This window comes from Solea solea, chromosome 8 (assembly GCF_958295425.1).
Source record: "Solea solea chromosome 8, fSolSol10.1, whole genome shotgun sequence".
Classification (NCBI taxonomy): Eukaryota; Metazoa; Chordata; class Actinopteri; order Pleuronectiformes; family Soleidae; genus Solea; species Solea solea.
In genome coordinates this window covers 27,810,537-27,880,286 of record NC_081141.1, presented here as the reverse complement: position 1 = coordinate 27,880,286, position 69,750 = coordinate 27,810,537, and the positions used below count along the sequence as shown (strand labels likewise).

The 69,750-nt window shown below is 40.9% G+C and overlaps 3 protein-coding genes across 3 annotated transcripts in view; all 3 read right to left on the bottom strand.

Moving 5' to 3' along the window:
- Positions 1-30,504, bottom strand: part of LOC131463471 (probable E3 ubiquitin-protein ligase HECTD4) — a 45,884-nt gene extending 15,380 nt beyond the window's left edge. The window contains exons 1-57 of the mRNA XM_058635201.1: positions 29,785-30,504; positions 23,919-24,460; positions 22,292-22,381; positions 22,071-22,198; positions 21,877-21,985; positions 20,472-20,610; positions 19,857-20,027; positions 19,132-19,324; positions 18,885-19,046; positions 18,670-18,783; positions 18,436-18,576; positions 18,110-18,345; positions 17,531-17,673; positions 17,374-17,444; positions 17,190-17,295; positions 16,987-17,107; positions 16,743-16,871; positions 16,117-16,241; positions 15,471-15,624; positions 15,289-15,386; positions 14,998-15,196; positions 14,797-14,916; positions 14,607-14,711; positions 13,471-13,634; positions 12,497-12,742; positions 12,162-12,354; positions 11,618-11,722; positions 11,424-11,516; positions 11,141-11,309; positions 10,318-10,453; positions 10,074-10,218; positions 9,799-9,965; positions 9,547-9,693; positions 9,248-9,432; positions 8,457-8,610; positions 7,562-7,842; positions 7,280-7,466; positions 6,883-6,964; positions 6,083-6,285; positions 5,495-5,630; positions 5,227-5,409; positions 4,962-5,126; positions 4,716-4,885; positions 4,098-4,213; positions 3,818-3,921; positions 3,481-3,642; positions 3,245-3,393; positions 2,525-2,604; positions 2,074-2,237; positions 1,745-1,982; positions 1,504-1,640; positions 1,285-1,411; positions 1,008-1,145; positions 739-875; positions 451-611; positions 175-356; positions 1-68 (exon numbers count right to left, since the gene is read on the bottom strand). The exon at positions 1-68 is cut by the window's left edge and continues 138 nt beyond it. Of these exons, the coding sequence (XP_058491184.1) occupies positions 1-68; positions 175-356; positions 451-611; positions 739-875; positions 1,008-1,145; positions 1,285-1,411; positions 1,504-1,640; positions 1,745-1,982; positions 2,074-2,237; positions 2,525-2,604; positions 3,245-3,393; positions 3,481-3,642; positions 3,818-3,921; positions 4,098-4,213; positions 4,716-4,885; positions 4,962-5,126; positions 5,227-5,409; positions 5,495-5,630; positions 6,083-6,285; positions 6,883-6,964; positions 7,280-7,466; positions 7,562-7,842; positions 8,457-8,610; positions 9,248-9,432; positions 9,547-9,693; positions 9,799-9,965; positions 10,074-10,218; positions 10,318-10,453; positions 11,141-11,309; positions 11,424-11,516; positions 11,618-11,722; positions 12,162-12,354; positions 12,497-12,742; positions 13,471-13,634; positions 14,607-14,711; positions 14,797-14,916; positions 14,998-15,196; positions 15,289-15,386; positions 15,471-15,624; positions 16,117-16,241; positions 16,743-16,871; positions 16,987-17,107; positions 17,190-17,295; positions 17,374-17,444; positions 17,531-17,673; positions 18,110-18,345; positions 18,436-18,576; positions 18,670-18,783; positions 18,885-19,046; positions 19,132-19,324; positions 19,857-20,027; positions 20,472-20,610; positions 21,877-21,985; positions 22,071-22,198; positions 22,292-22,381; positions 23,919-24,460; positions 29,785-29,931 (8,817 nt within the window). The 5' untranslated portion in view covers positions 29,932-30,504. The remainder of the gene's footprint in view (positions 69-174; positions 357-450; positions 612-738; positions 876-1,007; positions 1,146-1,284; positions 1,412-1,503; positions 1,641-1,744; positions 1,983-2,073; positions 2,238-2,524; positions 2,605-3,244; positions 3,394-3,480; positions 3,643-3,817; positions 3,922-4,097; positions 4,214-4,715; positions 4,886-4,961; positions 5,127-5,226; positions 5,410-5,494; positions 5,631-6,082; positions 6,286-6,882; positions 6,965-7,279; positions 7,467-7,561; positions 7,843-8,456; positions 8,611-9,247; positions 9,433-9,546; positions 9,694-9,798; positions 9,966-10,073; positions 10,219-10,317; positions 10,454-11,140; positions 11,310-11,423; positions 11,517-11,617; positions 11,723-12,161; positions 12,355-12,496; positions 12,743-13,470; positions 13,635-14,606; positions 14,712-14,796; positions 14,917-14,997; positions 15,197-15,288; positions 15,387-15,470; positions 15,625-16,116; positions 16,242-16,742; positions 16,872-16,986; positions 17,108-17,189; positions 17,296-17,373; positions 17,445-17,530; positions 17,674-18,109; positions 18,346-18,435; positions 18,577-18,669; positions 18,784-18,884; positions 19,047-19,131; positions 19,325-19,856; positions 20,028-20,471; positions 20,611-21,876; positions 21,986-22,070; positions 22,199-22,291; positions 22,382-23,918; positions 24,461-29,784) is intronic.
- A 428-nt stretch (positions 30,505-30,932) lies between these two features.
- On the bottom strand, positions 30,933-37,510 carry LOC131464170 (group 3 secretory phospholipase A2-like). Its single transcript, XM_058636522.1, has 7 exons — positions 37,186-37,510; positions 36,883-37,015; positions 35,251-35,385; positions 33,903-34,645; positions 32,868-32,997; positions 31,998-32,117; positions 30,933-31,903 (listed from the first exon to the last, which is right to left on the bottom strand). Exons 1-7 carry the CDS (start codon positions 37,442-37,444, stop codon positions 31,714-31,716), a joined length of 1,710 nt encoding a protein of 569 aa, XP_058492505.1. The 5' UTR covers positions 37,445-37,510; the 3' UTR covers positions 30,933-31,713.
- Positions 37,511-41,047: 3,537 nt separating this feature from the next.
- Positions 41,048-68,541, bottom strand: LOC131464173 (rabphilin-3A-like). The gene is made up of 18 exons (XM_058636525.1): positions 68,275-68,541; positions 56,969-57,073; positions 56,838-56,849; positions 55,797-55,934; positions 55,573-55,702; positions 54,685-54,768; positions 54,405-54,576; positions 52,631-52,807; positions 51,460-51,633; positions 47,665-47,744; positions 47,400-47,474; positions 46,202-46,311; positions 45,951-46,077; positions 45,808-45,864; positions 44,679-44,833; positions 44,513-44,594; positions 43,819-43,915; positions 41,048-43,742 (listed from the first exon to the last, which is right to left on the bottom strand). Exons 2-18 carry the CDS (start codon positions 57,043-57,045, stop codon positions 43,612-43,614), a joined length of 1,878 nt encoding a protein of 625 aa, XP_058492508.1. The 5' UTR covers positions 57,046-57,073; positions 68,275-68,541; the 3' UTR covers positions 41,048-43,611.
- Positions 68,542-69,750: the final 1,209 nt, after the last annotated feature.

The window sequence follows — 69,750 nt, the reverse complement described above, 5'->3', positions numbered from 1 at the left end:
GCTTTGGCCCTGGAGGTTATGAAGCAGTGACTGAGCCAGCAGGATAGAACTAGAACTAATAGTGCCATCTGCAGGGGGAACAACACCAGAACAGTCAGTTTAGAAACAGGGAACAGAAGAAAAACATCTTTTTAGGGTAATGGCTTCTGAGAAAATTTGGTTTGAATAGAATACCAGGAAGGGGCGGGGCCAGCAGCTGATTGGACAGAAGCTGCAGGTGCTCCAGGGTGATGTCCCGCACAGCAGGTATGTGGAAGAGACGAGTGAAGGTGTGCGGACTCTTGGGGGCAAAGATGTTGAGCAAGGCCATGCGGCAGTACAACCGAGCCAGCGCACTCTCACAGCGAAGCAGTTCCCTGAGGCAGAGCAGGGAAAACAAGACGTGACACTGTCAGTGACACAGGAGCAGGAAGAAGAGCCCGCGGTCAACACTTATTAAGTCTGCATTACCTGTGAATCTGGATGTTACTGCTGTCCAGCGAGACTAAGCCGTTCGCTGCGGTGCGTCGAGACCCAGCAGGGGGGCGCTCCAGCATCTCTATGGGATACCAGTATCTCACCAGCACACCCTCGCTGCGCAGGTACGTCTCCACCTGCACAAGTTCATTCACCTGCAAAAATACACACACACACACAATCAAAAGCATGACTTCCATGTTTCCTTGTTAAAATACAAGACAAACAGAAAAAGAATGGTTTTGTAATGGTGGGTTAGAGACATTTAAATATTCGACTTACAGAGTCAACATCCAGCACCACTCCGTGCAAACCAAACGTCTTCAACATGCCCCGGATGGCGAACTTGGGCAGAGCCGTTCCCCCTGTCGTGCTGTTGGTGTTGTTGCTGTCAGGGCAGCGGATCACCACCGTCAAACCTGAGTGAGAGGATAAAGCAAAGACTTCAATTCAGCTCTGTACGTTTGATACCTGAGGTCAGAGTTAGCGTCTGTACACGCGATAAAAGCCTGACTGTCAGCGTCTTCAGCTCGGGAAGGTGAGCTTTGTACCTTTGCGGACTTTGTCGATGGTGAACTTGTTGGCCTCGTCCTTGATATCCTCGATGGTCGGGAGGTAAAGGTCTCGGGGAATACCACCGTTCTCTTCGTACAGGAACTCCACCGTCTGTCTCGCGATGTCCACCATTCCTGTTTCCATAGAAACACAGCGTCTTTCATTTATTAAACCAGGTTGTGATTTTATTTGATGTTAAATGTTGTTATTTGCAAACATTGTTATTTAACTTGTCTTAAGTTTTAAACAATGAATTGATATTTTATTCTTTACCAAGCTGCAGAGCTCCTTTGATTTGGTCCAGGCCAGATTTCCTCTCAGCCTCGTTACGGAACCTTCTACGGATGGTAGGGAACACTTTGGTCTCCCAGGCCTTGACCAGCAGGGCGTAGTGGTCCTCCTGATGTCCAACACAAACCAGAAGACATGATTACATTTTATACAAACATGCAAAGACATTTCAAACTCCTGAAATGAGTTTGAGTCACTCACCCTCGGTACATCGTCATCATCCTCGTCGTCACTCTCATCGTCAGCGATGGGCGGAGGATGAGCTTCGGGCCCAGAGGTGACGAAGTTCTCGTAGCTCAGCTCCACCTTATAATGGCACGACAGGTCACTGTTGTACTCTGTGAGAACAGGAACAGGATTTAAACGTAGCACAGGCTACAAACCTTTAAAGAAAATGTCAAAGATTGTATATTTTGGTTTAACACAGAGAGGATAAACATACGTTGCTGGGCAACAGCAACTGCGGCGATGCGACACGGGGGTCCGTGGGAACCGGAGTCCGACGTCACACTCGCGCCCGCGTCGTTGTCGCTGTCCGACGCCATAGCAAAGGGCAGCGCTTCAAAATTAGCACTGATTTCCTCTGCAAGGTCAATGCACAGGTCAGCGGCGTTTCTGTGAGCTTGGCCCTCCGCGTACGCAAAAGGTCGGTTCCCGAAGTTGGCGCGAATCTTTGAGTTCTAGAATAACAAAAAAAAAGATCATTTAGACAAAGAAAATTTGTATTTAAAGGTTGTCCTTTTTTTTAGTTTTCTGTCAGAACAAACCAACCTTCTTTTGAATGTGCACCAGGGGCCACATTCCACCAGCGACGTCCTCCAGAATGGGACCGAGCCGCTGACCACAGTAAGTAAAGTAGACCCTGCCCTTTGGGGCCTGACCGGGCGGCGGAGGAGTTCCCTCAGAACGTTCCCAACCTATTCCAGCAACGTCACCTAGGTTTTCACAGACAAATGCTAATGATGTATTTATAACAAGATATATAAACACTTTTATTGAAAAAGCAGCTGATGAATAAAGATAACATGTAAACTTTACATTAAATACTTTAAATAGGTCCTCAAGTGTCACTCTTGCCAAAAGAAAAAGCGGAATATAGTTACAGAAACATACTAATGTTACACATTGCACCTTTAAAATCTCCATAGTGTCGACTCAATAAAACGTCACAGACAGTCGATTAAAAACAGGAGACGGATAATCTGGTCTGTCTTCCACTCACCGGGAAGTAGAGCCACGTCCAGCCGGACACTTTTCCACTGCAGCAGACTGGAGCCGTTGTAATGCACTGCCCTGCCGTTACTGACACACACACACACACACACACACACGCACATTAACACAGACAGACAGGAGACAGACGCACAGAGATGGAACAACTCAAAACAAAGCTTTTAGGCCGATTATTGCTGCTGTTTTCTTGAAATGATCTGATTCATATTCACAACATCCAGATTCTATACAGTTTTTGGAGATATTTCAGTGTCCATACACATTCTGCTTGTTTTTTTCACAGAGCTAATGCTGCAAAATGTATGGGTCTCTCTAACCTGGTGCATCATTCAAAATACTAACGTAAACAAATCGACATATTTTTGAAACTTTTCCTCCAGGAAGTACACAGGCTTGTAGGACCTCCCACTCCACCTCCTATTCTAAAAAAGGGCTTCCTCCTCTTGTCTTTTGATACTTAACTGTAAGTATTTGCTTGTCTTTTTGTTTCTTATTCATCCAAGTGGTGATGAAAATGACTACAATGAAAAAGAAGGCACCTTTATTTGCCTCCCCATGTTTGTTTTTCTATTAATCTTTTAACCATTACATTTATAATATTTGCAAGTATTACACTTGTTTCTACTTTAAAACCATGATACTCATCATCTAAAATTTTCAGAGAAAACTTAACTGAATGTGTGTCTCATGTAAATATCTGAAAACGTACTTGTGAAACAGGCAGGTGCCGACAGGGTTGGTCCACGCTCCGTCTCTTTTCTCTGCCTCGGTGGCAAAACCAAAGGACACGATGGGACCGCTGTCTTCTTCGGTGTCTCCATAGGAGACGATTTCTATCTCCCAGTAAAAAGACGGTGCCTGAGGGGAACAAGGACAAAGTCAGTGGAAGGTCAAACAAACAGAAATAGGGTGGACGTGTGTGTGTGTGTGTGTGTGTGTGTGTACCTGGATTGGCACAGCGGAGGTGGCGTAGATGAACGTGCCTCGGGGAAGACCTCCTCCAGCACTCGGATCAGCCAGGAAGGTGACGGACGTCAGGCGGGACGAGAACATGCAGGCACGGACCGGAGGGAACACTCTGGACGGACACCACGTGATCTCCTTAGGCTGAAGCAGCGGGAGACACAAGGAGATAATACGTTACAAAAAATGAAGTCTTTGGATCGTATGAGAGTTTGAGTTTTTCTTTTTCTGACAACCAAACCAGTGATTTTCACCACCTCGTGTTTGATGTGCTGGGTTTCTGTGATTAAGAACGACACACAAACAGTTGGTAACTCACCTGGCGTCTGTCTGTCTGCAGTGGTGGAGGCGGCGGTCGAGCACAGTCCCGGTACAACATCCTCACTCTCTCACACTGAGCCTCGACCATGCCGAGACGCTCTCCTGCACAAGAGCACGCAAACCCTGTCACACGACCCACACGTCGCTCAAGTATGTGTACACTTTAATGACTGACAAACTTCACAGATAATAATAATAATAATAATAATACGTTTATTATCTGCTGCCAAGAGCGTTGGGAGAAGTTTTGAAGCTCAAATAAATATATAAACACTCACCAGGACTGCATTCCTGAGCAACCAGGTTAAGAACCTCGACAGCAGCAGGACACTGCTGAATGAACTCTTCACAGAAGGAGCTGTCTTCAAGGAGCTGAGCCATCACCAGACACGCTCTGGGGAAAACACACAAATCCAGATATTTATCCCATCTGTGGTTTCATTGAAAGACGGCATGATAACACCTCTTCACGTCTGATACAATATCATAAACTCAAGTATCTACGGAGCCATTTTAGACCTTTTTAAAGCTGCATTTCAAGACATAATTGTATTACAAACATTTTTGTCCAATAAAAACACCCACATGACTCAGCTAAAAGCTTTTGCTGCTTTTTATTGACATTTTTACAGTCGGTAAATTTCGTGAGAACTAAAATTATTCAAATTTAATGATTTTTTTGTTATATGAAGCAAAAAAAAGTTGATATTCACATTAAACAAGCTGAAAAATTCCAGAAATAAAACAAACCGTACCGATTGTAGCAATAGTTAAGTAATCAAAGAAAAACTGACAGATTCATTGATTGTTCCAGCCCTAATTGACGTGTTATGTCATAATAGGAATGCTCATCTAGTTCTGTGAAGGTTGACAGAAAGTATACTATTTTTACTGACCTGGTTCTGATTTCAGCCAACAAGCGAACTGCAGCCATGACCGGGCTGGACCCGTCTCCTGTCGCTGGTAGAGAGGTGTGAATGGAGAGACTGCCCTCCTGTGGCAGAAGCATGGACTGCACGGCCTGTACCACCTTCTCCGTGATGGACAGCTTGTAAAGAGGCAGAGCCTGTTGGTGCAAAGACAAAGTTTAGTTTTTTTCCCCAATAAAATAAGAACTTATGTTTGTATGTGAGGATTCTGACCTCAGATCTGGGAGTGCAGAGGCGTGAAATGGGCACCGTCAGGATGTCCGAGGCTTTACAGGCTCTCCTGTACTCGCAGGAAGGAAACTTGACTGTCGCGATGCCCTCCTGCTCATTGATGGACATGACCACGCCCACACTGCCCAGCACACCTTTACCCACCACCTGCAAATCAGAGCAAACAGGAAACATGACTGACTGGACCTCTCAGGATTTTAAGTGAAATCCCGGCAGGACTGGCAGAACTTTATTGTCCAGAACTCACCTGGACCTCAGAGCCGATCTTGATGGTTTCTTTGAAGCCTCCGAGGGCACAGAGGGCAGCGACCGCCTGTCTGCCGATGGCCTGCAGTTTGGCCAGCTTCCTGCCGCTGCTGCTGCCGTTTTCCAGAATACTCTCCGCGTACTTTCCCAGCTGAGGGATGAACATCAGCGCCCGGGACAGAACCTAGAAGAAGGGTCATCATCTGATGAGTCTTCAGCAGCAAGTTTAATCCCGAACAGTGAAAGTAAGGAAGGTGATCATTGCTTACCTTTTCAGCGGTGCTGGTCCAGATCTGGGCAGTGTTGGACTCGGGAGCGGTGAGCAGACTGTGCAGAAGAGCGATGACCTCAGCGGCCATACTGTTGGCAACATGGCCGCTGATGAACGGCCTGACCGGGTCCGACCTATTTCAGACGTTACAAACAGTTAAGATCCACGTGTGTCACATGCACACGTTTCAAAAAAAGCTAAACCCTGGTTTAACTGCCAAGTTTTCATGAATCCCAACCCCCACAGAAAATACAATTTTATTCAATATTTTCTCATTAAATCTTTAAAACTGAATAATTTTGGTTTGCAGACAAAATCAGACATTCGAGAGCATCATTATTTTCAGGTTCGGGAAACACTGATTGATGTTTCCTGATGTTTTTGTGATCAATTAATTGAGAAAATAAGTAATAAAATCATTAGTTAGTTATCCCTAGTCAAGTTTGTAACATAAATTGAACAGTTTATTTTTCTATCTTTGTATTATTTTGTGCAAAATCCAATCAAATGGTATGTTATTCCTACATCTCTGACATTAATATACCCAGGAGTGAAACATTATACTTGTATTTCTGCTGTACATTACCTGGCCAGGTCAGCGTTCCTGTCACGGCACACCGCAGTCTGTGCCGTCTTCTTCTTGTCGCCAGTGGTGATGCCTCCAGCGGCCTCCTGGACCAGAGTCTCCACAGGTGGACCGACGCTCACGATCAGACCGGACTGGGCCCACTTGTTGGCTTTCCTCAGGGCGGCAGACGCCTCCTCTGTGATCACCTCACAGCTTCCACTCTGGGGAACGGATTCAAAGAGGATGGAGGTCAGAAAAAAAGAGAAAAGAAGAAGCTCCTTTTGGGTTTGTGTTTTCAATCAGGACCAGTGAGGACCAGTAGGAGACAAGGTCTTTACCTCAGTGTCTTGTCATAAAATAATGAAACAGAACTATTCATTTTTACACAGGGTGTACCTTTTTGGGAATGGAGAAAACTAAAGTAATTTTGCAAGGATGCCACATGACCTAACTGTCAAGCTTGTAGAAACCCTGTTGGACACGTTATCTCTTTGGTACAGAACAAGACACTGGATCCCACACACACACACACACGAAGAGGAGAACCATAATATCCTACATAGCAAAGCAGTGCCTGTTTTTGGTGTATTTTTCTCAGTGTAGTGGGATATAATAGTAACAACAGGATATGTTGAAGTTGCCTTTCTAAACTCACTAACAGAAGCAACTAACGAGATGCATTCAAAGACCCTGGTAAATTTCACCACCTGTGTACAGCGTGTTGAGCTGAGACGAGCAGCTTCAAGATGCATTCAAGGAACCTTGTACATGTCATGACTTCCACAAACACACATGAAGTCCACTAACTCGACGCTTACCTTCGTCATGTCTCTGTCCATCTTCACCACCTTCTCCATGTTTGCTCCCGTGCCCAGTCGAAAGGGACGTCCCTCTGAGCTGCTGCTTTTCAGAGAAGATGGAAGAAGACACCAGATATGTTACCTCTATCTGATTCATCCTCCATTATACCAGTTGAAAGGGAGACATGTGATCATAGATTATGTATATGTGTGTTTACGTCCTTTCGCCATATCTTATGTTTAAGGACCGTCACGTTGACAGGGGGAATACATGTCCACTTTGATGGCAGATGCAAATGCACATATCTGATTCATGCTCAACTTATTTCCACACACGAACGAGACCTGAATGTGATCTGAGACACTGAGCTGATTCCTGTGAAGTAAAAACAACAACACTAGGAGGAAATCTTACCTGAGCAGTGGTTGTAGAACCTCATGAGAAGACTGGTCCTCTCTCTTGTGGATGAAGATCGACAGCTTGCCGTCGACAGCCTCTCCCTCCTCCCCGATTTCGTCAGACTTCAGCGCCCCCTTGGAGCCGGCTCGGGTCAGACAGGTGTCCGGCTCAGAGGAGCTCGGGGAGAGCAGTGTCTGGCAGCCTGGTTAAATGAAAAAAAAAGAAAAAAAAAAAAAGGACATTTATTATTCATTTACTAGGAATCAGTAAGAGAAATTAACTTGAAAAATGGCAAACCTGGTACGACGTAGTCTGCTAGTTTGGCCAACAGTAAGGCAGCGATACGCGAGGCGGGGTCAGTGGCGTCTTGTTGCTCGGCGTCCAGCGTGTTGATGGAGTAGCTCCACGAGGGCAGGGCCACGTTTCCACAGTCCTCTACGCTCATGAGAGGCAGAGCCGCTCTGCACAGCTGCAGGATGATGAGGACCAGCTTTGGCGAGGGACGCTGATCCAGCAGCAGAGACAAGAGCTTTGAAACGCACGCTGGCTGACTGAGGATGGCTTTACCTATGTGGCTCCTGCAACACGAAAACACCAAACACAGAACATTTATTCAATTATTGTTTTGACATTTTGTAACAAAGCATGGAAACTATTTATAAATAACTATTACTACTTTATTTACTTTAAATTTGGTGGAATTATCCATTTAAATTGATAAAATCTTATTGTCACTTGTTCAATCATTAATCATCATCATTATTGTTGATAAAAATGGTGTAAACATTAGACAAATAAATGTATAACAGGTAAAAATATGTGATAAAAACGGTTTCTGTTTAGATGATGTTTACTATTTTCGACAGGACCTTGAATGCATCACACAGGCCATTAAAGCACATTAATACGAACACGGGAGGATTGTGTAAATAGTTATTCGTGGTTACGAAGTTTAACAAGAGTTAATTGAGAAGAACCAATTGTCGTTAAGGGTGAGTTTGAAATTGTATTCTACTCATAAATGCCAGTGATGTTGTTGTTTCCTCATGAATGTAAAGGTAACTTTTGCCATCAACATAAATGAAGGCTAACAATCACCTGTGTGACAGTGAGAATTCACTTCAGCTCATTCAAGTCTATAATCATACATTCATTCATTCACATACATACAGTACGTGACATAAAGCTTCACCTGCTGAGGTCGTTGAGCAGACTGAGGACATCCTGTAAGGCGTCGTTCCCCGCTGCCTGATTGCCACAGCACTCGGTGGCTCTGGCCAGGTGATTGGTCAGCAGGCTGGACACCTGCCGGGCCAGACCGGAGTGCACCGCGTCTGTAGAGCCACCTTTGAACGAGAAGTAAAAGCAGAGTTACCGCAAAGTAAACGATTAGCAGTGAACATTCCTCGATGCGTTTTCCTGCATTTTAGTCATAGTTGTGTAAAATAATCCTTTTGTTCAGCTTTATTGTTGCCGTCTGTATTTCTCTGCACTTTTCTCCATATCATCATTAAGTTCATCAGTGAATTCTGCTTAGATTTGACTGCTTTAATGTGGGTTTAAAGGGATTTTTATCTAATAATAATGATAATGCATTTTATTTATGATAAGGGCACTTCTTATAAGAACAGTAAAACAACAGACAACAGGATGACACAGTAAACACAAAATGGAGTCGTGAAATTACACAGAGTAAGCTATTATGTGCAGGTGTGTTTGAGTCTGGATTTGAAGAGGGGAAGAGAGTCAGAGTTCTGGTGGGAGTGAGTACAGAGATGGGGTGTGAGGAGGATCTGAGGGAGTGGGAGGAGGTGGCGATGTGGTTAAATCTACAATATTCTGTCGTGTTGGCTGGGATTTTAATAATACACTTATACACATGTCTAATTACGCTACATACTGCACTGCACACTAAGTAAAAAGGTCACTACCGTGACAGCTCTAATGATCACAGAGTAAAAAAAAAACCAAAACTTTCCTGACCTTCCACTTTCTCCCACTCGATGCATCGGTTTGCCAACACCTGGAAAGCTGCCCAGGCCATCGTGGCCACCTTCTGCTTTTTGGTCTGCTTCTCATTAGAGCTGCATTCCCTCTGACCGCTCAGACTGCACAGACTGTCCATGAGCTGAACGAGGCCACTGCGAACCAGGCACTGCTCCTCGCTCCTGCAAGCAGCCCGGACAACAAACGAGGGTCAGCAAACTCAGCGTACAGTCGTGCTGGAACAGGAATAATTATTATAATAATAATAATCAATAGTTCAGGATGGCTTCTCTTGCCTGGTGTAGGGGATCGTGCAAAGCAAGCCGATACTGTTGGCACAAGCGATGGGATAGCGAGCACACAGTGACACGACAGAGGTCATGGTCTCCCCGAAGGCCTCCTGCACCTGCTCGACCATTCCACCACAGGTCAGCTCCTCAATCCTGCACAGATGAAGTTGAGAGAAGAGCCAGACGATCAAACACCGTAAACACAGCACCATTCCTTCATTTATTTATTTTTTTGATGTAAAACATAGATCCTCTTACCTCGGGCCGCCCTGCAGGACCATCGTGACTGGCCCTACCAAGTGCGTGACCCCGCCCACTCTAACCGCGGCAGTGAGCAACTCCCTCATGTGGACCAACGCCTGCTTCCGTGTGCTGCCTCGCCTCCAGCGGGTCTGCGCGGCAGACAGGAAACTGCTGCTCGACACCTACAGGAGGGTTTAAAAATATCTCGTCAGAGCAGAGTCACCGGGCTGATCAGACGAGGAGAGCCCCATTCTGAACTTTTCTCTTCTCAGATGTAGAATTTAACCTACAGCTTGATCGAGCGTCGTCCCGATGAAGGCAAAGAGTTGTCCCAGCAGCACGCTGTACGTGGGCTTGTCTCGACTGTCCTCGATGGTCAGAGACTGTAGCAGAGTGAATGAGCTGCTGCGATGACTGGTCGGGTGGTGCCGCCTCCTACAATAAAAAAAAACACACACAGCGGTTAAGAAATTAAATTCTCCCATTTTTTTGTGTGTTTATTCTCCTCTGATTTTCACTCTCATATCAACAGACCTTTGTGCCGCGTGTGTAAACTCCAAATCTTGATTTGCAATCATCTCCAAGTCGGACGGCGCGGACATGCTGCGCAGGAAGACCGGCTGCTTCACCAGCGGGATCATCGTCTTGGCATCGGACACCGACTTAGAGGCTGATGCAGAAAAATGAGAACCATTTAAGTGAAAATCTAACTCGTTTTCCCATCACTAACGTCTTATTAACAATAATAATAATAATAATAATTATGATAATAATAATAATGATCAGGGTTCACACACATTTTTACCCCATTTCCATGACTTTATTTAAGCAGTTTAACAAAGGTTGGCCCACAGAGCAAGACAGGGCACAGTACTGAATGCACTAGCCCTATGACTGTGGCTGTGTAGCAAAACTGCAGCATGGAATTTGAAATGGAATATCTTTGTCTCCACCCACAGTAAACTCAGAATTACATAGTAATTACATACTACACTAAGAGCCTCATTATTAGCACCCACTCATATGCTTTAATTTCACTGATGCACATCTTAAGGAACAGAGAGGAAAGTTGTTGAAATCTGGTGAGTGAATGACATCAGCTGTAGCCGTCCCTCATTCAGTACTTTTCCAAAAACATTCACCAAATTCCTTACCATTTCCAGGCCTTAAAATTTTTTTTTATTATTAGTATTTCATAACTTTTCCAGGACTTTCATGGCCATGGGAACCCCGAAAATAAAACCCCCACCAAAATAAACCTAGAAAGATCCTTAAATTCCTTTCATTAAATGTCAACGTCTCTGTCTCTGATTAATCGAAGGCTTTATTCTCTAACATGCGAGTAGACCACGTGTACCTGGACCTGGTGTTCCAGCAGGCGTGGTGGTCAGGCTCCTGCAGTGTGGTGCTATGGTCACGTGGAGCAGCAGCTCGGTGCGGTTCATCAGACTTTTCACCAGGGTCTTAGTTTTGGCGAGCGGCGTGCTGCTCCTCGTGTGCGTGCTGTTCACCTCCTGAAAGAACTTCTCCCTGCAGGCCGGCACAGATCCACCGCGTTAGAGAAGCGACTGAGATCGTGCACGTGATGAATTTAACAATCACGTGCACGATCCAAAAATATATATAACTAAAAATATAACTTGCCTCAATGCAAGGACGACATTTTCCAAGTCACTGAAATCGATTGGAATCTCCTTTAAGGAGCAGAGAAGTTCCAGCTCTTTGATTTTGTTCTGTTACAAAAACAACAAGGAATAGTCACTGGTTATGTAACACTTTCAGAAAAAGTGTGTTTGGTGTTTATGTTTATGGTATGGATTTTGGTGAAGGATACCTCAAAGAAGTGGTAGTCATGAAAGAAAGGAGTGTTGTTCTCCAGCTTCCCCTGCTGAGCCTCCTCCACCTCATTCTGCCACTTCTGTTCCAATTCTGCAACACTCTGAAAGCAACAGAGGAAAAAAACAAGACGCAGTAATAAGAACAACCCTCTGCTTCTGTTCAGGTTGGTTACATCCATTCATTAATTTTTCTACTGCTTCATCTTGCACATGAGGGTCGTGGGAAGGCATAGGGTGAAAAGGCGGGGTCACAGGTCGCCAGTCCATCACAGGACCAGTGTTATTTTATTTATTTAACCTTTAATTAAGCAGGTTGGTCCCATTGAGATCAAAAGATCACGTTAACTCCCTCAAAAATTACCGCAAATCCATGGATATAATAATAATCTGAAGGATAACAAAAGGTTGCACACAGACAAGGTATACCGAAACGATTTCACCAGAGTTTTGAACTTGGCTAGCACAACAATATTATCATTATGGAGGAAATGGAGGAGAAAAAGCTCTAAATAAATGGGTCACAAGGTCACTTCCATTTACCTGCAGCTGACGCTCCATGGCGTTGATCTTCTTGAAGGTCTCCGCCATGATCTTGCAGACCAGGTCGTACTCCTCCGCGTGTTCCTCGCGGTACTGGTAGTTGACGAGGGACTGAAGGGCGTCCACCAGGTTCAGGTGTTTTATCACGCAGGACACGATCACCTCCTCCATCACATCTGGCCTGATCACCTCCCTTCAAAAAAAACCGTATGCCGTAAGACTGAATAGTTGTATCTGTGCCTGAACATGCGTGTCCTGCTGTCAGGACACTATTACAAAAGAGATGTTTAATGACCACTGACACGTGTGTAGTGTTTACTACGTGAACGTCTTACTTGATGCTGGGGCGAAACTGTGGACGAGCTCTTCCAGAAACCTCTCGCAGTCTCCCCATGATGCCCGGAGGGAGGCGGATACGGGGCAAGTCGAAGTAGCTCCCCGGCATGAGGCCCGGGGGAGGGATGAGCACGTCGGACGGGTAGATGAACTCACGGTCCTCCTCTATGGTGAGCGGCAGAGGTGAGGGGCTGGGCGTGAGCGCTGGGGAGATCGCGCCGTTTGCTTCCACCTGCCACTGGCACCTAAAAAAACAAAAACAGAGAAGTGTTCATGGTCAGTCAGTGAGGGCTTATGTTCCCTTTTTATTAGAACTCAGAAGTTGTAAGTAACAGTGTAGCAACATGTCCAGAGGTAAAAATTAAACAATACTATGTTCATGAATGATTTACACTGAAATAAATAAGACAAAAGTGTTATTATACACTGGTCAAAATCACCAGATAGATGAAAATGTAAAATCATCATTTTTATTGCTAATTTTCTGGCAAATCTCATGAACTCAAGATGCAAAAATAAGCTTCAGGCTTCAGCCTATTCTTATTTTTTTGGTTAGTAAGTGTATTGTGTGATATTGATGTGTAAAAATATGTTGTTTATAATGTATAACCCAAATTAAATTCATTCAATTCAAACCCTTTCAGCCTCTCACACGAGAACAGGGTTTCCACTCATTCATTTTCAAAGCTTTTCCACTATATTTTACTCAATTTCCACGACCCAATAAAGTCATTTACAAAACATTGAGTTCTTACTTAGATCCACTCACCCTTTCACAGGCTTTGTAGCAAAAATGTAACATTAAATTTGGAATGAAGCAACATTCACAGTCGACTCTCTCATGAGCCACGTCAGTTTTATAGCCGATTTTTTCCAGGGAAGTCATAACCGTGGGAACGCTGCTAAAAACACTATGTGACATGATCAAAACCACGGTGGACGTTTTGTGCCGTTTTCATAAAGCCGCGGTCACCTTTGCAGCAGCTTTGAGCAGAGTAGATCGTGGCAGGCTTCCTCCTCTCTCGTCACCTCGGGCCCGTTGTACAGGATGCGGAGCATCGAGCAGGCCAGCACCGACAGACCCAGAGCCAGGTCTGCCAGGAAGGGGAGGCCTCCAGACACGTCCTCAGATGACTCCTGGAAACAAAAAAAACACAACACAAACAAGCCGCCGGTCTTTATATGCTCTCAAGTTGCCAGTGTGGGGAAATCTAGGAGGTCGATAGTGGATTTTGAAGACGCCGATAGAATATCAATAGTTTGAATCATCAGAAAAGCCCATAGCAAAAAAATTTCGGTAAATGAAGCTCAATCCCAGATCGAGTGTCAAACACTGGGTCGGGACCCACAGTAGGGTCGTAGTGGACATTTCTTTGGGTACCCAAAACAAATTTGAAGAATTTTCCACAAACTTTAAGTTAAGATTTATGTGTGTTTATTTTAAATAACATGCATAAAATCAAGTTTTAATGAATTTACCAAATATCAGGGTATCAGGTTTTACACATATGGCTGCTAATTTGTTGCTACATTACGCACAAATTGGCTCTTGTCACGATTTATGTTGTGATTTGGGTCTTTATAGTTTGTATTTTGTTTTATAAGTTTATTTTTCTGTTATCAGTGTTAACTGTGGGACATGAGGCAATGTCCCACAAAGAATTTAATGAAATTACGAGGTTTTCTTGAATGCATCTCGTATCTGCTCCTCTCAGCTCAAGTTTGTATTTGTTTTCTGGAAGTAGAGAGGAGAGTTGCCGTCTCACAAACGTATGTGTGCTGTAGAATTGTTATTTAAAGTAAGGTTGGTTTGGCTGGAACACCGAAAGCTCTTTTTTTTCATGAAGTAAGTTTGAAAAAAGTCGACTCCTGTTGGATTTTTAGACAAAGTGGCCTCTTAATGAGCAATAATAGTTATTGGCTGAAAATTTGTGCTACTAGCCAGTAGAAAGCATGGCTGTGGATGCAACTCTACATCATCGGCCAATATCCGAGCCAGGGTCTGTCAATGTTCATAATAGGTTGTAAAATGTCCATTTGGAGCCGATGAATCAGCTAAAACGATTAAGTGGTCGATGTCTGGGATGTGGCACTCGTCCCACATTTTACCTGAGCTCTGACAGTGCATGCAAATCCCCACATGGCTTTGTCGGGGGTGTTGTGTTCGCGTCCGCTCCTCATCTCGAAGGAAAAGGTTACAGTGTCTCCTTCAACCTAAAGCAGGAAACAGAGATGTATTGTAGTTTTTTTCCATTGTCTGGAAAAGACTGAGTGTCTGTCGTGCATTTGCGTCTTGTACCTTGACAAGGTCTTTGGGCCATCCTGTCCCTAAGACACTGCGGCTGCCATATCCCAGAGTGTTCCCTCCATATTCTGTTACTTTACGACTGTTCGTATTGGGGCCGGCGTAAATAACCAACTGAAACACCAAGAGAACACATTTAGAGTGAAAATCCCCTGAAGCAGAGATTGAAAAAATTACACTTTCTTTTGTCGTTACCTTGTCGTAGTCATACTGTGAAGAGCAGCGGGAATCGAAGCGCAGGTACAGGCAGCGGGCTCCTGGGATGTGGACCGTCTCCTTGAACTTGTAATTGTCCCTCACAGGATGCACCGTCTCCACTGTTTTCCCAGCAGCCCATGGGGCTGGGATCTTCAGTCCCGTCAGGAAACCTGGTTCCTCACGCTCGTCAAGGATTCTAGCGGCAAAAGACACAAACAAGTTCCAGGAAAAACAGACGACAACAGGAACTGGAACACGATCAGATCAGTTTGTTTTAAAGAAACATACTTGTCGTCCGTTGACTTTGCTCCCTGTCCTGCAGAGCCACTCAGAGGTGGAGGCTCTTCGGTGAAAAGTGGAGACTGAGTCTTTAGTAACAGAGCAGTCTGGAAAACAGAGAGAGGAAATAATAATAAACAAGCAGGATTTAATGTGAGAATCGGTTATTTTGATTGGGAAAGCAATCAAACCTGGCTGGTGTAGAGAACCAGCTGCACCAGCTGAGGCATGAGGGCGTCGGCCAGAGTGAGAGTCTGCAGGTTGGGGTGCATCAGAGAGGTGAGCAGCACGGGCAGCAGGTGCCCGAGCATGGTTGCCTTAGTAACCTGCTCCAGGCCTTTCAACCTTGAGGAAAGGACGACAAATTAAAAAGTTTAGGTGTTGAATCCTTGGCATTTGGATCCAATAAAGAGTTCTCATGCTTCTCATCTTAAAAAGGAGGCTTCAAGATTATTCCACGTTAGTTAGATCTTGTTTCACAGTGGCTTTATTAGGGGCCTGAAAACTGACTGCTCTGATTATCTTTTTCTTATTTTCTGTCATTATGTGACCTAATTTCATGGCGCCCCAATGAATTTTGTAGGAATTATAGTTAAAAACCACTACCCACATAGCTTCCTATTCTTTTTCGATTATTTTTCAACCCTAAATCCAAGATCAAATGTTATTATTTCCTGCCCGATACACATGGAAACATTGTGTTGTGTCAGCGTTGTAGACTTTAGGGTTAACTCACAAAGAAACATTCACCTGACATAAAACAAGATGTTACGTACAAAGCTTTTGTGAGATTGCTGTTATCCACATGTATTTCTTTGGAGCGGGTCGAAAGTTTACCTTGTCTCTCTGTCGGGGATGTCGCCGTTGATCAGGGCTGTGGTCACCTGTTGAAGGGTTTCCAGGACTTCGTCGCATCCCACCAGGATCTTTGTTGCTAGTGACAGGATGCTGCTTTGCAGCTCCTGAGAACAAGCACACAGAACACAGGCCCACTTTTACGTAATACTGCTTCCAACATTTCCTGTAAACGTTTTACTGCTTTTTTTCCATCCTTGTATCAGTAACACAAAGAAAAACAATAATCTTTTGTTTATTTTATGGAGTCGTTTGATCCATAAAATATTGAAATTTTGATTTTTGTTTCCAAAACCTGGAAATGTTTCATCCACCAAGCAAACTTATTCAGTTTTAACCATTTCTTTGTTGAAATATTCACATTTAGGAAGCTGGGGAAACCAGAGATTGTTCCTATTCTTAAAAACTACTCTCAATCCGATGATTTCAATCAGTTCTGGACCAATACCAACACAGAGTATCACATCAGTTCATCTGTAATCATTCAGCTGAGTCATGAATAAATATTCCTATTTTCCCGCTGCTCCGTCTCACATGTCGGCCTCACACGGCAGTGACAAGACTCCACGTGCACAGAGAGGAAGGGGAATTTTAAAGGGGATGTTTACCTGTACCTTCATTGTTTCCCCCTGTAGGGAGCTGTCACTGTCATCGTTATCGTCCGGGCGGATTAGGATGGTGTTACTAAGGAGGTGGTTCTGAACGGCCATGAGGTAGCGCAGACTTGGTGAGACCACCTGACGAGAGGAGAGGGAGAGGAGAGGAGAGGAGGAGACCATCCTCAACTTTTAATGAGTAATATCACACGAAAAGGCAAAGGTCAGTGTTTTGGTGAAGGTGAAGGACTCGTACTGGTACAGTGGAGAGCAGCTTCTGGAAGTCGTCTCGGGCGACAGTCTGACATTTGGTTATGAGGAGGCAGGATTCCCGGACCACAGTTTTGAGGATGTAATGCAGCAGCTCATCACTCAATCTGGAGGAAAAGAGACATTTTCAGGTGACATCATCAGGTTCGTAGTAAGAAAATAGGATGATGGGACGGGGCTGCCGGTTACCTGTAGTGGTCGTCTTCTTCACTACCAAATCTATTCTTTTGCAGCTGATCTGCCAAGTTAGTGAGGATGACGTCCCGAAGCTGGGACAGGCCAGTGTTCCGTTCACCTGAGAGTCAGAGAAATAAAAGAAATGAGACACATTTCCTACAAACCAGAAGCATATGATAATAATAATGATGATCACCTTCAGTTAGGACAAGTTTCAGTAGTTTGTTGAGTTCAGCCTCACCCTGATACAGAGTATTCAAGCCAGAGCTGCAGAGACAGAAATATCAATATGATGACAAACCGTTTCCTAAATGAACACACCGTGCATGTTCACGTGGGATTACTGGACTCACCTGATGGCCATGCACACCTCCCTCTGAATCTCTGCTCCTATCTGATCCACCGGAGCCATGAGGAGCTGCCACAGCAGGAGACCGGAGCGGTGCACGCTCTCCCTGTTCTGCTCTGACTGAGGATTGAAAAACCTAAACACGACCTGGAGACGACGGACGAAACCAAACGTTAAAAGTTAATACAAAGACACGTGCTCTTCTCTCGCTCCAAATGCATGATGAGGGTTTTGTATCATTAAGGTGAGGAGGAGTTATGCTCCAGTGTTTCATCGAGCTATTTTTTTACTCCACAGTTGTAATTTTCTCAACACTCAACTCAAGTGTAGTTGCTTTAAAGAAACTTTGACTTTACTACATATTTAATACAAGGATGAAAACGTAGAGATATAAATGACCATTACAGACACAAAAAAAGAGTAAGGATGAGCAATATTGGACATTTTAAAGCCAATATGTGCCGAAACCGATATTGTGCATCTCTCACTGAGAGTTCTGGGTGAGAGATGCAGCACAATAGGGATCCTGTAAACTCAAGATGCCATTTCGATTGAAACATGAGTCACAGTGATTCACCCTGACCTGGAAAACCACCAGGATGCAGCGGATGATGCAGGTGTCTCCGTTGACCATCGCTTTCTCCATAATGTCACAGATGCTGCTGAAGTGACGGGCCTCTATAGGATGCTGTTTCCCCAGCAACGCGCCCAGGGGCAGACTGTTGCTGCTGGCCGCCAGCAGGTTGAGCTGGTGGATGCACATCGCACCTACGTGATGAAGCAGCTGGTTGATGACCTCGCCAGTGGCTACTGTTTCCTCTGCGAAGAGAGACGCCGATGAGCACGGATGATCACATTTTTGGTTTTCAATCTGGTAACAATTCATTTTCTTCTGTTTTTTTTTAATACCTTTGGGTTCTTTGATGACATGGCTGACACCGAGCCTATGGCACACGTGATGAAAGGCTTGGTTCCCAGGGTTGCACCACTGGTCGATGTAATCGCTGGAGCAGGTCCAGATCAAGTTGTTCAACGCGTCGTAACACGCTCCTGTGATGTTAAAAAAAACCAAAGGATAAACATGAGTGACTGTGTGTAAACTGTGAGGTTAAAGATAATGTGTGTGAGAGGGGTTGAGCTCACCCAGTCCTGCCACCTGCGCTCCCCTGCCAAGAGAACTCCCGGGAGCATCGATGAGGTCTGCGCGGCTGCTGAACTGACCATCAGCCAAGCTGAACACGAGACTGGAGGCTAAAACTGTAACGGAAATCAACAGTTTTTGTTTTGCGAGTGAACTAAAACTGATTTAGTCATCTTGTGTGTGTGTGTGTGTGTGTTCATAGTGTGTGTGCTCTTACTCTTGAGGGACGACAGGCTGCTGGTTCCTCCGAACAGGGAGCGAGTGGCGGAACTTCCCGAAACACCGGGAGGTGACACCAGCATCACCAGGTACGTCCCACACACATACATGGGGGTCTTCCTCAGAGTCTTTAGAGGGAGTCCACAGCTGGTGTTGACAGCTGTGAGAGAATTAAACACATATATTCATACTTTTTTTCCCTGACATATTTGACAAAATCCACAGTGTCGTTGCTGATGTATTACCAGACGGCTCCTCTTTGACCGTGTTGGTAATCGCGGAGCCCGTGAGAGCGGCCAATGTGGCGGAGTGTGAGGCCCGGAAGCGTGACATTCGACTCAAGAGGAGCTCGTTCAAGCACTTGGAAGACTCGCCTTCCTTGCGAGTGAGAATAACTCTCTCCTGCAAGATGTCTGCGACGCACAAGCCCGTCTGAGTCTGTGCCAAAAAGAAAGTGGAAAAAAAGGTTAAGATACATAACAGGGCTGGGCGATATACTTTTTTATATAACTTGATATAAAGTTTGTGCTTCTTAAAGGAGAGTGGCAATACACTGTAAATACACTCAAAAATAAAATATCTACTGCTTTTTTTATTTACGTGTGTTAGAAACAATGAATTTGGACTATAAATATGATCAATTATGTCGTTTCCATGTATTTTTTTAATCCGTTCTTAATTTCTTAATTTTTCAGCTTCTTAAATGTGAATATTTTCTGGTTTCTTTGCTCCATATAACAAAGAAATCATTCAAACTGAATCATTTTTGGTTCCTGGACAAGACAACAAGACGTTACATTTGAGAACGTTGTCCTTTCCAGGTTTGAGAAACACTGATTAACACAGATTAAGCGATTATGAAAAGAAGAAGTTTGTTGCAGCCCTTATATAGATAATAATAATAATATTGATATACATACTAAATGTACAGGTGAACTCCCCGTTTAGCAGAGTGGATATCTGTACTCACAGTCAGATGAAAAACATCCATGAAGACAGAGTGGCCTTTCTGCGTCTTCTCGTTGAGACTGGCCGGGGACCAGACCCAGTACAGGTAGGTTCCATCTGAGCAGAGGTGCAGCGTGGTCATGCTGCTGCCCACAGGGAAGTGATGGGCTGGCATGGGCACAATCTGGCACACCTAAAAGAGAGGACCAAAAAAAAGATATTTTGAGCCTGGACAGACGTGTGTGGAAAAAGAGGGGGTGGGGGGGGGGTTAGCAGGCAGACATGCAGCACTCAAACGTGGCTCGATGTAGGAGGCCTCAGCCTCTTGACGCCAACTCTACCAGCGATACTGTCCAGCGCAACCCCCACATCTGCTGAATTTTTAAGTGCGGGTTGGATTTTAATGGCCACACGATTGAACACAGCTTTGATTGAGCTTCAATCTCCGTATAAATTCATGTATATGTCCACTCTGCCTCTTCACTTCCTGGACTTGCATCATGTTAGTATTACTATTATTATTGAATAATTATTGATTATTATTGTGTGGCCAAGTCGATTATATGCTGCATGAAGCGTAGAATGATCCGATTTTTCAGCTTCTAAAACGTGAATATTTCCTAGTTTCCTTACTCACCTGGAGGGTGAAGGGGTCAATGACCTGGCACAGCTGATGAGGCTTGGCATCGAAGGAGGAGGGACGGTGGAGGAGGCGACCGCTGCTGAAAACCACCCAACCGGGCTCCAACTCTTCATTTCGACAGTAAACGAAACCCCTACACAAACACACAGCAGTGGTTTTTACAGGTTTATTGACTTTTTATCTTCAGAAGCCCAGTGAATACACCTGGGTTTGTTGGATACAGCAACATGTAAACATTCTGCATTGTGACATATGTACACACATGAATTGCTGGTGATATCAATAAACCTTCCTTGCAGCAACCTATTTCAGATCTATTACGGTAATTTGGGTCACACTATTTTTGATGTCCTTGTCACCACTGGGTCAGGACACACAGATCGGTCGAGGAAGATTTCTATTTTTTGGCTCCCCAATCTAATTTTATCAGCCTTTTTAGATTTATGTGGATATGTTGAACATTGAAATAATAATTTTATTGTTAATTTGCCAAACATCTCTTGAAAATTATTAATTTGCCAATTCAAAAATGGTATTAGCTGTGAATTTGTCACTATGAGCACAAATATGCATTTTTGGGTGATGAAATTTTGTTGCTCCCCAAATAAAAAGTTTGGGAAACACTGCGATTTACAACAAACTATACAGAGTTTTAAAGAGGAGGATTCTTTTTTGGAAACAAAATAAAAAGTTAGAATTCTGCCTTTTGTTTATCTGAAACCTGAGTTTTAAGGACAGAATTGTAAGGTTGTTGTTTTTTCAAAACATTGACTTTTTTCTTAAAATTGTGAAATTAGTTTTTCTTCTCAAAATTTTTTTAAAAATCCCTCCGAGTTTTAGTTTTTTTTTTTAAAATGTTTAGGGTTTTTTTCTCAGAATTCAGACTTTTCTGTTACAACGTCTGAGATTTAATTCCGTATTATGAATTCAATCTTTATTTTTCTCAATTTTTTTCCCTCAAACTTCCAACTTTGATCTGAGAATTTTGTTTCCAAACCATTTTCACATGTGGTTCGAATCCTCCTCCGTAGATCTTAATGTGGCTTATGTACTTTTTCTGCAAGTAAAACAAAGACTAACTGCAGGTCCATGAAGACGTAAAACAAACATGGTGGAAGGAAGCTACCATCTACTTCCAAACTGAAATCATTCACAATCAATATGTGGCATCATAGTAAAGAAACAGGTCAACACATCCCCCCTAAAACCAACCAAGTCAATCAAAGAAGTGAGGATGTGACGACGCAGAACTGCAGAGATTAATTTACAAACGTCCGGGAAATAACGTAACACTGCTGTTGCCATGGACGGGGTAAATAATGAGGGATATTTTTAGCGTTTCACTCCCTCTTTCTGTCTTTCTCTCTCGCAGCAGACGAAGGAGCGAGAGTCAAATTACCTCAGAGTCCCGTGTAAACCAGAGCCCAGCTTGCTGAGTCCTCTCCCAGAGGAGTTGGTGGTGTACAGATAGAGGCCGTCTGTGGCGAGACAGCGCCCCAGGTCAGTGTCTGCGAGACGGAATGCGACAGCGTCAGTGAGAGGTCATTGTGACAGTTTGAAATCAGTCCTGTTTTTTTATTTCCCCACCCTCACCTTTATTCTCTGCAGCTCCGGCAGAATTATCAGGCGTGGGCAACATGTCCTCAAAACCCCAGGACACACAGTGTTTGCCGCCCAGGAGGCAGGACGGAGAGCCCGGGCCTCCTTCCAGGAGCAGCAGTCTGAAACAGGACAAACACAGTGGGAATCGCGGACCATGAATAATTACCTTTACTAAGACGAAGATTCTTAAATTAATCTAAAAGTTTCCGAACCTGTACAGGACATCGGACACGGGGAGCTGTCCCAGATCAGTTTGTTTCTGCAGCAGGTGAACTGTGTGGATGAAGGTCTTCAGAGATCCCCTTGGAAATAATTTGGCAGATTAGTCAGGAGGAACGCCAGTGAAAGCTCATCCTTAAAATATCATTGGAATAGATTATATGCATTTATGGTTTCAATTAGGTTTCTTCCCTCTTAAAAAAACCTTAAAAACAAACTACAAGTTACTCAAAACAACTGAAAACACAAGTTCCCCCCATCCCGCCATTCATAACTATTAACTGAACACAGGTTAATCGACGTTCACTGACAATCGAGGGTATATAGTGGCATTTTGTGAGGTTTATCTGAGTCATGGTGGAAAACAGCCAAATAAAAAGACAGATAAAAACCTGGTGACACTGATCCAAAGACTGTGGTGATTATTGCATATTTTCTACAGTCAATCTTATCAGATACCGTCAGATCTGTGTGGCAGAATTTTGTTTTCCAGGGTTGGTGAGGATGCTCAGCGTTTCAGAGTTCATGACCTCAGAAATACAGAGTTTGGTCTTGTGTCAACGTGTCCTTCTACAACAGGGGTCTCAAACTCAGGTGACCTGTGGTCAAGTCATTTTTTTAAAGCTGGAAATGTCTTGTTTTGATTCAGTTTGAATGATTTCTTTGTTCTATGGAGCAAAGAAAGTAGAAAATATTCACATTTAAGAAGCTGAAAAATCAGAGCGACTAAAATAGTTGACAAATAATCCATGAATCAAGTAACAGTTTCAGCCGTGGTAGAAACACACACATGTACAGTACATTTGCTGACGTTAACCTCTCACATAATAAATGGACTAACTGGAGCCACCAGAGGTGAGTGGGAGTAAAAGCTGATGGTTCTATAATTAGCTCCCAGTGTCTCCCAGTGCAGGAAAAAAGCACCAGGGCTGGATCTCAACAAAGAGCCCTCAGCATCAACAGACGCCGAACAAAGAGTGGAGAGTTCTGGTTTTGACAAGTCGACGTCGTTTGTCACCAACAGAAGCCGGAAGTTAAAGAAACAACAACATGAGGCTCTTTAGCTGGGTGGGTGTCGAACACAAGACGCATCAGAAACAAATACTGGTAACCAACAATGTTGATTTTAACTATATAGTATGGTGTATATACATCATTTCTGACATATTTATATTAATAATAATTTATCGTGCATCATTAACACAATTGCAAGTAAATTACAGGCTACATTTGGGGAAAAATGGCAAGAGGACATAAAGGGTGCAAGGATTAATCACTGACTAAAGTAATCGCACACTATGTTAATGATGAAAACTCGTTCTCTGATGTTTCAGCTTTCCTAATTTTTGTTTGTTTTGAAAAATGTTGATCAGCATTCTTCAAAAACTCGATATGATGATGTTGTCAAATATAATATTTTGTCCAAAGAACAAAATGATTCAGCTTTAATGATTTCCTTTGTTAAATGGAGCACAGAAACCAGAAGATGTTCCTATAACAAGCAGGTTTTGTTTTCATCTGCATTTATTATTTTTTCCCACTGTGTTAAATATAATTTTCTGGGGATAAAGGCTATTGAAAATCATTTAATTCTCAGAGAATTCTTCAGAATGTCCTCACCTGGCACAGGCGAGTGCTACGAGAGCAGCAGCGGCGTTTTCCCTCTGCCTGTGTGTGTGGAGGATCTGCACCTGAGCCTGGTTGGACTCCTGGGTGCCGTCTTCCAGCCAGGAGCAGAGCAGCGCCTCCAGGCCGTTGAGGCAATCTGCCGGCTCTTTACTGAGGCTGAGCGGCTGGCAGTCGCGCAGACAGGCCAGCAGCACCTCCGCCGTGACCCCGCAGAGCGCCGGGTCGCTGCGCGTCTGCGACTGCAGGAGCGGGAAGACCAGCAGCAGGCCCATGCGTGAGGTGAACGGCGCCTGCTCGGGCTGCTGGAGCAGACCTTGTCTTTTGAGCAGGGCCAAGGTCTCCTCGTCGGCCCCTCCGGTTCCCTCTCGCTCCTGCTGCTCCTCCAGGGCCAGCTGCCGCTGCGCCCCCCACAGGCCACGCAGGGCGTTGAGCCGGTACTCCAGCAGACGTGCATACGCATTGCTCTGATTCCCGCAGACGGCACGCAGACGCTCGGCTAGCTCGACGGGATTCTTTGTCTCAAATGTGAGAATCTGGAATGAAAGAAGAGGGATAAAGTATTTGTGACCATTTGTCTGCAGCTTAGTGAACGAAATCAAGAGAAAATAATGTTATTTAGCCGATTTAAAAGGAAATGTTCACTCTGAAAATATTAAGACTAGATATTTACAATTTTTCATGTCCAATACCAACACAACCTTGAGTATCTACCAATACCAGTCAAAAACGAAATATTTCAACTGTGTAGCATATATGCTGCTCCCATAAATAATAAACAACCAGCACACAACATGATTCACTTACAATGCTGACCGATATCAGACCGATACAGACACTTGGCATGTCTCAATACCACTTGTTTGTGTCCAATACTGATTCGGAATTTCTTCCAATACCATTATCAGTCCGATACAGTCATCTTCCTTGTTTCTTTGTGGTTAAACTAAACAGGTTTATCTCCACGAGTGTTTAAAGCAGCCAGTTTGCCAACACTGTGAACTAATGTCAATAAAACATAAAATGAGACCATTTAACACAAATGTACTAATAAGTGAAAAAGGAATAGGCTGAGGCATGTGGCTAATTTTTTCCTGTTCTGTACAATACAAGGACAAAAAAAACAAAACAGAAAATCAGAAATGTAGAGAAAATACATAAAACATTACACAACATAAAACACTGTCACTTCACATTATAAGCTTTACCCCCAAAACTGACACAATCTGTTTTTAATATTTTATCTCACTTTGCTAGTTTCAAACAATCGATTAATTTCAAATAATCCTCGTAGAATATAATTTCCTTCTCTTAAATTTAACGAATGTCTGGATGCAAACGGGAAGAGCTTTACTTGCAACACAAAAAAATATTTATATGAGATTAAAGATTGCGGCTTATTTGTCCTGTTTTATATTAAACTTTTCATATTCTATTTTAGTTTATTAGAGAATATTATCTTCAAACAATTTAGGGGCGGTGGGAGATGCTATTTAGAGGCCTCTGGATGTCATGCAACTGACAATTAAGTTGTCTAAATTTTGTTTAAAACTAACCGAAACATATCTAACTAACGGCTATAATGTAACTGATAGCATTTTTTTTTTTACAGTCTAACTATGAATCACTTCCACAGAGTAAACCCTCACGTCTCCAGCTCTGTGGACTTTGGACTAATGGTCAGGAACGGCACGGCACATTCGGGAGGAGAGCCTGGCCCGATCACAACGAAGTGAAACAATGTGCTTCATGTGCACTTAAGGCAGCATTCCATCTATTGATTACACTGTGGCCCCCACGAAACATAGACCAGAAAGGAAAGAAGAAAAAAAAAAAATCCATTACGCATTTTAGCAGGCACAACTTGTATTGATTCCATTTCAGAAACCCTACTAATGTTACAGTAACACTCTTTAACTGGATGCTGGGCCTTCCTTCACCTTCCTCTGCAAAAAACCCTGCTGCAGACCGTGGACCAAAAATAGTCGGCATTGCAACACCTACGAAAACAACGCTGACTACAATGACACAGTCACTTTTAAAGCAGAGAGTGAAAGAAAATCTACATTTTCTAGCTTATATTTTAGGTTTTTGTAGAGTTTTTTGGGGAGGGGAAGAGGAGGTTATCATCAGCAAACATGGAAACTTCACTTTTATTTGGGCTAGAGCTGAAACAATAACATGATTAATTGATTACTACTACAAACCACACAACTTATCAATTAATGGAGAAAATAAACAACGGATTAATCACTTATGAAAATAAACCTTTTTGTAATCTCTATGTAAAATAATATCAAAGATTGTCCCATTGCTACACCCAAATGTCATGACATAATACATGCAGATTAAATGTCTTTATATGTGCATGTTGTAGATCAGTGTTTACGAAATTTTAGAAATGGGGGACCCGCGCTTTAAAGATGAGAAACTATTATGACCCAAATGACAATAAAAAACCATGACAAGAGCAAATCTGTGCATAATGGAGGGACTTATTTCCAAGAAATGTTTGGAAAACAGTCATTATTATTATTATAATAATAATATTATGTAAAATATAAAATACACAGAAATCTTGACTAAAAAGAACATTTTGTGAATTTGTTTGGGGACCTATGTCTGGTCCCCAACCCAGTCTTTGGAAACTATTGTCTCTGCTGTTGATACGATGGTAACAAAGTTACAAAGTCAGAGATTGGACCAGTGAATAAGCACAAATTAATGCATGGCGCTTCCACGAGTTTCCTCTTGTTCCAGAGCAGCTTTGACAAAAAAAACCAACAAACTCCGTCGGTCACTCCAGGTCAGAGGTTGAACTCAAAAACAAAGGGTCTGGGGTCAATTTGATTAATGAACCAATGGTTTGTCATGTGTCGCAGGAGCTGCCGATAGAACAAAACAAATGTGCCGACATCAGCTTGATAAACTACAGGAAAAAAGAGAACATCAGCAGATCCTGTGTCTCCAACACTGTACAACTAGTAATACAACATTAACAAAACAAAAACGATTATTTTCTGTCTCTTAACCTGTCAATAAACTGATGAGCTGTTGGTCCATGAAATATCAGAATATTGTACAGTTTTTGATGATTTCTTTGTTATAGGGCGCAAATAAAACGGAGAATATTCACAATTTAGAAGCCGAAGAATTAAAGAGTTTGTTTTAAATATATGGTACAAAAAACACTAAAATCCAATCCATGACCTTATTGGTTGATGATTTATTTCGTAATCAGTTAATGATAAATATTAATTACAAAAAATTACAAGATGTTTTTTTACATGACGTTTTTTCTTGACTTTTCGTAAAATGTAGCTCACGATATGATACAATATGCGATACATGGTCCACGATACCAATAATATCACGATGCAACAATTCTGTGATAATCAATATACTACAAGACAATCCTACAGTGATACATCATGATATCCGTCTAACTGAAGAAAAGCATGTCTTGACGTAGTTTTCTCCACCATTATCCCGCCGTAAACTCCCTCATCTTCTTCAGCCAGGTAACTTCTGCACAAGTTTCCTCTCAGTCATTTGAGCAGCAGCGCCACCATGAGGAGACATGAAGTAGTCAGGGACTGGCAGGGACTGTTTACTTTAGAGTGCCTTAATTTGTTCATTAAAATATCGATATTTGCCCTAGCGTAAATCGATATTTGAACCCATCCCTACTCAAACAGATATGATTAGTTAGGTTGTAACTTAACTGAATTAGACGTAATTCACAGCAAGTCAGATCAACTTACGATAATAAAGGCACATTCATGCTCTTCTATTAAGCAGATAAGCTCATAAACAGATCACATGATCTGAAATGTAAATGACGAACTGCTGAACAAACTGGATCAGTGTTTTTCAGCGACTGCAACAGCAGCAGGTTTGGGGATTCCAAACAAATGAATGTTCTTGTCCATGTTCTTTTGATTTAGTAGTAATTCTTGTGAAATAAAATGTCTATATTTATATTTTTAAAATGGCATTAACCCTTTAATCGTGCAACCGAGCGAAAAATAAAACCAGTTACTGATGAAAATAGCTTAGAGTCGTTTTTCTTATAAGATAAAAGACAAGTGTTTAAACGGAGCTTTACATTTATCGCCAAGAGTCAAGTCACGGCTGAGAATATTCAGTCAGGAAGTGAAAGCAAAAACGGTCTCACTGTTTCCAAAGGTCACCGTTTTTGACAGAATGCATTCCAATGGGGTTCCAGTTGCTTCAAGTCAGACAGTTGGAGCTACCTGACATACATCGACATATGATTCCAAGACAGCTGCCACTTTAACAGTAAAAACACTAAAGTTTTCAATAAACACGGCATGGTTTCAGGGAATGTCTTCATCCACACGAAACAGCACACGTGTCAGGCCAGTACATGGCACTGTAATGCTAATATGGAGAAGACGTTGAGTGTGCAAACCTGTTTTTATTCGAGCAAGTATACATTACAATGTATACAATCACGGAAACAGAGACCAAATGTAGAACGCGAGGGTGACTAAGGACAGAAAATAAAAGTTATCACAAAGTGAACGGACCAAACAAACTCCAAACACAAGAAGAGGAAGAAGACGACAATGAAGATAAGCAACAGCGAATGCTGGAGCGCAAGAGAGGTGGGAAAATCATAATTTTCCCAGTCGCAGATTTGTTGTATATGTGACAATGCAAAGGTGGCATTGTGAGACCTGTTTTTTTAAAAGAAAATAGGTCTCCCCAAATGCCTTTTGTGTGTGGATAAAATGTCAAAATAAAAAACCTCTGGCAGATTCAACTACACTCATTTCCATGTGGACAGACCTTAAATAAATGGCATTATAATATACTCATTTAATAGCAAGTGTGCTCTCTAGTTTTTCTTTAATAATGTATGCTTTTTATAAGAAAAAATGTAGTTGGATCAAAATGATAGACAGAATCTCAAATAACCACTCCTTGAAACACATGACATGATGGACCTTGGAGCAGATGGGCTACAGCAGCAGAGTGTTTATTAGGTGACCTGTGTACCTAATAAAGTGGGCGGTGAATGTACATGTAAGGTTTAATTTCCAAGTCTAGTTCTCATTTACATGTGGAAATATATAACACATTTAAGCACTGTTGACATCTGTGCTGTCTTAAAAGTGCCGGCATCGTTTGAATGTTTCGATTTAGCACCACTATCATAAAAACACCCAAACAACACCCACCCTGCCAATGAGATAACAGAAGATGAAATATGCCCAACATATCAAGAGTGCTTGGGCCGATAACCGATACCAATGCCCATATATATACGTCTTTCCTTATGCCCAAATTACAGAGTTTATGTAGCAGATGTAGATGAAGGATATCTCTATTTGAACAAAATAAATAAGCATAAAAAAAACAACAGCTGTAGGGGGCACCAACTATTTTAATCATTCATTGGCAGATCTTTGCCTGTTTGCCGATATCCAATTTTAAAGCCAATATCTCCCGATATCATGCCAATAATATCGGACGTCTGAGATATAAGATAAATCTAATTGTGTTATTTATTTCATTTTCTATATATACAGTAAACACTATTTCTGATCTTCCTCCAAGTGCCACCAGAAAAAGCTCACGGACGCCACAGTTTGAGAACCGTTCTTCTATATAACAAAGAAATCATTAAAAAGAAAATCATTTTTGTTTGTGAACAAAAACAAGACGTTTGGGGACACGATCATTACCAGGTTTTGAAAAGAAACTGATCAACATTATGTGACATTTTATGGACCAAACGATTACTCGATTAATCGAGGAAATAACCGTGGATTTGCAGCCATAGTGTGTGTGTGTGTGAGAGAGAGACATGGACGGATTCCACTTCACTCACCTCCTGCTCGGTGTCCCCCTGCTCCGACACCCCGATCTCACTGGGCAGCTCGGCCAGGTCCGTGACCCGAATGAGTCCGTCGTGGAGGAAAATCGTTTCCTCCTTCACCGAGAGCCACTGGGACGAATCCACAGCCCCGGAGCCCATCGCTCTCTCCTCCTCCGGCAGTGATGATGCCAAAGGGGTCGCACATTAAAAATTCAGGGACAAGGAGTGACAGAAACGCCCTAAGCTAGCCTGCTAGCGAGCCGCCGCTGCTACAACAACATAACATAACACCGCAGCCGTCAACCGTCTCTGCGTTATCAGTGCGTGGCGACGGCGAGATTATAGGGCGCGGAGCTCACAGACGAGATCCGGGCGGTGTGCAGGCGGCGGCAGCAGCGTCGTCAGCGTCAGCGGCTTCACGGTGCTCGGGTAAAGATAGCAGCGGCTGCTACCGCTAGTTAGCTGTCTGTCCCCAATTAGCGTACGCTGTCGCGAGAGCGTTACCGAGCAGAGTGGGCGTGACAGCCGGAGTAAATCCGTTAATATGCCGCGACGCACGTTTGTTGTCAGGACACAGGGCCCGAGTGTGCGGCTCCAATCCCCGGGGCAGGCGCGCGGCTCCGGTTCGGCTCACAGCCCCGCCGCGGTGTCAGAAGCAGCTACAGGAGAGATAACGAACAGCCTCCCAGCTGTCAACGCGACGCCATGTTTCCAAGGCCGAGCAGCTGCCGCTCCCAGCATGCACCGCGCCGCCCAGAAGAAAAGCTGTCAAAAATTCATGAGTTCATAGGTTCATAGTGCGGGGGTCTCAAACTCGCGGCTCGCGGCCACATGCGGCCCGCCAGTCGATGTCTCGCAGCCCTACATTTGAACAACATTTTTAGAATAACAATAATTTATGAAGTTATCACATTATTGAATTTATTAAATTCAACATTCAAATTCAAATTTCTACATACATTTTTTGATGTCTGTTTTTGTGATTATGAATACATTTTTCAGTTCACTTTATTTATTTGTATATTTTTCAGTTAATCTTTATATTTTTCACACAAATCTATCTATCCTTAAATAATCATATCCATATCTTTACAGTAGAATTTGATTGTATTGCAGCTAAAAATAAGTTTATTTACAAAACATAAGAGTTCAGTGAACATTTCCAGCCTCTTGTTAGAAACAAATTGACATTAATTTGATGCATGACTTTCGAGGAATGCATCAAAATTAAAGGTATTTCAGTTAAAGGGGAATCAATCAATAAATAGATAAATAAATACACCCAGGTCAGAGTTCAGTAAAGTTTACACAACACAAAGTTTGAATTAAAAAAATATTTCACTTTTGCACAGACATAACTTCTGGATTGATTAAAAATATTCCTGTTTAATATGGAAAGTTTCATCTTCATAAATGTAAATTCATGTATGATAGAAAACCGATTTCAAAAAAATATAACTTCTGTCTCTTTCATGGTGCAAACAGCAAGTCTGAGAAACTCTGATGCAACGCAGCGCAAGACATGAAGGTTCACAAGAGGGCAACTGAGGTTCACACCTGACAAGCGTCAGAAATGCACTTTTCTGAACGTATTTCCATATTACTAGTACTTTAGATATTAAAATAAACGATTTTGACCTTTTTGAGTGCACTTTAATATATATATTTATAAATACATTAAATTTGAGTCACAAAGATAACGACCACATACACAGGTTTTGGTGAACGTGACTGTTTTCATCACATTTTTACACACATAACAAAAGTCATTGATGCTGTGCGTTTAATAGCTGAGTTCTCTCTAACATGATGATCGAGCGGCAATCTGTGCGTCTGCGTTGAGGAAGTTGGGACTTATTCAACTTTAGCCGGAGTTTTTAAAAGTCTAGAAGACATCAAAAAGATTTTTATTAATACCCAGCTACGTGTGAACGAGTCCTTTCATCTGTAATAATCATGTTTTTGCTGTGCCACGGCGGTTTCAGCTTCTCTTTCCAGCTTCAGGCATCGTTTATAAAGGCGAACAGGAATCGCTCTTTTCCTCGCGTCACGGCCTGAGTGCTCTTTGCGCTCCTCCGTCTTCTTCAGCGCTCGAAGTAGGTCAGAGGCTTTGCTGAAGCCTCCGGAACATCTACAAGAGAAACAACATCAGTAACAGAAGCCGTTAAACTGGAAACTTATGCAAACTGAGTTGCATAAAGACAAATAAGGCAAAAAAAAAAAACCTTTTTCTGCGCTGGCATTTCTTCTTTTTCGGCACTTTGAAGCAGCGTTGAGAGACAAAATCCGCCAGCAGTGCTGGGACGACGCTGGGTCGCTTGAAGCGTCTGACGCTCACAGCCAAGCTGTGAAAGTGAAAGACAAACAGAGTTTATTTACGACCTCTTATAGAAGGCAGGATAAAACAGCATATACAAGACAGAGAAAACAGCCTCTGGGGACGTATTGTACATAAGAATGAGGTGTTATCATACGTGAGGTACAAATGAAATCTGTTCCATTTTATGTCAGAAAGACATCACCAATTTCATTCTCTGCTTATGTGGACGTGATCATTTTGACATATTTCAAATAAAAATGTTTGTTTTTTGTAGCCCTTAGAATGAGCTTTTTATATACGTTATTTAGGCAAGAGCCTTACTTTAAAAACCCTGCACCGCCATGTTTCTACAACATTGCCTTTTGCATTTTGAAGCAGTTTAATGATAATAAACAGTAATTACTTCACCTAAATACGTGAAACAGATAATCAAAACGTAAAAAATAGCTTTTTTAAATGAGCATTTTCAAGAAAAATAAATAGATGACTAATTAAAAATGTAAGGTTTAGGAATTAAGCCCAGTTCTCTGAAACAGACCAGCAGACCTCATGTGGCCCGAGTTACAAAGAGTTATTTCTGTATGTACATTTTTTTAATTAGATTAATTTTACATCATAAATACGTTTATATTGCGAATTATTTATCATCCCATATCAAAACAAACAGTTTTATTTTCAAATAAAGTGAAATATCATTATAAATATGATGATTTTGACGTCTTTTCTTTCCTCAAACAAAAAAGACTAGACACTTAGTGGTAAAATGAGACATTACCGGGTGGTACAGTCACAGTGGTACACAGTCTTTGACTCCTCGTTCTGGAGATCGTACTTCTTCTCCAGAGGACGGATTTGAAATCTACATTCGTCCAGATGTTTGAGGCTTCCACACAGAAGCTGATAATCTGTGAAAATAAACACGTTCTTATTATGGCACAGATTATGTTAGTGAACCCATATATCTTTAATTACTAAGCAACAGTTGATGCCATTGTCACCACAGCAACAGTTTAGGCACTGCAGTCTTTGTTTCTGATTCAAGTGAAGTTTTCTGTTCCTCCAGGAGGGGGCAGTGTTGCTCCGCCCCCATAAAGTTGCCTTGGGGTAACTTCTTTTTAAATACAGTAATCCAGCTGCAATTTCTAATCTAAGCTGTCACCATGTTGTTTTATAGACCCATCAATCATCTCAGCTATACTTCTATTAAAGTGTAAGTGGTGTAATTCCACACTACTTTTAAATCTCACTTTTAAATGTACTTCTATAGAAATGCTTTTTTCCCACCTCATATTTTCAAATACTTTTGGTTTTATTCTTTTGACGTTACACATTTTTTATATTCTTACTATATGTATATGGACTGTATGTTTGTGAATATGTGTTTATTATGTGTTACACATCTTCTTTAAGCCTCCTGTAAACTTTTAATGTTGTGTTGTTAACTTACGAAAGCACTTTGTACTCATTTGCTCTATAAATATCATTTTTTTATAATATAATTCATTAAAAAAGGAGATTCAGAAGTTCTAATCATTAAAGGTGAGAGCAGGTCACTCTCCTGCACCAAAGTCCATAGAGAAAATAAGCGTTTTTAGCGGCTGGTGGACCGACATTCATCAAAGCCAGGCATTAAAGCCATCAAAGACAACACACATCAAATAACCTAAACTATCCTTTATATTTTAGCAGAAACATTAGACTAGTTAAACTAAAAAGAAGAATCCGTGACTAAATCATTGATGCACCACAATGAATGCTGACTTTGAGCTGCTTGTAATATGACAGATGTTGTGTTGCAGGAACCGCTCACCTGGAATTGTGTCATTATTTTGTTTTAATCTCTTTCCCACGTGGTCACTTTGTGCAGTTGTTCTTCCCTGGAGCGTCTGACGCGTGTCATTCCCCCGCAGACCCGAGTCCATCTGCTGCTGTGGTTTGCGGTCTTCATGGAGAGTGCTTGTGGTCTTTGGTCGCGCCTTCGTAAACGCATCAGTGTTCCAGAGTGTCGTGACTCTCACTGAAGGTCCGTGTGGAGCTGTAGGAACAGTCGTCGTTTCTTGTCCCAGACAGTTTTTGCACGGTGTCCTTGATTCACAGCAGCGACTCTGCTTCGGAGGCTGTTTGTGGTTATTTGTTGTGGTTTTGGTTGTCGTTGAGGACAGGATGCTCTGTGTTGTTGTGGACACGTGTGGAGGAGCCTGGTCTTTCCTGTCGCTCCTCTTTCTTTCGACTCTTTTGTCTCTTGTGGTCGCATCGAAAAGACGCGTCGTCATTGGAGCAGTCGTGGTGTTTGTCCTTGATGTCTGTGGCTTTTGTGAAGACAGTGTCTTACAACCTTTTCCTCTCGCCCTGCGGTAAAAGGTGTCTCCTCTCGGTGGAACTCTGGATCTACATCTGTGCTCATTCTTTGGGGCTTTTCGTGGTGAGCCGATCACCGCCCTCGTCTCCTCACTGCCGTCGTCGTCTTCTCCATATTTGCTTGTAGCGTTGGAGGTGTTGTATGGGAGGGGGTTTCTGAGGACGGCATATGGAGCCTCTTTGGATACTTTGCACCTTCAAAGAACAAACACATAATGTTCGTTTACTTTTACTAAAATATGAACATTCAAGTCTTCAGGAAGGCTGTTCCATCACAACTAAAAGGACACTAGTTCCAACAGCGCTGGACATTCACATGCAACTAACAATTATTTTCATAATCAATCCAATTTGAAAATAATTGGTGTTGATGTTCTCAAATGTTTTGTTTTGTCCACAAACCAATATCCTTCAGTTTTAATTATTTCTTTGTTATATGGAGCAAATAAAAAACAGGAAATATTCACATTTAAGAAGCTGAATAATTGCCAAAAACAGTTGCCGATTGATTAAGTCATCGATTAATAATGGAGAAGTTGTTGCAGCACGAGAGCCAACACATCAGGACAGTTCCTCAGCAGAGTGTGATGATGTAACATTGTTGAAATTCAGCCATTCCAGGATTCCTCGCTGACTCTGAGCAGCACCTCGTGTCTCTGTGACAGATGGACAGACGTGCTTCTACAAGCGGCGTGCAGGTGCTGCTCTCAGAGCCGCGCGCGCTCTCTGCCTCCTCATGTGCCCGTACCTGCATTTTCCACACAAAAACATCATCATCATCATCATGATGTTTGACTCACATTCCCCACCAGTGCATCCTGGTGCATCGCATCTTCTGCTTGAGCTCAAAGCACGGAACGCGCAGGATGTTGAAGAAGCTGTAGCCCACCATGCTGGAGATGGTGTCGTTGGCGCCGAGAAGACACTGACGAAACCTGCAGAGAGGAAGTCAAACGTTAACACACACAAATTATATTTCTGACCACATGTTAATGAAAAATTCAGTATCTATCAAACTTGACATCCTGGTCCCTTTAAGTTATTTTAAACAAAATACTTTATAATTCACAAACTATTACATTATTGCAGAAAATTGGACAGTAGTTTCAAGAATTAATTCAGAAGAATAAAGAAGAATTTTAGGATCTTTCTCATTAATGCAGAAAATTGTGCCAAATTTGTGTTATTTTGATAAAAAGTCTTATATCTCAGCAGTATTTAAAGAATTAATGCAGAAGAATAAAGACGAAGAATTTTATTTATATTACTAAATCTATCCATGTATCTTTTCAGACTCAAACTTGACATCCTGGTCTCTTCAAACTCTGAATAAAGGAAGAATTGGTCACTGCTATCTGTGTTTGCTTTGTACTTGATATTTGTTGTTATTTGTTGTTTTTTTAGGCTACAGATCTCACTGTGACTTCCTGACAAAATAAAGTTTCAATAAAATTTAAAACACAAAATAAGCTTGGTAAATATCAATATTCTACACCTCCGGTTTGAAACCTCAAGATTTTGGAATTATAAGTAGTTTTTGGAATTACATTTTACACTTAGTCTTTGCAATAGTCAATTTCTACCAATAAACACCAACACTGTGTGGGCTGGTCGTTTAAAATCAAGTGTTAGTTGATGGTGCGTTCATGCGTCTCCCTTATAGAAGAATGGAATGTGAGTAAAGTGTACGTTTGTCACAGTTAAAGTGATTTAAGTGGAAGATTATCTGCAGCCGCGATTATTCAAGCAGGATAAAAAAAAAGGCATCTCTATTCTCGCACCTTTAGTTAAATCCTCGACGTCAAGACCGAACACGCTGCTCGCAGTTTATTTTTGACTGCCTTTCATACCATTCCTCTTCCTCCTCCACTATTTACTACTGATGCCTCTTTTAATTTCCACTTCACTTCATTTACTTATAATTCCAATATCTACTTATAATTCCAAAATCTACTTATAATTCCAATTCGGAAAATATACTTATAGTTCCAAAATCTACTTATAGTTCCAAAATCTACCTGTTATTCCAAAATATTCTTATAATTCCAAAAATATACTTATAGTTCCAAAATATACTTATTATTCCAAAAATATACTTATAATTCCAAGAATGTACTTATAGTTTTGAAATATACTTATAATTCCAAGAATTTATTTATAATTCAAGAATTTATTTATAATTCCAAAATCTACTTATTATTCCAAAATATACTTATAATTCCAAAATCTATTCCAAATCTACTTATATTCCAAAAATATACTTATAATTACAAAATATCCTTATAATTACAAAATATACTTATAATTACAAAATCTTGGAATTGGAACTATAAGTAGGATTTTAAAGTCTTTTAACTGATCTACAGTTCTACAGTACTAAAAAAAGCAGCAGGTACCAGATTCTGTCACTGATGGAGAAGCCAAAGTCTCACCCTTGGTCACAGTCACAGTGTGAGAGGGTGTAGAAGTGTGAATTGAAGACTCCGTAGTTGACAGTGAAAGACGGGATGACGTGCAGACAGTGGTCGTGCTCACGGCAGCATCTGTCCGTGTTCTCAAACATCCCTGAGTTTAAAAAAAATAATTTCAGATGCAAGCTGAGAGAATAAAATTCACTTCAAGAGTTGTGGGCCCCAGGGGCCTTTTCTTTGGGCGGCCCCTGAATCCCTTAGAACAGCCCCCCCCCCGCTCACACATTCACCAAATGAACACATGAAGGTAAAAAAAACCCTCACCTAACTCTTCATAAGTGGCCGCTTTACTGCTCATTCCACACCAAAGTGTCCCCGGGACAATCCAGCTGCGTTTCCTCCGCGCCTTCGCCTCAGCCGCGTGTCCTTTCACGCGCGCGCGTCCGTCCCGAAGTGGACCCGACGTGACACCGAGGAGAGCCGAATCTGATCCGATCACTTCACACATGAGGCAGCAGAAAAAGAAGAGGAAGAAGAGGAGGAGGAGATAATGAAGATGAAGATGGAGACCTTTTCTCTCCATCTCAGTGTCAAATGTGTGTGATCGGACCAGTTTGAGGAGATTAAAGTGGATTATACCACTGCGACGTCACTGTTTTATTCTGTAAAGGATGGCTCGTGCTCAGAGGGAGAGAGGGAGAGAGAGAGAGAGAGTCTTCCTTGATTTCATTGGTTTACAGATGTTCAACAGTGGCGTACATAGACATTGGAAAGGGCAGGGGCTCACGTGATTTACATACATTTACACATTTATCAGACCACCTGTCATAAAAATGAGACAACGTTTTAAAAAATCTTTCAAAAACTTGTTAAAAAATGTTACTATAGATGATTTGGCAATAAAAAAAATTAATTCACCCCATTTTTATACCCAAATTTAACATGACATTAATCAAGCGTAACATTCAACCACTAAAACTAACATTTTCCATTCAGGAATGAACAGCAGCATCAAGTAAATAAATATAATTTTAACATCTTAATAAAGACATAATAATGTGCTTTAGAGTACATTTGAAAAATCATGGATAATAACATTAATAAAAATTATAGCATTAAAAACATCAAGAGCTTCTACATATTGGTCTATTGTCCATTACAGAAACATTATTTTTGATAATTACCAATACTGTTAATTTAGGCCAGTGGTGACTTAAATCTCATGCTGGTCTAATAAATTGGTATATTCCAAAAAAATAAAGTAAAAACGTAAGAGTAAGTGTTTGGTAAAAACCTATAGTGCAATATGAAGTTATAATGAGTTATTCCTGTATTAATGGATTCAAACTGAGCAATGTCCAACTGTAGATCGGTTAAAAAGACTAAAACATCCCTGAAAACGTGCTTTAATCTCCAACATTTAGCAAAGGAAATGTGTAAAATGTCAATATTTAACAGAGGAGTCTGGTGTATTTAGCTGTGATGACTCCACCCACGTTGATGAGCTACTATGAAGCCATGGAAAACGACAAATCGAGTCGTGCTAGAACTGTATAATGGAAAAGTGCCATGAGTTTGCTGTCTACCATCAGAAACATCAGGAGGACAAAGACCATGAAGAGCTTTTAAAAAACCAACAAAAGAATTGTCACAGACACACACTCACTTCTCCTTTTTCATTAGATTTTATTGATCTGTGTAAACTCTCTGCAAAATCTTTACATGCAAAGTTATTTGCAAACATACATAATCCCATGCATGCACTATCTCTATTTACAAATGCGCAGATTTTAACCAAGAACAATCCACTGAACCGGCAGAATCAAGTAGAAGCGAGATGGCAACCTCAGATAAAAGCATGGTACATGAAAAAGAATGTGGATTATAATCCATTTAGCCCATCGTCTGATGATCAATACTAGTGTAGTTTGGCATTGTATAACATGTGTGTGTGTGTGTGTGTGTGAGATGCTACTGGTGGTTGTTCCACTCCCTGCCACAGGGGGGCAGAGTGGCTGTAGTGTAGAGACAATACGACATCTTCACGTCTGCAACTGAAAAGATCTGAATAAGATCTAACCTTCTGCTCATGTGCTTCATTTACTGTAAATATCCAGTGAACACTGCCGTCAAACCAGATTATTCAGATTACACCGATCGTAGTCATGCAGCATATTGTACTGTGTTTGTTTGTGTTTAAAGTATCAAGAGGAATGTTATGGGGCAAAGTGTAAACATTAATGGAATTACAATAGCATTGATTTTTTTCCTATACAAAGTATATATAGATATATATAGATATATCTTTATTTATTTATAATCTTGAACCACAAGACATGTCATGCATAGTTTTTTTTCTTTTCTTTTCTCTTTTAATCTTTGTGATGTTGGAATAACTTGCAAACAGCTGTATAAATTGAGGTCATTCCACTTTGTAAGGTGTGCTTTCCTTGGTTTTGCTGTGATTAGTGAACAAATTAGGGCTGGGCGAAAAAAACATGATCACAATATTTTTTTCAAAATCAAGAAGTATAATGATATATAGATTTTTTATTTTTGCTGATACCTCAAGTTCCTGACGTACGCCTGAAGAAAAACTATATTCCCCAAACCATTTATTATGGAGAAGCACTTTTGTTTTTCCCCAGTCCACCAAATTTGTGCATAACATTTCTGACTATTCTTACCTCTGTTTTTGTAAACTTAGACATAGAGATATGGTATATGCTTGATAAATGAATCACAATTTGATTTTCTCTATGTATTATTTAGTAAAAAAAAAGCTTGAAACTAATGCAGCAAATGATTCACCAGTACTTTTTTTTAATTTATTTTGGAACTCAAAAGTCAGAACTGGGAGTGACTTCGCGCTCAAATTCACCACGTTCCAGTCGTACAGAAACATCGCAAATGTAGCTAGGGCTAGCCATTGCTCTACGCGCATACAAGCGGTGTAGCAACATGTCTACAGCTAAGCATTAAACAGTACTGTGTGTACGACTGATTTATGTGAAACAAATACGAGAGAAATGCAATTAACAGTAAAAGTAGCAGTGTTTACAGGTTGTGAGTGAGGAGTAAGGCTAGCATGAATCAGCATTTCCATCTGCTAACAGCAAACAAACTGCTACTTTGAGGCAAACAGGCGGGTTGTGTGTGTGTGTGAGTAGTAAGGCTAGCATGCGCCATGGTTGCGGTGGTTCTTTGATAGCGGTTAGCTTTTCTTTTAGCCGACATGTTTTGCAGCTTAATTGCGAGGGCAGCGCTAGTTTAACTCTCATGTCCTCAGTTTCGTTGACCATAGCTCTACTTTTGCTCGTTTCTGCTCTCTTTTCCAATACAAAATACGTATTATTTAACATTTTGTGAGGTTTATTGAAAATAAGGGACCAATGTTAGATGAAGACATACTTTACCGTCTTATTTTAGCTAGCATGATCTTACTTTACTTACTAAAAGGGCTGTGTATTTTGGCAAGAATCTAGCGTGCGATACAATAACGCGATACGGGGGAATGATGATACATAATGCTATATTATATTGGGATAAAATAAGTAAAGTCCGCCCCACACTAGAGGATAATTGGCCAGATTTCAGTCCCGATCTGACCCCATGGGTGTCTTCCAATTTTAAGATGATTTGAACAGATTATCTGGCAAAATTATCCTGTAGTGCGAGGGATTAACAGACATGATTTTAATGTCATTAGATGCATCAGAGTTTCCCCGATTTAAAATCGTAAGTATTACACATTGGGGGGCGTGAGTAGAACCCAGCAAGAAACAATGTGAAGCGAGTTGACCGGGTACTTTTGTTTAGAACCATAACTTGTTCAAGCCAAGTTGACTCCATCTTCTCAGCCATGACTTCATCCACAGTTTTTTGTGTAAACATCGCACACACAACAGCTTTTATAAGTGACAACGGCGACAGTCCACCTCCGTGTCTGTTCATGATCTGAAATCACGTTAAATCGGTGTCTAGTCTGGATCGTCTAAGTCTGTGCTTTCTCAGGATTTAAACATTGAAAAACTGCTTACAAAATTCGTCTCCCACGTATGAAAATCCTCTCATGTGGGGCAGGCTTAAGGTGATTTATTGCGAATTTCCCTCTCAAATTAAGTAAAAATAATCTTATATATATATATTTATATAAGCAATATACAGTTTTTATTTGTTTAGCCTGCTGCTAAATAGTGGTTGGATACTTATACACGGTCCATAAACCACTGTCAAGAATCAAGACGTGTGATATTTTATCTTCTAGCATTCCTATAGCAACCAAGTCATTTTTTCAAGCTTTTCAAAGTTTGGCAACATGAATTTTACCGTGATTCCATTTCTAGATCTTTTTTTATCGCCCAGCCCCGAGGAACTAATACACACTAAAGCCTCGAGTGATTGGGATGTGGCAGAGGGAAGACGCTCCCTTGCTTTGTGCAAAAGGACTAATGTATGTAAGAGTGTGAGAGGCGTCTTCTGCCCCAGGCACGCGAGAGTCAAGGGGCACACAGTGCATGCAGGCGAAGCTGCAACACACTTATGACATGATAAACTAGACTGTACCACGTTCTCTCCTTGAGAAGTAAGAGCAGCCAGATGTGTCAGTGGGGAAGAAAAGCATCCGTGTAAACACTGCAGTAGAAAAACTCAGAGCGAACCACCAGCTTTAAGGAGAGTAGAGGTAGCAGGTTTTTTTCCTGCTTTTATGAATTAAAATCAGAAAAAATAAACCTTGTTCAGTTTCTCTAATCACACACTTAATAACGTCCCACTAACTTAAAAGAGTCACAGCTTATCCACAGCCACACGTAGAAACTCCTAATCGCCAACTATCATTAGGTGTGCTATAACTTCAAAATCACAAAATCAGCAACAGCGACCGATGAAGAGAATTCATCGAAGCTCATGGTCCGCTAACGTATGCGTCATGTGCGTAATCAGATGTCTATCCTAACCTGAGCAATGTGTTAATAAGTATGTAAACATTTCTTCACGGAAATATACATGTATGTTCAGGACAGTGGGCACAGTTCAGACACTTTAAGGTGTAGCTGCGTGTTTTGCTTAGGCGCAACCTGTTACTTGGCATACTCACGCAGTTTTGAAACGCAAACTATACGAATATAATCACGTGAAAAATCATCAGTCGGGCCAAATTCCAGCCTGAATGCTGCTTCTGACCTCGGACAACACAGCCTATTGCTTTCCCCGCTCTGTGCCAGTGCAATTCAAACGTCCGTCAGAGAAGAATGCGTTAAGTTTTGGCGCGCTATACCGTAGCATGACGTCACGTCACGTGTCACGTATACGTTTCCATCAGTATGTCTTTATATGAATTTTTGATTTTAACAAAAAAAAGACAAAAAAAGCAGCATGAAACCAGATAATTCGAGCAAATTTTGGAATGTCACTTAAAGGTTTTTCGCGCTTAACAGAGGTGGGAAAGTTGTCCATAAAAAAAGATCGGATTTTTGACTGAAACTTGCCCATTTCATTGAAAATGGATAACACGTCAGACACTTGGTGCTCAAGAAGCAAAAATTACCGAAGCTACCGTCGTTTGCGTCATCAAGTTGCTCCCTCTAGAGGCCTTTGCAACGGACGCATTTTTTTTCATGCAAATTATTCGTACGTTTGTAAGTATTTTCCGCACGTGTCCAATCGTGCAAAAAACCCTCAGGTTTTTTTTTTTAATGATTCACTTAACAGCAGCGGATGGAAACACACAAGGGCTACGTTCAGATTTCCAGCCACATTCTTCCAATCAGATTACAGATTATATCGCGGATCACATTCGCAACTACGTTAGTATCCACAATCGCTCCATCGCGATGTTGGTGTCAGGAGGCTGCGCAGAGAACGCCAGCAGCAGTAGAAATGTTAGCTAAGCTATTTGTAAACTTGTTAGCTTTGTAAACGGTCAGATTAGACTGCACGGCCTCAGATTAACTGTGCTGTATTTGTGTGTTTGTTACTCGTGTACTTGCAACTACATTTTTCCACACATGATACAAATCCCTTTAGTTTAAGCAAAGTTTAAGCAAAGTGAGCCCAAACTTTCAAGCGTGTGCTCGCCATTGACGGCTGGATTAAAAGTCATTGGCAGCTTCATCATCACGAGCGTTGTTAGCATTTTCAGAATCAACATAAATATCAATCATGTTATTGTTTGTCTGGATGCTTATAGACACTTTGGTATTGACCAGTATTCAATTTCGTAGCAGTTCTCGATTACCCATGCTTAATTCCGAAGTGACTGATTTCAAAAATCGGAATTGTCAATCAGAATTCTGTCACATCAACGGAAAAAAAACAAATATAAGTCACTTCAGTCTGGTCACCTGAATGTAGCCATAAGTGCACATTTTCTTTTGTTTGCAATATACATTTTCATGGAAAGCAGGTTACTAAGACGATGCACGAGGCTCTGTGTGCAGCTGTTTCAATGACAAATGTCTTCCTTTCATTAATGAAATCTCTAATTCATTTAAGCGGTGGTTTGTCCCAGAGGCAGATTTAGTATCAGCACAGGAAGGGAGGTTGTTAATAAGAAGAGAAGAGGAGAGTACACTACATTAGAGAGGGACGGACGGATGTGAGCGGCGCCTCACGCACAGAACGAGAGAGGATCAAACACAACAGAACGAAGAAGAAGAAGAAGAAGAAGAAGAAAAAAGTGCTTTAGGGAGATGAAGTGAAGAGAAGAAAGGTTTTTAGCTCATGCTGTTTGTGGGAGTAAACGAGTGGTTAATCGCTGGCGACGTGATTCTCGTTCACCAGCGTGTGCCAGCGCTCGATCTTCTTGTCCTTGTTCTTCAAACACTCGTACCAGTGCTTCAGCCGCTCTCCTTTGGCAGTGATACCCAGCTGACAGCCGCCTGTCAGAGGAACACAAACAGAGCAGTGAGGTGCGAGAGAAGCTTCATTTGCCCACAGCGAGGATCGAGATCTTACCGATGTAGTCGTTGGATTTCCCGATGTCATAATCCCACACGGAGACGTCTAAAGTCTTCTTGGCCAGTTCGCTGTGTTTGATTTCGTAGCCAAATTCCTGAAATTCCATCAAGTCAAAGAAATGTTATTTTCAGTGATGATAAAAATGTGAAAATAAGTTTCAAACTTTTCCAGAACTTTGTCAGACTGCTACAAATAATCAGATTTTGGCTGGTTTTCAAAGGCTTGGACAGGAAAAAAAAACACCAAATGTATTTATTTATTTTTCCTGTTTGAAATGCAAATTCGAATTCGCATTTCTATACTTTGGCTGCTCAAATATCGCGTTTCAAATCATCCACTGTAAAGGCAACAGTGGTAGGAAGTAAATGCTTGTTTTTACTCAAGAAAAATAAGTTCAGGAGCTTGAACTTGACCACCTCACTGATTCAAGACAGACTTTAGTTCAGTTAATCAACAATACCCAATATGATTGGTTGATAAAATCAACCTAACAAAAACTTTATGTGGGTTGTATCAATCTGCGATTTATGTCGCTCATTTGAAAATCCACACTGACAGAATAAAGTTGTATTAACATAGGAATAAAACATGATATGCACACGTCTGGTGTGCAAAGGTCTTTGGATGAACCGGACCGGACCGGATAGGTCGCTAATGTTTTGACACACAAATAAATCAGGTGAACACAAACCTCGTTAAACTCCGGGTTCAAAGTCCTCTTCTTGATTTGTGTTTTGCACTTGGCCTTCTTCCCCATGTCAGGTTTCAGACATCTGTCATTTTAAATACACGCACATATTCCATTTAATTAGTTCACAAGGTTCAGGACCGTCTCGGGATGAACTTTTTTAACATACATTTTAACATATGGGTCAGAGTAGCCATTAGCATCCATGGCAGCCAGGTGAACGCAGCGGACGACGCCCACGAGGAGACGGTTCTGCTGGGTGCTGTACATGAGGGAGATCAGGATCCGACCTCGCTCTTCCACCTCTCCGCCATCCTTCGCTGACTGTGACAAAGTAGAGGAGTAAAAAAATACTTTTTAATAACGAGCTTATTTTAAACCAATGGGTTCCCACTTCTAACGGCCGACTCACACATATGCGTCGCGTTAACGTGGCTAACAATTTTGCTGTGTCCACCAATGTTTGCTTCACATTATCTGACAAAAAAACAACAACATGTCTCTGCACTTTTAATGGTAGACTCACACATTTGTGTTGCGTGAACGCTAAACCCTAGGTGTGTCTGACTAGATGCTAGCGGCGGCTATCAGAGGTTAGCCGAGCAGCGTCAATCATGGCTAACGATGTAACCACTGTGTCCACCATTGTTGGGTTTAAACAAAACAACATAAAACATCACATTATGCGTCGCGTTAATGCTCAAAAGTGGGTGTGTCTGAGGCTCGATGAGGCTATCAGAGGTTAGCAGAGCAGTGTCCGCCATGGCTAACTATGTAGCAAGAGTTGCTAATATTGTTACAGATGGTGATGTTTATACAAATGTAGGGTTTACTTTATCCAGTTAAACACATGGTTGACTCACGCTCAAAGGCGGGTGGCGCTGACGAGGCTATCAGAGGTCACGGTTACAAACCTAGCAAGAATTGCTAATGTTGCTAAAGAAACATTGACAACAGGGAGAACAACCTCTGGGTTGTGAAGTATTTTGAGCTAAATGCAAAAGTTTGATTTGAATGAATATTCTCAGAACATGTGAGAATGTAGTATGTGTGTGTCGGCTATTAAAGCTAATTTTGAATTTATTTTCAAGCCTCATATCAATTACATTAAATCTAGTCAAAATAAGTGATTAATTAAATACCAACGTGCCAATGCCAATTATCTTAAAATGGCAAATATTACTGTGTCAATAAGAGTATTTCCTTTTATTCATTGTTTCACATAATCCATAAAATATGTCAGTATAGCTCTGCTGGAATCTGCCACGCTTAGACATGTCTGGAAATGAAGGAGTTACCTCATCCTCGTAGAGAGCGATGCCTCTGGCTCCGCCAGCTGTTGCACTTCTCTTTGTCTGAGAAAGTGAGATTTCATTCCCGTCAATCAAAAAAGAATACAGACAAGGACATGTTGTTAGAGTGTCACTGAAGTTTCACTCACGGGGACAACTCTCTCCAGACACACGTTGAAGTTCTTCTTCTGGTTCATCTTCAGCTTCTTCAGCGCCACTCGGGTTTCCCCGATAAACTCATTATGCCCAAACTTGTCTTCATCACAGACAGAGAGTCTGAGAGGGAAGTCAAAGGAGATCTTTGATCACACAAATTATTATACCTTTAAACAAGACAAGTGATGGCAGTTCATGTGTGAAACATGAACGTGAGCGAGTGTGTCTGATGTAAAGCATCCACCTGAGGGTCTTACGCTGCATGTCCTCATCCGTCAGGCCGTGGTAGGTGAGCGTCTCATTCCACACGGGGTTACGGGTGTTTCTCAGAGTCTTTGTGCGCAGCTTGTTAGACTGTGAAGGGTTAGATCAGGACGAGGAGATTTAAAATATGTGCTTTTTCTTTTTAATCACACGCTGCTGTTTCTAATCAAAGAGAAGCGACTCAGATTTGCCAAACTCGGCCACTATGACTGAACCGAACAAATTAGAGTGTCTCAGTCGACGCCAAATTTCACAATACCGCAAGAACAAGTGTCTCAATATCACGGTGAAGCTGTGACAGAGGAGAGTGGAGGGAAGCAAGAACTACAGAGAAGTCAAGACCACACCAACAAGACCAAGATCAAGACAACAAGACCAAGACCAAGGCAAACTTGTGTTATGTGGACTCGTCTTGATTTCATCTCAGTCCCTAAAAAGTCAGTGTCTTGACAAAACCATACAGTACCCGTCATCCTTTACACTCCACTTTTCTATGTTTTGTATATGATTTTTAAGATATCAGCGCAGCCAATGGCGAACATTCCTTGGCGAGATTGTCTCCATCTTATAAACTATAATAAATATGATAAGAAATACTAATAAGCTCACTCTCTTTTGAATGAAAAATTAAGTTTTAGTGACTTGGCAACATTTCTAAAGTTTCTGAAAACAAAAAAAATACGTCATTTGTAATCATCAGATGAATACATTAAAATCCACCAATGGCAATTATTTAAAAAGCAAATATCAGCCCCATTTACGTAATTAAATGATTTAACTCTAGTCTCTGGGTCACTGATGTTGAAGTTAGAAGATTTAGGATAATGAGAACAACCATTTATCGAGAGGATGAGATATTGAGAAGAGACTGAACTGTGGTTTCCTGGAAGTGAGATTTCCCTCAAAATTCTGCAAAACCTTTGAAAATCACCAACAATGACTTTGTGAGATTTTTAGTATCAATACATCCCCCTGTTTCTATTTCCTAGCCATCATCCGGATGTCATTTGTTGATTTCGACCACAAGGTGTCAGGCTTGAGCTTGCACAAAGCCCTGGTCTCAGCGTCAGCAGTGGCTTCTAAAGTTACCACCTTTTCCTGCGTTGCTTAGCAGGATATTAAGATAATAAATCTTTCATCAGGGTTAAAAGCTTCACGTAGGAGTGGCGCGTCCTTACCTTACTGGCCCCCGGCAGCAGATGAAGCTTGATGTAAGGATCTGCCAGACCGTTTGAGTCCATGGGCTTCAGACCCTGAGGAGAGACAGAGCACAGTGTCCATCACTTCATCTCCAGCAGCAGCAGCAGCAGCAGCAGCAGCAGCAGCAGCAGCAGCAGCGGAGAGCAATTAAGCTAAAGAGCCATTCAGGAGCGTTTTAACACAATCCACTTGAATGTGATTGTTCCTTTGTGTGAGGCGAGAGTGAGAGGAGAACGTTGGTACCTTTCCTTTGATGATGCTACACTGGAGGCTGTTGCTCTCCTGGTCGTAGTGCAGACTGAACTCTAAAGAGCCCAGAGTGGCTGAAAGAAAGAAGGAAAGAAAGAAAGAAAGAAAGAAAGAAAGAGCAGTCGTCACGTTAGGACTGACACACACAGACACAGCAGTTCTGCTCTTGAATAATTCTTCAACGCATTTAAATGGAAAGAGACAAAATGTGACATCATGAGAATCAAGACTTCTGAAGAGATGTAACGCTGCGTTCACAACAAACGCAGCAAAGTTGAAGATTTTCAACTGGAGCGAATGACGCATCGCACTATTCGACTTTTTATGGAAACTCAACGCATGAAATTCGCACTGTAAACAAGATAGTAAAGTAAATATTAAAGGCTGCGAAACCTTGTGATCATGAAGTGATATTACGTCACATTAATCTGGATTTATAATATAATTTGTTTTATATGGCAAAAAAAAATGATGTATGTTAGAAATCGGCACAAAACTAATTTAATTTAATTTAATTTAATTTAATTTAATTTAATTTAATTTAATTTAATTCAATTTAATTTAAGTTGGAGGCCGGATCCCCACCAGGGGGTGCCAAAACTCCATGGGGGGTCCTGAAGCTTTAACGCAAGATCGTTTTTATTATGTGAAATACAGATGACTCAGCATTTAAGTAAAATTGTGAGGAAAACAAAATAATATGTAGTAAATGTGTCCAGATGTAAACCAGCTGATTTATCTTGTATTCCAGTGGTACAACATAAAAGAAAACAGTTTTTGTCTAAAAATCTAAAGTAAATAATAATACAGAGAGAATTGTGTTCCCAAAAATGGTAAAACATGTACTGTATGTCATAGAATGTAATAATTAGTGTATATATTCAAATGTAGCAGTGGGGATCCTACAACTGTGAAAATATCCTCAGTCTCACTCCAGTTTGGAGCCAGTATCTTATGAAAACCAAAGACGAGGGCGTGTGGTAGAAAATAAATTAAATAAACAACTCTCAAAGGAAGACTTTCAGCAAATTAAGAAGAAAAAAAAACAAAACAGTGAAGTGAAGTGCTGCCCACACTGCTGGAGCCGTTTCACTGCCTAGCAAAGCTGTTGGGGACAAAATAATCAAAAGTCAGATTTTATATAATCGTTAACTTTTCTGGACGGAGATTCGGCGTAAAAACTGAAGACGTTACTGGAATCAGTCAGCAGCCACCACACATAAAACAAGTGCTATTTTTTTGTCATTTTTCATCACCTGACACGGGTGACCGGATACAGGACGAGAGGGAATCTATATCCTCAAAGCCCCACTGCTGCACCTCATATTATTTGCGCTGCTCCATGTTCCCAGATCTCAATAAAATAAATTAACAGCCAATCCCCCAGAGAGAGAATACAGGCTGTTTGATGCTGCGGGCGCAGAGCATGAAAATGGCATGGCACTATTCTTAGAATTAAAACTGGTTTATGGGCTATATGTGTATATTTATATATTTTTTATATATATATATATATATATATATATATATATATATATATATATATACATACATATATATATATATTTATATATATATATATATATACATACATATATACATATATATATATATATATATATATATATATATATATATACATATATATATATAAACATTTTGAAAAAGCAGTTTTTTCACAGCTATGTGCCAAAATAAAAACAATCCCCTCAATTTACACTCATTCCCCATGATCACATAGGAGGAAATGTAATTTTAGAAATGATTTGTACGGGTGTTCAGGCTCTTTGGTCACTCTGGCTGAGCTCCAGAGATCCTGTGTGGAGATGACAGAAATCTCCGGAGGGACATCCGTCACTGCAGCCCTCCACCGCGCTGGGCCTGATGACAAAGTGGCCAGATGGAAGCTTATCGTCAGTGAAGGACTCATGAAAGAACCTGAAGGAGTCCAACGTCCAGAAACTAGACTCTGGTCTGGAGAAAACAACACCGAACGGTTGTGGGGGACGTTCAGAAGTGGACGTGCTTTCTGCTGGACATTTTTTGCATCGCGATAAAGGAACTCATGCGGTGCAATCAAGACCACAACAAGTGAGACTGAGTCAGGATCAAGACCAAAGTATCTTCAGACCATTGAGAGGATTGAGACCGAATCAAGACAGAAACTTTAAGGGATTGACACAAAGAAAAGACGCAGACATTTGGGGATTAAGAATGATTTATGACCAAGACCTTCAGAGATCGAGACTACGTCAAGACCAAGAAAAGACCAAGACCAGACCAAGACAAGACCAAGGCAAGACCAAGACTAATACAAAACAAAAGGACTGAAACTGAGTCAAGATTAAGACAAGACAAAGACTTTTTGGGACCAAGCCTAAGTCAAAACCAAGACTTTTAGGGATCTAGAGGCCTGGACGTGCTTTCTGCTGGACATTTTTTGCATCGCGATAAAGGAACTCATGCGGCGCAATCAAGACCACAACAAGTGAGACTGAGTCAGGATCAAGACCAAAGTATCTTCAGACCATTGAGAGGATTGAGACCGAATCAAGACAGAAACTTTAAGGGATTGACACAAAGAAAAGACGCAGACATTTGGGGATTAAGAATGATTTATGACCAAGACCTTCAGAGATCGAGACTCCTTCAAGACCAAGAAAAGACTAAGACAAGACCAAGGCAAGACCAAGACTAATACAAAACAAAGACTAAAGGACTGAAACTGAGTCAAGATTAAGACAAGACAAAGACTTTTTGGGACCTAGCCTAAGTCAAAACCAAGACTTTTAGGGATCTAGAGGCAGGACTTCAAGGAACAAAGACCAATTCAATACAAAGACTATTGGGAATCAAGGCCCAGACTTTTAGGGATTGAGTCTGACTCAAAACCAATCATTTTAGGGATCTAGACCAAGACAAGACAAAGACTTATATGGACAGAGACCAAGTCAAGCCCAAGACTTAAGGGATCAAAACAAAGGCAAGACCGAGACTTTTAGGCACCAAGATCAAGACTTTTAGAATTAGAGATCAAATTAGGACAAAGACTTTAGGAAATCAAGACCAAGATGAGATCAAGACTTTACGGGACAGAGACCAAGTCAAGACCAAGACTTATATAGAGTGAGACAGGGACATGACCAAGACTTTTAGGGACCGAGTTTGAGTCTAGACCAGGACTGCATCTAAAGAAACAACCCCTTATTCAAAATTTAAAACACAAAATGCCTCTTTTAACTGTTTAAATCGATAAGTGAGTAAAATATTTCAGTAGCTACGAACAAAAGCCATGTAGAAGAAAAAAGGAAGACGTCTCATGCTTTCTGGACTGCACTGCAGCTTATGTTTCATTATTGATTTAGCGATTCACATCCTGATACACTTTCCCTCTGCTGACTTCCTTGCATATTGATTTTCATGCTTCGACAACATATGGTGCTTATCATCTGTCATTTTCCACCCAGTTCAAGAGAAGCTGCAGGAACAATACTCGCCGCTCGCTCGGGCGATTGGTTATTTTATCAATATGATGTATTAGTGGTCGGCTAAAAGGCCAAATCAAGCGTCAGCAGAGAATGACTCAGGGGATCATGAATGCTGCCAAATTAAGAGCACAAATGCCCACAATTTTCTGTTAGTTTATTTTCATTTACAAAATAAACGCCCCATCTGGTGCAACTTTCCCGCAAATTATTGAAAAAAATATGATTAATGTCAGGCTAAACGAGTTAAAATTAAACAAGATCACAACCAGTCATGAGCAGAATAAACAGATGGTGCACTCACTGGCTTCATCGGAGTCATAGTCGTTGGCCTCCTCCTCCTCATCAGCCGGGGGAGGCTGCTGTCGGGCGGGGACAGAGCCGTAGGAGGCAGGCTGCCTCCTCTCCTCTCTCACCGCAGGTGGCGCTCTCTGCTCGGCCCCAGAGGAGAACGCACCTCCATCTCCTGCCACTGAACCTGCAACCACAGTCAAGTCATGTGTCAATAGACTTGCGATCATGAAACCATGAATCCATATCTGTTGATTGATCATAATCCACACTTAAGAACCAAGACACACAACATCTTAAATTCAAAAACCAAAAATAATGTCACGAAGAAGACCACCGAAAACAAATTAAACTCCAAAATTCACAATACACATAAATGGTTCAATATTTTGCTAATAACGCAACTTTGAAGAGAATCCTAACTTAAGTTTGAATAAACCAGCATTTTAATTAATTCAACTTTAGAAAATAATTAATTTACAAATAAAATAATGGCATGCGGTCACACATGTAGTCTCTGCTGTTAGCAGCACTAGCAAAGCTAGCTAGTAGATAGATAGACCTAGCTAATTATACTGAGCTACCTACTTAGCTCGATAGTTAGCTAGATACATAGCTAGCTAGCTTGATATTTGTATCTAGTTATCTATATTTAATCCTTAGTTAACGACTTAGCTTGATAGTTAGCTAGATACATAGCTAGCTAGCTTGATATTTGTATCTAGTTATCTATATTTAATCTTTATTTAGTTAACGACTTAGCTTGATAGTTAGCTAGATACATAGCTAGCTAGCTCAATAGATTAGATTGATCTAGCCAACTATATTTTGCTAGATAGTTAGCTAAATACATAGTTAGTTAGATAGATACATAGCTCAATAGACAGCAGACAAACCACTACTTTCAAGCAAACTTGCAGTGTGTTTGGCTAGCATGAGTCAGCATTTTCATACTCTCAGTGGTGCAGAGATGTCTGCTTTTCAGGTGAAGGACCATATTGTTGTGTTTCCTGTTCTAGTCCACCTTCTTCCCCAGCAACTCAGACAAACTGACATGTCCAAAGTTTATCATTGTTATTTACCTAATATTCTTTTCCGCAATCTCATTTCAAGGCGGTTTTAAATGAAATAACTGGTTCCAGAATTCTTTAAATCTTTGGGAAACATGCAAAGCTTCCTCTCACCTTGCTGGGCCACAGTGACCGACGCAGCAGACTGAGGTCTTGAGCTCTGAACAGGAACCATCTTCTTCATCACCACTGGACTTCCCTCTTGAGGGCCAGCACCGCCGGTAGCCATCTGCGCGGCTGCCGGTTTGGGGGCTACAGGTGGGTAACCAGCACGGCCCTGTGGCTCTGGTCCTACAAATAACCAACAATACAGTAAACACACAGACTCAATGTCCTGATGTCATGGGGACAAAAGTGTCCTGATACCACCGTGGTCTTATGATGAAGTTTTTTTACACGTAACTCTGGTTTCCCTGAGTCATGAAATGAGATAGAAGAAAAGGTGATGGACAAAACCCCCCAAAAAACAACAACATACAGACTGTGCCAGACTGCGGTGACCTACATGTCAGGGGATTTGAGCTCTATGAAAAGACACTGGGCAAATTGTCACCCAGAAAAAATGTGAGACAATGCAAGAAGAAAAACTTCCAGCCCCAAAACAGCACAAGAGTTCACGACCTACAGTACATCCAACAAAGGATTCTGTAGGTTATTTAAAATCCTGTCCTGGACAAACTTTAGTTTAGTTAGTTTTCTTTAATCTGCTATTTTAGGATTTGGAAAAAATTAAACTATCTGTATGTTTTGTGTCTTTAAATTAATATCCTAAACAAACTATTTTGATTGTAAATGTTATGGGGGGGGGGGGGTTTGTGATTTTACTACGATTCCTACATGAATAATGTAGCGACACTGAGCCTGAGAAAAATGTCCTCAAGGGGACAATGAAGGAGGAAAATATCGAATGTAATGTAATACGAAGTTGTACAAAGAGACAAACGCTAAAGTTACACAGACCTTCAAGCATTTAGAGCGCAGGTCGCTCACCACGAACCAGGCATTTACTGTTATATCGATCAATAATTGACAACTAAATAAATCATAGATAGATAGATAGATAGATAGTAACCATGGAAATGTATCCACATACAGTGCTCAAAGAATACAAGAAAGCACAAATACTACTAATTGTAAAGTGAGATTAAATCCAGATGTTAGAACACTTCACTGCCACAGATGCTGATTTTAGCATTAACAGAACTGGGTGCTCGTACGCACACATGTGCACGTGCGACCCGAACCCTGAGGGAGAGACGTATGAGCATAATCAAAAACCACTCCCGGCTCCTGCTGCAGTGGAACCTGTAATACTCTCTCCCCTCTCTGCAGACTTTTGATGTTGCAGCTTTTCCGTTGCAAAGACATTGACCTACATGCATTACAACAAGCTGTGGCAGCCGAATACTTTATATATGCAGCAGGTAGAGTATTACAGCCCTGCCTGCCTGTCTGTCTGCTCCAGCTCCCCTCTACATTTTATGATATGATGAAGAGAAGACATTGCACAGGTAGTGAAAGTGTGGAGTGGTTCTGTGATCATGCCAGAACCACCTGGAGGCTCTTCCCATGTCACAGCACGCACCTTCCAACAGCTTAATTGAGCTCCTCATCCGCACTCCTCTGCCAAATAATAAAAGGTTGTGGTATTTTTCTAGATGTGTTCACTTTTGTGGTCAAAACTGTAATTTTATGACTGAAGCTACATCCGCACTCTGGCGTTTTCATTTCATTCGATCGTTTTCTGCGTCCAGGTGACGGTTTTTCAGCTGCGTATCTGAAATAATCTGGGTATTATATCATATTTACACACCTGGAACCAGTAGATTCCCTCCTCTATTACTTTTGCCTATTGTCTCCAAAGAGATAACCTGCAGGTTAAACGTACCTGCATGTTGAGGTTGGGTCGTGTCTTCTCTGGCCGCAGGAGCTGCTTTCTCGCGAGACGCCGCCGCCGCCGCCTCCTTGGCTCCCGCCTCTTTTTTAGTTAATGGCATGGGTGACGGCAAGAAATGCTTAGGAAAACCTTTAAAGAACCAGGCGCCGGACCTCTTCCACACCTGAGGAAAAAACACAAGCGAAAGACGTCCTTTATCCGTCTTTATAAACCGTCCAATAAACAAACTGTTTAAGGTCTCTTGTTTGTTTGACTCGTGTGACGTCCTCACCTCTCGCTGTTCTCGGCAGATCTTGCAAAGCCACACGGCGCGAGGGCGACTGCCGCACTGCGTGCCGCACTTACTGCACATGCTCTGCGCAGGAGGAGACAATAGAGACGTTTACGAGACGTTATTAATACAAATACAACAGGTCACTATATAAGTCCTCGGCTTTTTATGCTGATTATCCATTTTTTGGCTCAAAAAAGAGATGAATATTAGGCCACAGTTCCATGTTTATCTCCCTACAGCACATTAGTTATGAATCATTTGTGTTTTGACAATTGAATCTGTAAATGTCTTTCACCTGAGAAACCTCCAGTGTAAAAGTATAATATTTCATTCAGAAATACATATTTGGAACGTTTGACTAGTTAATTAATAAAAACAGAGAAGATAATGATCTTATCTTCTCTATAAACAGAGCAGAATTAAAACATTTTCAGGAAAAATGATTGTGTTAATTCATAAACACAGAGCAAAGATACATTTCTTGAAATCTATTTTTAGGGGGAGAAATATCTTGTTTTTTTTTTAATAAAATAAACTTGTTAATGCAGACAAACAGTGCAGAAATGATGTTTAAATAAAAACCATAATCCTGTTAATCCTTGGTATTAGAGAAAACCAGCAAAGGGGGGAGTAAAAATGATCTCATTACGACCTTCTGTATATCTCTATACTGACTAAACAGTGAAAAATGACTGTTTAAAATTCAACTTAAACACTAAAAAGACTCCAATAAATCATCAAACATCTCAAGAGGTTCTTCTAAGAGTTATTACTTATTTTAAAAAATGATGACAGTGGGGACAAAGCTGCTTGACCCTTTATCTTTGCGACTCCGGGTGAGCGTTAGTGAAATCATTCATCATATCCTGAGTACGTGTTTCTTACCTTTTTGCAGTCCTCACACACCACACCGGTGACGCCGTGCGAGTTCAGCTGCTCTCCACACAGCAGACAGCGGGACACTCCGTCCCCACACACCGTCTTCTTCATGTCGTCCAGGCGGTTTATCAAGCGCCTGCACAAAAAACGTCACCACGTCCAAATAAATCACTGACAGTGTCACTCAGTTCTTTTTGTTGTTTTTTTTTTTACATTGTACGAACTCTTACCCGATTCTCTCCTGCTCCATGGCCTCCATCTTCTCAGCACGGGCGATCACGCTGTTTATGATCTCTTTCTCCTCGTCTGTCAGGTCTGGACTGGAACCAGGACCAGGACCAGGACCGGGCTGTGTGGTCCAGTTGCCCCTGTAGGTCGACACAGTCTCCACTTTAGATTACACAACCTTTGTGTTGTTGTTTTTTAAGTTAAATTAAATGACACGGATGTAACGGAATCGCCAAATTCGCGTTATCGTGAGAACAAAAGTGTCTTGATTCAATTCAACTTTATTTGTATAGCGCCAAATCACAACATGAACTACATTATCTCAAGACAACATCATCGAGAGCAGAGAAACCCAACAGTTCACACAATGAGCCAACTCAAAGCAGACTCAAAGATGTGTGGCCATCTGCCAAGGCAGGTTGTGGTGAAAGGAAAAAATGGGGGGACAGAGAAGAGATGGGGGACAGAATGATATTGATTCCGTCGTGGGAATGTTTTATGGTTTTAAAACAATAGTTCATTTAGGGCGATTATTCAAGCCGATATTTAAGCCGAAAAATGCGCAATTCTTACAAATTACACATTTTTGTTGTTAGAAACTTAATACACTTGACATTTTGTCACTAAAACTTCACATTTTATGCACAAAACGTAAAAATGTTATTTATTTGATAAATGTTTGTTTTTTATGACCTGTTTCATATATTTCATTCTTAATTTTTACACTATTTTGTTGAATATACTGTATATAATTGCACTGCAGTGCAGAAAGACTTATATTGTCATTCAAGCACATTTTTTGTGGTTCTTGTTATGAGTTATATTTTATCAAATGGAAATCGTGTAAATATAAAGTCAAAAAATCTACTGTACTTCTACAGGTTAGACTGTGTTCAAACTACCAAGAAAAAAATCCAGGTTTTATCCAGTAAAACAAAACACAGGAAAACAGATATTTTCTTTAAAATCAGAGCAAACACATGACACAGCAGTGTGAACAGTGACACAGCACAAACACAGACAATAACAAGGTGATAACTTACTGTTCTTTCTCACTGGTGTCAAAGGCCAAACGTCAGAAAAGTGCAGGTAAAAACAAAGAAGAGGAATAGTTAATTTTTTAAAAACAGAAAAAATGCCGTTCTGACTGACTGTCAAAGTCTGTCACACTTACCCAGAATGCTGCATGTTCCTCTGCCTGTCGTTGGACATCCAGCGATCTGAGCTGCTGCTCATCACCGTGTCCGTCATGCTGCGCCGTCACACACACACTCTGCGTCTGAAATAAACACAGACTCCAGTCAACTCACATTTTATTGACAGAGCATGTTCAAAACAACAGAGGAAAGCTTCCGTGTTCAGATGGACATGGACTCTACTCGGTTTGGGTCGTTTTCTATGACTTCATGGCTCGCTTGGAACCTCAACAGAGCAGGTACCAAAAAAACACACCAGGTACCAGGTTCTATCACTGATGGAAAAGCAAAAGAGTCGAGTCATGCCGTGTAGTGGAGTGCCACAGAGTTCAATGCTCGGGCCCCTCCTGTTCTCATTCTATCTACTTCCCCTGAGCTCTATTTTTTGCAGAAACACGGCATGCCGTTGCATTTTTATGCAGACGATTGTCAGATGTATGTTCCCCTGAAGGGTAACAATGAATGGTCAACAATGTTGTGTTTAAATGTGCTTGAAAATAAATTGGATTGGATTAAATTATAGCATGAAACAATAGGAAAATTACATTATATTGCACCACAGACAAGAACACAAGAAATTGGGAGTCAAGCTCAAGGGCCAAGGAGAAAAAAATAGGTTTTCAAAGAATGTTCCCCTCTTAAATCAATCCTAAAACGACAACCATCTTTGGGGTGATATGATAATGTTAACGTGTACCGTAGTAAACGCTTGTTTTTATGACAGAACCAATTTGTTTGTGAAGTTTGAAAGCAAAATCTAAGGTCACGCTAAGATTTTTTTCATTGAACCTTAGTTGACAAAATTCAACGACCTTCCAGGACCAATTCCCACAAATTCAAGCACTTAAGATGGGAGGGAGCGAAATGCATCGTCGCCGTCCTGTGAGAAGCACAAACCTCTTAACAGAGAACAACTTTTCATGTGCTTGGAGCTCTAACAGCCCTTTGTTCAGACTCATATCGAGATGTATCACGCCTAAAAATACTGAGATATTATTTATAAGCCATTTTGTCCGGCCCCGCTGTCGAGAGATAAAAGCTCAGACACACTCACAGCTCACACTTTCATCATTAGTGCTGCTGAGTGTTGTCGGCCTGTTTGTTCACTCTTTGACTGCAAAAGCTTATCTCCAGTCGTCGAGTGCATTAAACACTCAGACGGCTCCGTTTTTAGACTCAAAATCTTAGCAAATAATCTAGTCTTGATCCCCCTCCCACCCCCATAAAGACCAAATGTAATAAAAACCTTTTAAAGTCATTAAAGTTAGGTTGCATTCACGAGTGTAACGTTTGTTCCTACCACAGTCCAAGCTAATAATGGACACGAGAAACTAACGTCAGGTGTCAGTGAGAGAGTGAATGGCTGATTGTCTCTGTGTATCAATGCCAATTACTAAGCACAGTGTGATCACAGGTCCTTGAAATTCTTGAAAGTGCTTGAATTTAGTACAAGAAAGAAGTGAAGTTGATCTCATAGATCTAATGATGGTAAGTTGATGAAATCTATCAGGTGTGTTGGAGCAGGAAAAACATCTAAAACACACAGGACAGGTGTTCCTGAGGACCAGGGTATGAAAACACTGTTTTAAAATGTTCTAAAATCCACAGACGGGCAAGGAACCATATATGGTGCCTTCATGGACCTTGATTTTCTACATGAAAATAAAAAATGTAACACATTTTTTTAAAAGGCTTTAGTTATATCCTCCAATAACACTCTAAGGTTGACATTTTGAATTTCCAAGTAGTTCAAATGAGTGTCCTTTAAAGGGTGAAGCTGTGTCAACACATTTGCTCCTTGAATTTGAGGGGAATTGGTCCTGGAAAGGCCTTGAATTTGATGTCAACCAAGGTTAAATGTGTTTGTCTGTCGAAAATCTGCTTTGCTTTTAATAATATTAGAAAATATATTTAAGTAAAAAAAAACTACCGTGTTTAGTGAACATTTTAAATCCAGTATAATCCTGCAAAGACTGGAAAGAAGCAGGTTTGGGGGGTTTTACGCGACGCATGATAATATCATGAAGAGAAGATTTCCTTCTGTACCTTCGGGACCTGTTCAAGCAAACTGTGACACACTGATCCGTGTTTTCATACGTACGCGCGGTGACTCGTCTCTGACTCTCACACAGTCATCGTCTCTGAGGCCGAGTTTATATCACGCGGTCTTTAATCTGCGTCATCCGTGACAACAAGTCATAATCTTTCTTCCTCCCGGAGCCGCTGATTCAGTCAAGAGGAGGCTTCTTCTTCCTCTTCTCGCTCCCGAGGCTAAATGTCATGTTGCCGACTAAGTGACATGACCGTCAGCGGAGTGAGTGTTCACCACAGAGCGTATGAACACATGAATACAGCAGGACTGACCAGGAACACAGTCATCAACACAGGTGCAGCTTCTCTGTGACATGTGGAGGAGGTGAGGATGGATTTAGAACATACAGATCTGCATCTGTACATAATCTACACGTATGAACACATACACACAGTCACTCACTCACTTTAGAAAACACATGTAGAGAAACATGTTTTCTCTGTGGATCTGTGACTCAGATTACAGTAGAGTACTAATTACATTAGATTAAACTAAACTAGATTAGACAAGACTAGGATTGATCATAATATTAGACGAGACAAGATTCAATTTGACTTGATTAAATTAAAATAGACTACATTACATTACACTAGACTAAATTAATCTGGATTACATGAGATTTAACAAAACTGGATTAGTCGAGACAAGACTGGATTAGACTCAACACGATTAGATTTGACTAGACTAGATCAAACAAGACTAGATTAGACGAGGATTGATTGTGTTAGACTAGACAAAATGAGACAAGACTAGATTCGATTAGACTAAATTATAATAGACTACATTAGATTTGACAAGACTAGATTAGTTTAGAATAGATTAGATTTGATTAGATTTGACTAGACTAGATGAGACAAGACTAGATTAGATTAGACTTGACTAAATTAGAATAGAATAGATCAGGCTAGATTAGACAAGACTAGACTATATTAGACTAGACAAGATTACATTAGGTTAGATTAGACCATATTAGGTAAACCTGGATTAGACTAGACTAGGCTAGATGAGACTAGAATAAATTAAACCAAACTAGACTAGATTACATTGGATCATATTAGACTTGATGAGACTAAACTACATTGGATTAGATTAGACTTTATTGATCCCCACACTGGAGAAATTCACTTTTTTACAGCAGCAGAGAGGTCAGAGGTCAACAAGTGACAAATAGTGCAAAAAGTCATAGAAAAGAATATACAAATAAGCAACAATATTACAAAGTATTAAATTATAAAAGCAAAAAAGAAAAAAGAAAATAAGCAACAGTTAGTGATTATTTCTAAGTCAAATACTATGGATTATCTACAGCAGCATATAATCTGTCACTATCGAGCTCTTTGTTCTATAACAAGTTGTAAATTGGCATACAATTATTTTACAATAAAATGATGAAGTAAGTTTTTAGGTGTTTTCACTTCATTATGTGTGAATCTGTTATTTTCCCTTTGTTAAATTGAGGTAAATACATGTGGATTATCTTAGTCTCTGTAGTCAGTCAAGTAATTTAAAAAATAATTAACAGATAAATCAAATGAAAATGTTTTTTTTTTTTTACTGTATCTAACATTTAAATTAAAAAAAAGTAGAACGTGTGACTGACTTTGTTGCCCGTTTTCACTCCTCGCTAACTCTCAGTGTCCTGGATTATAGATTGTATTGGATAAAGTGACACTAAGTGATGCTTCTCTTGAATTTCCAAGGCAACAATTCCCTCACCGTCTTTTGAAGAATGACACACTTGTGAAACGGGGTTAATGAGAATCGGAGATCGATCGAGTTACCACAATTGGTTTCAGGTTAATTTATTGTTCTCCTTCTAGTTGTAATTTTTGAGGCCTCGGGCTAAAACATACTTACTACATAATGGAGGTCACCTCAAAGTGCTGCTGCTGCAGCCGCCGTCCCACAATCCTTTACCCAGATTTACTTAAGGCCATCGCTGAGTCTCCCTGGACTCACTTCAGCACTTTTACTCAGGTCCGTTTTCAAAAGGTGCTGGTGCTCAGTTGATTTTCATATCAGCACAGCAGAGATTAGTGATTTCATAATCCTAGTGAAAGTCCACGCACATTGAGTGACCATTAATGCTGCGACAATTTAATCAAAAAAATCAAACCAACGTATCGTGCAAGGTTAAAGTTTACAGAGAGTTTATGGCCATATTACGGAATATGTGTGGGGATCAATAATAAGTATACCAGGGTCCTCATGTAAATTTGTACAAATGTGTTGGTTTAAAAAAAAGTAACTAGTTAGTTGTGACTCAGTTTGTCGTTTTTCACAATAAAGCCAGTTGCTGAACACTAACGTATGCAGAGTATACAAATTGCAATGTATGTAATCACAGAAACAAAGATAGAATGAAAAAAGCCAACGGACGATAATAAAAGTTAACATAAAAATAAATAACACAAGAAGAAAAAGACGATGACGGCGTAAATAAATAGCGTTTCAGGCACTCACAAAACGCTGTTTCCATGTTACGATAAAAAAAAAAAAACCTAGACTTGTCGACAACCCCTAACATATTATGTTAGAAAAAGTGAAGAGAAATAATAGACAATTGTGGAGAAAAAGAATTTTTCAGCCTGAAAACTGTTTTTTGTTGTTTTTTTAATCATGTCTCAAGCGTTAGCCATAGCTAGCATAACGTTGGTTTGCTAGCCAGCGGAGATATCCAAAATTTTGTCCTTAGCTCGGTGTAAAAAACAAAGTCTACAGCTAAAAAAGGTAAAATCCTTTTTATCTATATATTATAGAATATTTGAAGAAAGAAAGAAAATTTGTAATGGCAAGAAAAAAATGTGATTCTTTTTCTTGATCAAGCTGATTTGAAGCGTTTATAACTTTCAAGAATTATAATTAGTCATTTGACACCAGAAAGATTCTTATTTTCTGTAGGAGTTTCATATTTTAGTTTGCCACTGGTACTTAAACCTTAATGTTAGTTGCATTTCTGTAATTATCTTCTTATTTTTGGAAATATAACCTTCTCTCCTTCCTTGACAACCATTTTCTACAGTGTATATAAGGGAATTAAGTAAATAAAAAAATGTTAAACAGTAAAATGCACTGTATTTTTTGCCTTGAATGTCAAAGAAAATCCATATTGCGGAGTTAAAAAGAACTGGAAGAAAAATAACACTTTTCATGTTTCATTTCTTCATTTCCACCATCTGTCCTGGTGGCAGCTCAGAGGGTTTTATATATTAAGAAACGGCACAGCCTGAGATCCGGGAGAGTCTTGGCTGCTCCACACTTTCAGAGTTAAGTCCTGTGGTGAATCTGGAACATCATGCTTGGAAAAAAGTCAATATCTATTTTCTTTTTTCAAAGAAAATGTCTCATTCACTGACATCCATAAATACAGAGTCGACTGATGTCGCAATAAATATCGTACAGTGGACATTTTACCATGATATGATTATATATTGAGAATCTAAATAGCAAAATCTGACACTTTTTCCCCAAGTGTTTGTTCTAATTTGACTGATTTTACAACTTCATTAAAGCAAAAATATAGTGTTTTTTCATCTTATTGCCTCAAACCCCCATGATACACCTGAACCACTGATGAACAATTTGAGTAATTTCTTCAATTTAAGCCTCTCGTTTACACTAATATTCACCAGTATAGCCAGAAATTATCATACAAACTGCTTTTAAAATTGCATTTTACACCATTTATCCATTGGTTGGGCAAGAAAAACCCAACAATTACTCCATAGCTCTCAGAGATAATCTTACGGTGGTTACTATTTCGCTAATTTTACTTTGGTATCCCTTTAAATCGAAATTTAAGACGATCTGATTGATAAAATAAATGATATTGAGCCCTGTCCTCGGTTTTAAAGCGTTAAGGCCCTGGTATAATTCCGCGCACACCCAACAGGTGGACCCAATGTGTGGACCCAATCTGGCGAGGACGAGGTACGAGTGTGATGAAAATATTGTCGGTTTTTCAGGTCTGTGGCTTTTAACGGAGGATTATCCCATGTTTTCTCTCAGACAATGGTGTTGACTGGAACCATCTGTGGAACCATCTGTGACGACTCTTCACCTCTCAAATGTGAGAAGAACATTGTACCACTTCAAGCGCACACACACACACACACACACACAGCGGGCAAAGCTCCAGCTCCTGCTTTGTTGGTAAAACAAACAGGAAAGATCATCCACTGACCAACACGCCATCATGCTGTTATCCCGCTATCACTGTTTGAGCAGACCTCATTCTGGAAATCAACACGGCAACACAGTGAATGAGCACAACTAATCCTTCGGGGACACGTATCCAGTGATTGTTCTTTAATATTTCAGGAGACAAAATTTTGTCCTACTGCTTATTATAGACTTCATTCATATACTTTATTTTGTCCCCTGGCCTCATTGCAGAGTTACAGAATGTGGGGCCAGGCGATAAAATGGTCTGGAAAAGGAGACTGCAATAAAATTCCGGCTGTTAACGATGATATGTTTTTGACATTTTGGTGGCAGACTGCCTTGTTTGGCTCACATACAGGCCACGCCCACTTCCTACTGGGAGTGGGGATGATCCAGTACGATATTCAGGATTAATAAAAGCTTAAAGAAAATGTTTAAGAGTGTTAATCAAATGCCCTGTTTTGACAAAATGTGTTTGTCTTTGTCACCTTTGTTATTTGGAGCAAAGAATCAAGAAAATATTCACATTTGAGTTTTAATTCTTGGAAAAAACATCGCATCATACCGTATTGTATCGTACCGTATCGTACCGTGTCGTATTGTGAGGTACCCTGTGATTCCCACCCCTAATCAAATCTTTCAAATGAAGATCAGTATGAACCGGAACATTTTAGTGATCAATTTTGTAGCTGATTCGATTGCATAATTTATCAATTCGAAAGGAATTTCCGTATCTTGAGCACCTGTTTTTTGCCACATCACAACATCACAGAGCCACAGAGCCCTGGAGCTGTGGAAGTAAACAGCAGTCAATTAGCTGCTGCACTTTAGCAGGAACCTGCAGTACGTCTTACATTTGCTGGGCTGATGGTGAGTGATTCATCCTTACATGCCCCAGAGGTAAAGTGCTGCTGCTGCTGCTGCTGCTGATGCAGTGGCCAGTCTTGCTCCTTCAGTTTCCTCACATCTAATCTCAGGGAAACAAATATGACCAGACGGGGGCCGTTAAATCACGCACAGTAAAGGTCTGTCGTTAAAAGGACGTGCCGAGTCCCGTTTCTGACTAACCAGAAGAAACCAGCAGCTGCTGGTGGTGGTGGTGGTGTTGAGATAAACTAAACCGATCTCCGTCTCTATCAGTCACTCGCTCTTTAGATCTCTTACCCCTTTGAATCGTCCAACCAGCAAAGCAGCAGCGACAACGCGATGACGATGTCTGTCAGCAAATGAAAGTCTGCTGACACAGCCACACGAAAAATAGCTGTGACATGACTTTGGAGACAAAAAAAGCCCCATTGGGGATTCTGCTTTATGACTTTAAATGCAAAGTTTGGTCATTCAAATGTCACTTTGAGCCTTCAGCTACAACTAGAGAATGAACACTTTGCGATATCAGTGCACTTTACAATAAAAGGCGCTCCCAATACGTTGATCGCAGTGAGAACACATGAGAACCCCGTTCTCATGTGTATAAATCGTCATAGAGAGGTTGATAGATTCTGTTTTAGATTTCTACCTCCCTGCTCTCCCAGGGGAACTTGTTCCTAAAGGCCACATTAATTACACCTTTCTTCTCCAATATGCCACAGCGTTTAAATGGATCTAATCACCGGGCTTCAGACAGGCCCGCTAAATCAATTCTCATCCATCACTCTGATGAGAATTTAAGGACGAGGAACCAAGCAGAGGCGGAATGATAACACAAGAGCAACAACAGTCGCCCAAAAGTTACGCACTGCGGCTTTAAAAGCGCTAAATGATTGTCTTGGTCTGATAATCTACATTTTCACTCAATGATTTAGAGAAATGTACATTTTAAATTACTTTTTAAAGAATAAAAACAAACAAAAGCAAGATCACTCAGAGAGCACAGACCTCCAACAAGGCTTTTACTTTTCGTTTTACGTAACGGCACCTGAAATGTTTACATTCTGATCCAGAATAACTTTCTGGATCTGTATAAAACTTTACCTGCTTATATATATTAACATTTTACATAAACATGACAAATTTTATAGTGATTTGTTAAGATACTGTTGAGATATACACATTTTACTGAACTAATACAGTGGGACCGAAGCATATTACGTTTAAAAATTACGTAGTACGTAATCTAACAAAATCACAAAATATTCACAGTTTTATGTCAAAAACCATAGACAGTAAGTTGCTAACAGTAGGAACAACGTACAGATAAACCCACACCAATGAAAACATGACCTTTTTGATGGAGGTATTAGAATTCATTCATTCATTCATACAGGTTTGAGTAGGAAATCAAGTTTGTGATATCTAGCCTTCTCTCTTTTTTAACTGATTCACTCAGAAAACTATATTTTAATATTTTGATTGTAAAAATGTTGAAAATTATAAATGAACTTTATGAATACGATTGTGACAGTTTACGTTCCTGTAACTGTGGGTGCAATTTGTTCAATTCTACTGCGCGTTACCCTGTTTGATAAGCTGCTGCCGCCTCAGTCAACATGGTTTAAAATCTAAAAAGGAAAAGGAGAAAAAAATTAAGATTACATAAAAGTCATGTACACCTTTATTAACCGTGGCCATGGTAACGTCAGCAGGAGAGAATCAGGAGGATTAAACGCAGTCTCTGTCTCTGCTGGTCTGTGTTCGTAGTAGAACCTGAACTGGAGCTGCAATTAAATGATTATTTTCACAATTCGTGAATCTTTTCTGTATTTTATCGATTGATCAACACGTTGTTTGGTCTATAAATGTAAGAAAATGTTGATTTGTGTTCCCCAATCCTTGAAATAATGATATATTATTATTTATATATAAATATATAATATTTTAGGAAAGAAACCAGAAAATATTCACTATATTCAATAATAGTGTGACCTGGAGGGTTTTTACCGGCTCGTACTCAGCTTTAAATAATGCAGTAAGCACACAGAGCACTTGCGTCACTCCTCCATCTCTTTTTCCCACCTTTTCCCTAAAGCTTTACCCAGTTTTTGCTCTTTTGCTTTAAAAAACGTGAAATGACCCGACCTCTCTGTGCAGAGGCAGCGGGAACACAAAGAGAGAGCGGCACAACGCGGGTGTCGTCCAATCACCACAGAGGAGGCAGCTGCGGATATCTCGCACCGTTCATTCAGTCTTTGCTCCCCTCCCCCCGCTTAATCTCAGCGCCTCAGGTCTGCGGGAGGCTTCGGTTAGAGATGGTGGAGGCGGTGGAGGCAAGGGTTCCCCCACCACCTTCTTCTCTCTGCCCTACTTCTGTGCAAACACAGGCAGCAGCAACATACTGGAGAGGAGATGCACATATGGGTCAAAATATCATCGGTATTTATCGTGATATATAATTGTTTTTTCTGATACTGCCAGTTCAAACACTGAAGAAACCAGTGTGTGTGAAGTGGGGGGGGAAAATGAGTGCCAGTGCATATATATATGTAGGTTATTTAAGTGTTTAGTCCCCCAGGGTTCTCAAACTGTGGTACGTGTACCACCAGTTGTACGCGAGCTTACTGTGGCGGTACTTGGAGGAAAATCACAATACGGTATTATCACGATATTTAAGTCACGATACAATATTCTCACGATATTTAAGTCACGATATGGTATTATCATTATCACGATATTTAAGTCAGCCAACAAGTCGGTTACTAGTTGGTTGCGATCTGGCCCTTCCGACAATCGTGGGTGTCTTCCTTCTGATTTCAGGCTGATTTGAACAGATTATTTGGCTAAATTATCCTGTAGTGTGAGGGATTAACACTAACAGAGTCTTCCCGATTTTAAATCATTAGTATCAAACATGTTTGATATTTACAACCGAACAGCGATTGGGGGCGTGAGCGGAACCACGGAACCAATAGTTGATTCTGTCTTCTCAGCCATGACTTCATCCACAGTTTTTTGATTAAACATCGCACACACACACACACACACACACACAAAACAGCTATTTACTGACGAAAGTCTGAAGTCATGGGAAATCTTCACTGGGTCATCAAATCTGTGCTTTCTCGGGATTAAAACACTTAAACGTGTCTGTGGTCTCTCCCACGTTTTTAAAATCAAGTCAGATTTGCTTTAGAAGAATTGTTATGGCAACTGAAACATCTCTAATGGAATCAATGTTGTCGAATCAGGGGCCTTGTGAGTCGATTGGGGTAAAAACCTAAAAAATAAAATAAGAAATGGACAGCGTATATGAAGCATCAGTGGCCGTTGTGGAACCTCCAACACTCGCGAGGCACAGCTGGAGTCAGGACCTGCTCGAGTGTCAACATCTGGAGGCTTCACTGATGCTTTGAGCTGTCAGGTCTGCAGCCACAGGAAGCCCCAGTGTGCGCCGTTAAAAAGAATCCTGCAGCAACGCCCAGGGACTGACTGACTGATGCACGGACTGACTGACGTACTGATGCACTGACTGACTGACTGACTGACTGCAACCACACAATCTGACCACATGACTTACACACCAGCTCCTTACACATCACATCTGCAACAAAAGAAGCAGCACTGATGATGCTGCTGCTGCTGCTGCTGCTGATGATGATGATGATGATAATGCTGTTGCACCATCAGCAGCTATGTGTTGATTTAAATCCTTAAAATCTGCTACGTACTGTGTTAATCCAGCCATTCATGAATACACACGAGTACAGATTATGCTGTAGTAGTAGATGAAAAAAAAAAGCTGTGGATGACAGCAACATTGTGCTGCAGAGACATGACTTCAGGACGAACATATGCTTTATTTTTTGGTATTAATTAACTGCTCATTTGCATCAGCAGCAGCTGACTACACATGTTCATACATATTTTTTAATTCAAAGGATTAATAATAAAAAAAAGACAGATCATCTATCTTTCTATCTCTGCTCTGTTGTGGATGAGTGAACGAATGAATGAAATGGTGCATTCATTCAACTTGTAAAAGCAGAATTTGTGTGAGTCACTGTTAAAAAAAATAATGAAAATAACGCTTTTTAAAATGTGCGTATTTGCACATTTTTTGGTTTAAACGCCTTCGAAGGAATTGGTGAAACCTACCTGAGATCTTCCTCCTCCTCTCCTTTCTCAGATGATGATGATGATGATGCGGGTTGAATTTCTGTGCAGCGCGTGGATGCAGCAGCAGCAGCAGCAGCGTCAGTGAATGCGCACGGTGCCAAATACCCGTGTTTTTCTCTCTCTCTCTCTCTCGCTCTCTTCGTCACGGTTGGAGGAGAAGCAGACGTACCTCCTCCTGCTCTTCTTCCTCCTCTTCTTCCTCCTCTTCCACGTTGCGTGGGAAAACTCAGTCACTCCTTGCGTGCGTGGACGCTGGAAAGCCCTTGGTGCCCTGGGAAGGAAACCCCGAGATGTGATGTGATGTGAAGCTAAGAAGAGTCGAGATCATCATCATCATCACCATCAGATCCACGTCCACTCATGAGTGTCATCATCACTGAAGATTCAGTTACATCATTTAGGTTTTTTACAATGTTTTGTGGATTTGTTTATTTTTGTAACGAAGCCTGTTTAAGTCATCATTTTGAGATAGTATTTCAAACTTTTGGGATGCTAAGCTAATTTTGACATGCTAAGTCATAATTAAGAGATAATAAGTCATAATTTTGAGTTAGTATCTTATCATTTGGAGATGCTAAGTCATAATTAAGAGATACTAAGTCATACTTTTGAGATATGTCATAATTATGAGGCGCAAAATCATAACTTTGAGATAATATCTCATGATTTGGAGATGCTAAGTCATAATTAAGAGATACTAAATCCTAAGTATAATACACTTAGTCATAATTTTGAGATAGTATCTTAGAATTTTGAGCTGCTAAGTCATAAATAAGAGATTCTAAGTCATCATTTTGAGGTATCTCATAATTATGAGATGCCAAGTCATAACTTTGAGATAGTAACTCATAATTTTGACATGCTAAGTCATAATTAATAGCTACTAAGTCATAATTAAGAGATGCTTAGTCATGATTTTGAGATATCTCATAATCATGAGATAGTAGTTCATAACTTTGAGTTAGTATCTCATCATTTTGACTTGCTTAGTCATAATTAAGAGATGCTGAGTCATAAATGTGAGATGCTGTCACAATATTGGGACAATATCTCATAGTTTTGAGATCCTAAGTCAGAATTATGAGATGCTGTCATCAAGTTAGTATCAGATAATTGTGAGATATGACAGTATCTCAGAATTATGAGACAATACTTTTATATGTATATGTTTTTGTGAGATCAACCTGAATTTGGTAATAATCTACGTACAAATTATACGTGTTATCAAACTTTGTTTCAAAGTTTCATCTGGATCTGATTACGAGTTACGGATTTGTTAGCAATTTAAATGTAACATGGTTCAGTCCCATTGAGCAAGTTCAGAGGTGTATATCTCAGCGACGTCTTAACAGATCAGGATGGATTTAGTCATGTTTATGTCAGATGGTCCAGTTGATCAGTTAAAGAAAGAAAGAAAATTGAAGTCATTCAAAATATTAACCAAACTAAGTCATC

What these genes read in the sequence shown, in the direction of transcription:
- LOC131464170 (XM_058636522.1), bottom strand. Translation starts at nt 37,444, where the DNA reads ATGGAGAGAAAAGGTCTCCATCTTCATCTTCATTATCTCCTCCTCCTC. An exon ending in AGGATGCACTGGTGGGGAAT is followed by an intron (nt 34,646 to 35,250) that starts GTGAGTCAAACA and finishes TGTTCTTTGAAG; the next exon opens with GTGCAAAGTATCCAAAGAGG. An exon ending in AAATGCCAGCGCAGAAAAAG is followed by an intron (nt 31,904 to 31,997) that starts GTTTTTTTTTTT and finishes TTTCTCTTGTAG; the next exon opens with ATGTTCCGGAGGCTTCAGCA.
- LOC131464173 (XM_058636525.1), bottom strand. Translation starts at nt 57,045, where the DNA reads ATGACGGACACGGTGATGAGCAGCAGCTCAGATCGCTGGATGTCCAAC. An exon ending in CTATGACTCCGATGAAGCCA is followed by an intron (nt 47,745 to 51,459) that starts GTGAGTGCACCA and finishes TCTTTCTTTCAG; the next exon opens with CCACTCTGGGCTCTTTAGAG. An exon ending in ATGCAGCGTAAGACCCTCAG is followed by an intron (nt 46,078 to 46,201) that starts GTGGATGCTTTA and finishes CTTCCCTCTCAG; the next exon opens with ACTCTCTGTCTGTGATGAAG.